General features: G+C 48.0%; 2 protein-coding genes across 2 annotated transcripts; one reads left to right on the plus strand and one right to left on the minus strand.

The window, feature by feature from the left end:
- The first annotated feature begins 31,344 nt into the window (after positions 1 to 31,344).
- On the plus strand, positions 31,345 to 38,695 carry ALDH1B1 (aldehyde dehydrogenase 1 family member B1). The gene is given in 2 exon segments (XM_019966236.2): positions 31,345 to 34,591; positions 34,594 to 38,695. Coding segments are annotated over 2 exon segments (1,551 nt in total). The 5' UTR covers positions 31,345 to 34,578; the 3' UTR covers positions 36,132 to 38,695.
- An 8,491-nt stretch (positions 38,696 to 47,186) lies between these two features.
- Positions 47,187 to 60,692, minus strand: IGFBPL1 (insulin like growth factor binding protein like 1). The gene is made up of 4 exons (XM_070794789.1): positions 60,170 to 60,692; positions 50,160 to 50,269; positions 49,365 to 49,481; positions 47,187 to 47,440 (listed from the first exon to the last, which is right to left on the minus strand). Exons 1-4 carry the CDS (start codon positions 60,615 to 60,617, stop codon positions 47,291 to 47,293), a joined length of 825 nt encoding a protein of 274 aa, XP_070650890.1. The 5' UTR covers positions 60,618 to 60,692; the 3' UTR covers positions 47,187 to 47,290.
- Positions 60,693 to 61,383: the final 691 nt, after the last annotated feature.

Genomic DNA, 61,383 nt, shown 5'->3' on the forward strand with positions numbered 1-61,383 from the left:
AAAGGGAATCAGTCCTGAATATTCATTGTAAGGACTGATGCTGAAGCTGAAGCTCCAACACTATGGCCACCTGATGCAAAGAACTGACCCATTGGAAAAGACCCTGATCCTGGGAAAGATTGAAGACAGGAGAAGGGGATGACAGAGGATGAGACCGTTGGATGGCATCACTGACTCAATGGACATGAGTTTGAGCAAGCTCCAGGAGGTGGTGAAGGACAGAGAATCCTGGTGTGCTATAGTCCATGGGGTCACAAAAAAGTTGGACACAACTGAGTGACTGAGAGGAGCTGAGCCATTCCTGTTACCTAGATTATTGTCTCTCTTAAATGGAAGAACATGAGAAAAAAATGGAAGAAGGTGGTCTCTAAAGGCCTGGGTAAAAACATCTGCTCAAACAAGTATAGCAAAATACAGATCTGTTCATGGAATTTTTTTTTTTTTTTTGCTAGTTTAATGACTTCAAACAAATCATTACTAAGCTAAAGTGGGTCATTTGGGAAGCTGTGGTTGAGGCTATGTTCAACCAATTCTCTCCTCCTGCTTGTGACATTTAACCCCTCCTACAAAAGGTTAATGCCGTTGTTTTCAGCCTTGCTCTTAGCAAAAGACCTCTCATCATATTTTCAATTAATTAATGAGACACTAAAGTGCTGTGGCCGTGGGCCTAGATCTTGGAGTCGCACCCACCTTGTTCCAGCCTTGCCATCCCTCACGTGGGTCTCAGGACAGCTGTGGGTCAATTGCCTGCTCCAGCCTTGCCATCACAGGCCATCCTCTACACAGGCTACCAGAATGTTCTTTCCAATATACCATTCTGGTTCTGTTTAAAGACCTTCTGTGTTCCCTGTTGCCCAGTGGATAAACCTAAACTTGTTCGTCTTCATTCATCATCGTTCTAGCATAAGCTCCTCTCACCATACCCCTAATCATCACCACCCCAATTTCCACCACCGTCACACACCTTACACTTACACTCCAGCCATTGACCTACTTCACAGGACTGGGCTCAAAACGCAGTCCTAGGCCAGTACACTTCAGATTTCATAGAACATGTAGTCATCTGGTTTGAAGAATTCTTTTTTGTTTAAAGAATTCTTAAAAATAGAATCCTAACTTTGAATAGCACATCTCAGTTTACCAGCCTTTTCATGTAAATTACCTCATTTAACCCTGACCTCAACCAACTCCCTGAAGAACATTATTATGCGTATTCTACAGGTGAGGAGCCAGAGGCTCAGCCAGGTGACTGCCTGGAGGCAGAACTGGAACCCAAAACAAGAATCAGCTTCCTTGAGCACATCGTGCAGTCTGGCTCAACGGTTTCCAAGACCCCAGGTATTATTTCTCTTATCCTACAAAAGAGGAAGCTGGGGCACAGAGAGGCCAAGGAACTTGCTGATATCGCAAAGCTATTGAGTAGTGGGACTAGAGAGATCCCCAATCCATCCAGCTCAATGCCCACATCCCAGCTGTCTTTCCGTGGCAGCTGTAAAGAGACCAAGTTGAAGTTACCCTTTGACCTTGGCAGTCATTCATTGTCAGGTTCCGGGAACAGGGTCTTCCAGATCATTATTTAGAATGTGATGGGAAGTGAGCATTTAACCAGACAACAGCTGTCGTGTGAATTGAGTGACCCAGTCGTCCTTGAGAAATGTGTGTCTTCTGGGAGTGACTCTCAGCCCTTTCTGTCCCCCGATCTGAGGTGACTAATGAGAAATTCACGTCCAACCCTGAACCCAGTGGCAAAGAGAAGAGCTGTAGCCCTGGACTGGCAAGTCAGATGCTCCATACCCTCAAGTTGTGTTTCACTGACTGGTTTGAAATCATAGTTACCTGTTCAGTTATCTGCTCATTCATTCATTCCACAAACATTTCTTGAGACCTGCATTGTGGCAGGAACCAGGCATTCTCACATGTGGAGATGTGGCCCTCATCCTTGGGGGCTTTAATCTAATGGGGAGCTAAACGGGTAAGCGTATGAGATTTTCTTAGCCATCTCCTGCCTTTACCACATAAAGGAGCTGAGGCCTAGAGATGGGGGAGGCCCTCCTCTGTTTTCAAAGAAGAGATTTACTCAATTTTGCATTCGAGCCAGAGACCTCACGGTGGCATTTTTTTCAGGAGGCCAAAGAGGTTGAGGTTTCTTTTTTCCCCAAGGCAACCTGTAGGAGCGTTCCTTTGACAAGATAGTAAAACATCTGTGTTTATAAGTCAGATAAGGAGGAATCTGGCAGCCGAGGTCTTCATGAAGGTATTGCTTCCAAAGACACAGTCCGAGCTGGAGACATCCAGAGGCAGCAGCCAGAGCCTGGCCCCAGCCGCGGGTGCCAGTTTCCTCCCTCTGGTCTCCCATCTTGGTGGGAGACCCTGGCCGGAGCCCAGGTCTGGACTTGTTTTTCACTGAGTGGTTGTTTGATGGATGGACTTCATCTCATCTCTACCTTTTTTCATCCAACACTCAGCTCACACAGAGATCAGAAGATCTCTTAATTCTGCTGTTTCTCATCTCCTAGATTGTATGGAGCTCTTTATCTCATAGTCAAGGTCTTTAGTGCAGCTCCCTGTGCCAGACTTGTCTCCCCTCCCCAAATATGCCCACATCCCATGCTGAACCCAGATCAAAGTTCTCATTCCAAAGCAAGCACCATCTTTCCTGTAAGCCTGTGCCCTTACCATCTGGCCCCTCTGGTGGGCACACCCGGCCCAGGCCTTTGCTCCTGTCCATGAAGACCCCTCCTTCTCCCCATCAGGATGATAAGATTGGCGTCTCTTTGAGTGTGTTCCACTTCCCTGGGTGTTGAGGCAGTCCCCGTGGCAGAATGCTCTGAATGTTTCCTCTGCACATCCCCCTGGTCAGAGTAAAATGCACAAGGAGCAGTTTGGGAACAGTATCAGGCAACACACTATCAGTTAAGGGACTAGTGAGAATACACGTAGGTGCTTTGCTTTTCCCAGAGAACAGCTGATCAACTCCACAAGGAGGGTGACTGCAAAAGTAAGTACAAACAAGCTCACTATTAATGCAGTGCTCCTCTCTTCCATGGAAGGTTTTACTTGGACTCAAATTGTAAGTCTGTGGTTTAGTCTGTAGGGTCACAATGCTCGCAACCTCAGAGCCTTAGTTTACCCATATATAAAATAGGATGGATGAAAAGATCTATCTTTAGAGATAGATCAAAAATTGGTGGAGGTGGAAGTGCTGTGTAGACCGTGCCGTGAACCCAGCAGAAGATCCCAAGTACCTGGTGGCATCTGATTTCTGTCCCCCTGGACCAAAGACACCACCTGAACAGCCTACAAGCAGTGAGCGATTTCATCATACAAGCTCAGAGTAGCTAGGAGGGATCCCACAGAAAGACTCCAGTTGAACTCTTCCTGAGACCTGGAGGTGCAGAGGGCTGGTGGAGGCAGGACCTACTGCACACAGGAGCCTTGAATGCCCCACAACTCAGAACAGGAAGGGTATGTGAGCTTGCAGCAGGGTGGAGTCAGAGGGTCTAGGGCCAGGGCTCTGGTATCACAGAAGAGAAGCTGGATAGAGGGACCCATTCCCAGTCCTCTGGGTGGTTATCTATGACCTAGTGAGGTAAAAGGAGGGACAAAGGCCAGGGACACAGAACGTCCTAGATCTAGGCCCACTCCACCACAGATTTGCTGTGTTCTTTGAGGAAAGTCTCTTCCTCTCTCTGGGCCTTAGAGCCCAGAGATAAGATAATAAAATAAGAACAAGGTGGCCTCTAAGTCCCCTGTAAGCCCTGAAATTCAGTGGGTCAATGAAAAATCTCCCTCAGTTAGCAGACTACTCCTGCACAAACCCACAGTACGAAAGAAACCAAAGCAGCTTGTTCTATATCCATCTGGAAACTCCCTGAATCAGTCTCCTCTCCCCACAGATGCTTGCTATAGCCTTTCTGGATCTCGGCATCAGAGCCACAAGTTCCAGGTATATCTCCATATTTGATGCAGTTTCTCATTAGGCTAGTGAAATCTTTCCTTCCAGACCAAAGCCAAGAGGAGCCATCTGCAACATGGAGCTGAGAATAAAGCAGAAGCAAAAAAAAACTGCTGTGTTGTTGTGAGTGGAGAAGAGGTCAAAAATGACCGCTCAGTCTCGGGAGGCAGAGATGACATTGGAATGCCAGGCCTTGACCACAGGTGGGTCAGATGGAAGGACAGTCTGTGTCCCATGAAACTGACCCTCCTCACAATAGCCTCAGGAGTTAGGTTTCATTTCCCCCATTTTAGAGGTAAGGAAATCACAGCTCAGAGAGGTAAAGTTGCCTGCTGAAGGTCACACAGCCAGTGGCCAAATCAAGCATCAAAAGGTGGTCTCACTGGGCTGCATGACCTCCCTTTCGCTGACACTGATCTGTTATAAGCACGTCCCCATTTCCGGTGTCCCTCCAATGACAAGATCTGGGTAGACTCAACTCTTATCCCAGGACTCTCAAACACAGAAAAGATGCTCAGTAAGTGTGGAAGGAATTGAACTGAACTGAACTGAATTTCCACGGAAGCCCACCTGACACTGGAAATTGACGGACAGGTGATCCATTGTCAGGGCTCTGTGGTGTGTATCATCTCCACAGTGGCTCCTGGGGAGTCGGGGAGACAGACAAAGTGTTTCCATCCCAGCGGGGGGCACAAGGTCAGACTCTTAGAAAGAATTAATAATATCCAAGGAATTCCTCTGGAACAGTAGGGGGGAATAAAGATTCTTCAAAGAAGACCTAATAGTGAATTCTCTGGATTTTCCAGCTAATTTGAAGGTACCTACTTGGAACATTTTCTTGTCAGAAAAGATTTTAAAATACATTCATTCAGTGTGACATGATAATTGGGCCTGGCTGCCTGATGAATGCCTTTTATCTATTCCTGAGCTATTGTTCCCTGGGATCGAGCTGATGGGCTGGAACGGGCACTTTGTTAACTGCACAAACAGAGCTACTTGCAATGATTTCTGGCCATGGGATGCAATGGGGTCTCAGAAAGATGCTGTCGGGGGTTGTAATGATAAGGTGTCAGCGAAATAAGGAACTTTAGAGATAGATCAGAAAAGGCAACTTCTTCATTGTTTCCCTGGGGGAGACCGAGGCCCAGGGAGGGGCAGGACCAGCCAGTACCACGTGTCAGGGAGACAGATGGCAGAGGTGGGACTTTGACCTGGAGGTTCCGACCCAGAAGGCAAGCCTCTCCTTCCTGCCTACAGGAGTCCAACGGAGAAAACAGCAATGGACAGTGTGAGTCCTTGTCACTAATGCCCCCCACTTGGTCCTCAGCCTGTTGCCAGGGAACACTCACCTGTTTCATGCCAGGGTTTGGCTGCCTGAGTGTGATGTGTTTCTGACAGCTGCCTCTTCTCAGCTACACAATGCTGTTATCAAATCAGCTATTTTCACAGGGCCTTTTCCCTTTCTCCTTCTTTTATCGTTTCCTTTATTTTAATGCCTTTGTCTTATCGAAGGCAAATTTCCAGGCCTGGCCATCTGATAATCATTTGCAAAGGCTCCATGCTTCTTTATCATCCTTTATGAGAAGGAAGGATTTATTTGGACTTATTGTTTATCTTTACATAGTATTATGGCTTGTATTGATTTTACTGTTGAAGTTTCTTCAGTATTTTTTTAAACCAGTTTCTCTGTTAGGATTTCTGAGACAACTCTATATGTTAATAAATTGTTTGCAAAATTATGACTGGAGTTTTCTGCTTTGTCAGAGCAGGGTGGCTATTTGTCTTTAAAAACTCAGTGAACTGCCTTTCATTAACATTTAACGAATAAAAGCGTTCCACTGGGAGGTGGAAGTTGACATTTCCATTGTTTTCCTTAGAAAACACCGTGATGTTAATCATCCCTCAAGGGACTTCATTTTTACAAAAGTAAAGTAACAAAGGCCCAGGGTAGGTGTGCTTTTCTGCGCACATGTGTTGGTATTTAGACACGAATGTGTGTCTGTGTTTCCATGCTTGTATCTGTGTCTAAATGTGTATTTATGATGCATGAGATTATATTTGTCTGCCAAGGTGTAATTGGCCATGTGTGTGTCTAGGTGGTGGGTGGCGGTGGTGGTGGTGTGTGTGTGTGAATCTGTGTGAATTTGAATGTATGTGCATTGTGTGTCTTATGGCCATGTGACTATGTTCATGAGTAGATGTTTTCATGCACATGTGCTGGCTTGTATATATATATACATCTATCCATGTGAGTAAACGGGTGCTGTGTATGTGATGATTTGGGGTTTATACATCCATGTGTCTGATTAGGGCACTTGTGTGGGGATGTCTTTGTCCGTGTTTTTCTGCTTGAGTGTTTGCAGGATGGAAATGTTCAGATTAGTGTTCAATCTCCTATCTACATGTACACAGTACCCTCTAGTGGACATCAAAAGAAAGCATCCCCAAACCCGGCAAAAAAGGTAGGATGTGACCTCCAGTTTCCCACTAGTCCATTGTTAACTGCAGGGCAAATTTTCTAGGATGGTCCTTGAGAGGCAGGGGAAGGTAAGGCTCCCACTTAACAGGGAACTCCCTGCAGGGTCCATCCCACTGGCAGCTGCTTCATAGTGTGGGGAGAAAGGACTCATGCTCTGATAGAGAGGCTAGGTCACCGAACCTGGTGAGTCACTGGGCCAGGAGGAAGGGGACCTGCACACCATAAGACCAAAGCACAGAGGAGCCTTACTCAGAGCTTCCATATTTGGTGGGGCCCTGCCTTCTCCACTGTCCGACTCAGGCCCAATTATAAGGACATGTTCAGCTCCAGACCCTTTATATACCAATGTACCAACTTCCATGTCCCAGGAAATAGGATCTCTTCACCTGGGATGCTATATAAATTTCCTCTTGCTGCTGTAACAAATTACTACAAACTTAGTGGCTTAAAACAACCCAAATGTATTATTTTAGAGTTCTAGAGGTCAGAAGTCTGAGTGGGCAGGATTTCGTACCTCCTGGGGGCTCTCAAGGAAAATCTGTTTCCTTGCCTTTTCCAGCTTCTGGAGGCTAACTGCCACCCTTGGCTCCTGGCCCCGCATCACTCTGACACCTGTTTCTGTTTCATATCTCTGTCTTTTAATTCCAACTCTCTTGCCTCCCTCTTTCTTGGACCCTTGTAATTACATTGGACCCACCTGGATATTACAGAATACTCTTCCCATCTCAAGATCCTGAATCACATCTCCAAAGTCTCTTACTACATGAAATATCGTTCTCAGGTTCTGGGTATCAGGATGTGGGTAACTTCGGGGACCCATTGCTCAGCCTACTTCAGATACTCATCTCCAGAGTCCCTCATCTCCCTGTGCAATTCTGTATAGGTCCAGACAGACAGGACTTGAGCACCTAGATTCATTTGTGGGATGCTTACCCTACGTCTGACATTGCACTAAAGTCTTAATGGACTGTCTCACTGAATCCTTTCAACACGTCTATGAGGTAAGCACTATTGTTACAGTTAAATTGGGACTCAGCATGGCTAAATAATTTGCCCAAAGTCACACAGCCGGAAGTTGTGGGGACATATTTTGAACCCAGAAGTTTTCAACTTCAAAACCATATTCCTCACCATTAAAAGATATCACAAGGGGCAAACTTCCATTTTATAGATGAGAAAACTGAAACCCAGAGGTAGGGCATTTGATAGTAATTTGACATCAATCAATGCCTTAAGAGAAATGTAAACATCTGTCATTTTAGGAACTGCTATACCAAGCAGTCATGGGCGATTCAGGGCATAAAAATTGTTTTAAAGACAGATGTATTAAGGTATAATTAACATACAGTAAAATTTGCCCACTTTTTGCTGTACAGCTCTATGAATTTTGACAAGTGTATGTAGTTTTATAACCACTATCACAATCAAGAAATAGCATATATAGTCAAACCCCTCCTTCAATCCCAGCCCCTCCAACCACTGACATATTTTTATGTTCCTTTGGTATTTGCCTTTTCCAGGATGCCATAGATGACTTTTTAATTCTCTTTTTTACTGGGATATTATTTACATGTTGTAAAATGTATGTTTCTGGGCATAGAGTTCTACTACAGAGTTGCAACAAAAATGCCCATAGACATGTAACCAATGCCACAGTCAAGACACAGAACAGCTCTATCACACCCCGAGATCCCCCTGGGCTGTACTTCTGTGGTCCTCTTTCCTCCACACCCTCACAGTCAGTGATCTATTTTCTGTTCCCATAATTTTGTCTTTTCCAGAATGGCATATGAATAGAATCATACAGTATGTAGCCACTGAGTATTTCTTCTTTCACTAGCGATAATGCATCTGAGATTTATCCACATCAGCAGTTCATTCCTTCTCATTGCTGATCAGTATTCCATTGTATGAAGGTAACTCTTTGTTTATACTTTCACCAGTTGAAAGATATTTAGGTTTTTTCCCAATGTGGTGGTTACGAATTTTCCTTTGTAGTTTCTGCTGGATTTGCTTTGATAATATTTCACTGACACTGTTTGTATTTATATTCATAAGGAATATTGAACTATAGCTTTTTTTCTTTTAGGTGGATGTCTTTGTCTGCTTTTAGGACCAGGGAAGTTCTGGCCTTATAAAATAATTGGGAAGTGTTTCCTCTTCTTTAGTTTCTCTAAGAGTTTGTGTAGAATTGGTATTATTTCTTCCTTAAATGACTTGGTATTAGAATTCACCAGTGAAGCCATCTGAGCCTGGAGCTTCCCTTGTTGGAAGGTTTTCAATTATGAATTCAATTTGTTTAACAGATACTGGGCTATTCTTGTTATCTATTTCTTCCTGAGTGAAGCTTTGGTAGTTGGTGTCTTCCAAGATATTTTTCCATTTCATCTGAGTTATTAAATTTATTATTATAAATCTGGGGAGAAAGTGCTGAAATAACCAAACACAGAAGTGAATGAGTCACCTAAGGAGACCACAGCAAACAAAGAACAGAAATTCTGGGTTAGGAAATAATCTTAAATTTATGAAAAACATAATGCTCTTTTGAAACAAGTCAGTGTATTAAAAAGTACAATTATGCACAAAGATGTAAAGCAAAGTCTTATCAAAAAACTGGAAACCACATAAACGCCAAAGAAAGTTTATAGAGTATATTCACTTGATAGAATGTATATGTCATTTAAATCATGTAACCAAAATGTTAATAGTTATTTGTTGAAGTTTTGAGTCTATGAAAGTGAAAGTCACCCAGTCGTGTCTGACTCTTTTCGATCCCATGGACTATACAGTCCATGGAATCCTCCAGGCCAGAATACTGGAGTGGGTAGCCTTTCCCTTCTCCAGGGGATCTTCCCAACCCAGGGATCGAATCCAGGTCTCCCATATTTCGGGTAGGTTCTTTACCAGTTGAAACACAAGGGAAGCCCAAGAATACTGGAGTGGGTAGCCTATCCCTTCCCCAGCAGATCTTCCCAACCCAGGAATCTAACCAGGGTCTCCTGCATTGCAGGTGGATTCTTTACCAACTGAGCTATGAGGAAAGCCCTTTGAGTCTATGGGGTCCTTTTTTCTTCTTCTTCTTTTTTGTTTCCTCGAAATTTGCTATTTAACATTTATTAACGGAGAGGGCAATGGCACCCCACTCCAGTACACTTGCCTGGAAAATCCCATGGAAGGAGGAGCCTGGAGGCTGCAGTCCATGGGGTCGCTGAGGGTCCGACACGACTGAGCGACTTCACTTTCACTTTTCACTTTCACTTTTCACTTTCATGCGTTGGAGAAGGAAATGGCAACCCACTCCAGTGTTCTTGCCTAGAAAATCCCAGGGACAGGGAAGCCTGGTGGGCTGCCATCTATGGGGTCGCACAGAGTCGGACATGACTGAAGTGACTTAGCAATAGCAATAGCAGCAGATTTTTAAAAATGCATATATTAGTTTTATTTACAGCTATATCCTCAGAACCTAGTACTTCAGTTCAGTTCAGTTCAGTCACTCAGTCGTGTCCGACTCTTTGCGACCCCACGAATGGCAGCATGCCAGGTCTCCCTGTCCATCACCAACTCCCGGAGTTTACTGAGACTCATGTCCATCGAGTCAGTGATGCCATCCAGCCATCTCATCCTCTGTCGTCCCCTTCTCCTCCTGCCCCCAATCCCTCCCAGCATTAGAGTCTTTTCCAATGAGTCAACTCTTCGCATGAGGTGGCCAAAGTACTGGAGTTTCAGCTTTAACATCATTCCTTCCAAAGATCACCCAGGACTGATCTCCTTTAGAATGGACTGGTTGGATCTCCTTGCAGTCCAAGGGACTCTCAAGAGTCTTAGTGGGTAACAAATAAATATTTATTGAATATAAATCTAGCAACTCCTAGCTTTAATCTTTCCCATGAGCTTGATAACTTGAATACATCCCTCAAGATCCTATAGAAAATGCCCCTCCTCTAGGAAGGCTTCTGCAACCCTTCCACAGTGCTTTTATTGCACTTGGTGTTAGCACAGAGCCAAAGCAGGAGACTATAGGCAGCACCTTATATAAATCGTCGCAGCTTAGTTTAGTTTCAAAATGTTCCTTAGGAATTTGGTAACTATCAAAACGCCTAACCCCATCAACCAGAACAAAACAAATTATTCTATGGCATTTTCTAAGACAGAAGGTATTTTATCTATTAATCATTGTTGCCTTCTTTTTTGCCTTTCTTTTAGTGCTAAAATGTTTCTGTTTTCTTTTAAAGTAAACTTTTAATTTTGGAATAAACTTAGATTTAAAGTTGTGTAGATAAGAGAGACTTTCCTCCACAAATAGCACTTTTTGTTATGTGTCAAAGCAAAGAAATTTGACATTGGTACATGATTATTAAGTAAACTCCGGATTTCATTTGGATTTCATTGGTTTTCCATTAATGTCCTCTCTCTACTCCATGATCAAATGCCAGGCATCATGATACATTGAGCTATTGTGTCTCCTCATGGTCTGCTCTGGTCTGTGACAGCTTTTGTTTGTTTGTTTGTTTGTTTTTCATGAGCTTGATAATCTCAAATCCTGGGTATCCTATAGAATGTTCCCCACTCTGGTTTAGCTAATGTTCTTCTAATGCTTAGATTGGGATTACAGGTTGATGGAAAGACTGGCACAGAGGTGAAGTGCCTTTCTCATCTCATCATTCCAGGTGACACGACGTCACTGGTAAGGTTCTCCTTGATCGCTTGGTTGAGGCGGCGTTTGCTAGGAGTTTCCACTGGAGAGGTACTATTTCTTTTCCTTTCTATGCTTTATTCTTTGGAAGCAAAGCTAGGATCTAGAATTTTATCTCATGGGTCCCAGAACCTATCGCCATGTTATAATTGTTAAGTGGAGACCCAATATCTGAGAATTACTATAAACATGCTATGCTGTGTTATTCAGATTACAAAATAACCCTGACTCATTGAAAAAGACTCTGATGCTGGGAGGGATTGGGGGCAGGAGGAGAAGGGGACGACAGAGGATGAGATGGCTGGATGGTATCACTGACTCGATGGACATGAGTCTCAGTGAACTCCGGGAGTTGGTGATGGACAGGGAGGCCTGGCGTGCTGCAATTCATGGGGTTGCAAAGAGTCGGACATGACTGAGTGACTGATCTGATCTGATCTGATGAAAAGGTAGGATGGGCGTGTTAGTGGAACTAATTAGTGCTGTTTGTCATGAGCCCTCTTCACATCTCCAATCCTGGTTGTATCTGGCCCCCGATGACAAATGACATAGTTGTTCCCAGGCACCTGCTCTGGACTAGCTGTTGTCTTGGACTCTGTGGCTTGGACCATGGAGTTGAGCTCCTCCAACCCCTGTCTTATACAGTAGGCGAAACTGCAGACCAGAGAGGGAGAGGGCTTGCCTAAAGTCACACAGCTCTTGAGTAGCAGAACCAGAACTGGAACTTGATTGCTTCACTTTCCCAGTGTTTGTAGTAATGTTAGTCGTGATCTGAGACCCTCCTTCCCCAAACTCCTATTCAGTCAAGAAGGGTACTCTGCTTTTCTGCATGGTTTCCCATTCCAGTCTCAGTATCTGAGTTCCTATTCTACAACCAGCCAGGAGGGTCCAGAGAAGGATAATCATATTAATACGTCCACACAGCCCTCAAGGAGTTCTTGGCAAGCAGGGTGACAGTTCCACTGAGTAGTACATACTGACACAGAGTAAATGTAAATAGTTGTTGGATGAATGGACTAACAGAAACACTTTAAATTCACAGCCCCTTCCATCTGGTTAAGGCCTGTCGCCCACCTTGATGGTAGCATATTCCACACCTTGAGAACACTAAACGACCTCGACCTTTATACCAGGGGTTTGACTAAAGACCTATCAAGAGTCCCTCCCCTATAAGAACCTATACTCTGAGAGCAGGGACCATGTGGCTCTAGCTTACCAGCTGGATGTCATCATTTAGCAAAGATGTTTGATGGATGAGTGAGTGAGTGGGTGAATGAATGAGGTCCCAGGCACAGAGAAGACTGGGCTGTCACACACACACACACACAGCCAAGTCTTCTAGAGGCCCAGATGCAGCTTCCATTTCTCACCAGCTGCCAGGCCATCATATCAGACGCAGGTTTTCAAATAGAAGCAAAAAGTTGAATGTTTGAAGCTAAACAAAGCAGTGAGCTAAGCCAATTTTCCTAGAGGCAAGCTGCTTCCCCCTCCACCCCGCCTGCCACCCCAGAGCCCGCAGCCAGGCCTGTCCCACTGCCAACCCTCAGCTTCCAATATCTGCACCCAGTCAGAGAATGTGGGGCTAGGGGCTTCTGCAAGGGAGGTCCCCTACCATCTTCCTATCCTGTACGGCCAGGGCAGACTGCCTCTTTTCCCCTAGTCTACCCCACTCCCAGCCAACACACCCAGGTCCTGGGGGTAGAAAAAGGGGAGGAGCTCTATATTCAGGAGTGGAAAGAAGAAAAGAAGATAGGAGAGCCTACACCTGGGCACCCACTGGGAGCTCTGCTAGGTGCTGGGTACCCCACCTAGGCTAGTAGTTCGCAGCTCATTACCAGTCAGAGGCAGGGGCTGTCACTGCCTTTTGCAGATGTGGAAAAGGAGGCTCAGAGAGGTTACTAACTTGCCAAAGCCGCAAAGTCCCTTCTGCGGCAGAGCAGATAGAACCTCTGCTCAGTCTGATTCCAGAGCCTGAAGTCTTGCCTCAGGCTGTGGAGAAGAGGTTTCTGGTCCCAAACTCTCTCGTCTTCCGCAGTGCCAGAGTAATTCCCTTTTCTCTTCAGTCCAGATGAAATGCCACCAGGATGATTCACCTCCTTGTGTGTTTTGGTTTTGTTTTTAAGGCTAATATAAGTAATGAGGGGCAGAGGTACAGCTATTAGCCATTCAATCCCTGGTGAATTACTCCAATCCATTTGCTTTCCTCTTTTAAAATTGTTATTTTATTGAAGTTGATTTACAATGTTGTGTTCATTTGCATTCCTTTTGATTCTACCCCCAGCTGAGTCTCCCTTGCATGGAGCAGAAGGAAATGCTAGGAAAAGAGAGATAGGGTCACTTAACAACCTTCACTGTAATCCGTGTGCAGATCAGGAAACTGAGGTCAAAAGCAAAGAAGAGAAATGCCCAAAGCCAGGTTAGGAAAGCAGATAGAGTGAGACCCCAGTTCAGGAATAGGAAAGGAGATTCCCAATGCCAGGGCGAGCTCTTCCTAGCAAAGCTCCCTGGTAGAGGTGAAGGAAAAGCAAAGGAGAAGGTAAGGGAAGGGTGTGGAAGGAAAGATGGAGGTTTTCAGAGAGAGAGGGTTTTTCTGAAAGGGGCCACTGGGATACAGTTGCCTGTCCTAGAAAAGGAGGCCCAGCCACCCCCACCCCACCAGCACCCACCTACTTAGACACTGGTTTAAGAAGGTGCAAGGAACCTAACTCCATAGCAGGCAATAGCCTAGCATCTACCTGGAGCTCTGCTCCACCACTCACAAGGCTTGTGGATCCCTCTGAGCCTCGGTGTCCTCTCCTGTAAAATGACTGTTTCCTTTTGAGGGAAGAGTTCATGACTATAAAGCATATAGTAACCCTAGCATGGGGCTTCCCTGGTGTCTCTGTGGTAGAGAATCTTCCTGCCTGCAGTGCTGAGGATGTGAGTTCAATCCCTGGGCTAGGAAGATCCCCTGGAGAAGGAAATCGCAACGGAGTCCAATATTCTTGCCTGGGAAATTCATGGACAGAGGAGTCTGGCAGGCTACAGTCCACGGGGTTGCAAAAGAGTTGGGCAGGATTGGCGACTAAACACACACATACACACCCCTAGTATATGATTGGCTGTCATTAAAAAGAGAACTGCTACCTTTTGTTAGGGCTAGAAATGGACGTCTCACTTGGTCCTCTCTAATTCCTCCTGGGGCCTGACTTGAGATATCTTACTGGTCTGCACAACCCAGCAGAAACCCCTCCCAGGCAGTGTGTGGAGGCCAGGCCTGGGACCCAGGAAACACTAATTCAGTTCCCACCTCTTCTACAGACATGCTGTGTGACCATGGACTGGTGTCTTCACTTCTCTGGGCCTTAAATCTCCCATCTGGTAGTCAGATTAACAGTTTCTAAATGCTTTATTTCATTTACTCCTTATCCCTACCTCAAGTGGTAAGAATTCATGACATTCCCCTTTCACTGATGTGGAAATCAGGGCACAGAGAGGTTAAGTGATATGCCTCAGGTTATTCATCTAGTAAGAGGCAGTCAGGATGCAGTCAGGTCTCTCTGACTTCAGTCATCCTGGAGGACCTTAGAGGAGTGGTGAGGCAGATGGTGAGCATGGTGGGTTCCAGACAGGTTTGTGAGCCTGTGACAGATTTAAGAAGGCACAAGACTGGGGTGCTGGGAGGGGCTGGGGGAATGCCTGACTCATCAAGGCAGCTGCAAGGGGAGGAGCTGGTGAGGACTGGAGGCAGTGCGGGGAATTGGGCCAGAGCCAAGACTATGGTCAGGAGCAGAGGGTGACCCTTGGAAAGTCTGGGGGGCCTCAGGGGTACAGGGAGGAGCTCTGGGCTGAAGTTAGAACTCCTGGATGGCAGAGGATTTGTGTTGTGCCAAAGGCTGACATAGGAATCATGGCCTTGGGTATAATGCTGATCCATGCCATGATTACTGTATATTTACAGCTCTCTTCCCTGCATGATCTGCAGATGTTTATCAATACATCCTCATGGTAATCTGGGGAGGGTAATGGGGGCAGTGATACCTATTGCGCAAACTTTAGAGGTGGGTATTGGGTGGGAGCAGACAATTTAGAAAGATTTGGACCATTTGTTAGAGCTAATCCTGGACTCCTCAGCAAAAGACAGAAAATCCTCCTGTCATGACCCTCGGCTGCCCTGTTGCTCGAATTCTCTCCATCAAAAAGGATGAAAACAGGTGCCACCAGACAAATCCGTATTTGTTGGCCTGCAAAGGATGTTAACAGTTTGTAGTTAGTATTTTAAAACAGGGCGAAGTGGGACGACTGGAACTCTCATGCACAGCACTACTAAATGTAAACAACCTCTTTGCAAAATTGTTTGTCATTATCTGCTAAGAGCTGAATACCTACCTACATGCCCAGTGGCCCAGTAATTCCTCCCCCAGTTGCATCAGGACACCAAAAGGCACGTATAAAATGTGCAAAGCAGCACAGTGTGTAATTGACCCATGCTGGAAACAAACCAAAAGCCCACCAACAGTGGAGTAAATGAATAAATTGTGGAAGACTCACCCAAAGAATATTATGCAGCAATGAGGATGAAATCACAGCTACACGAATGAATCTGTCATGACATTAAGGGACAGAAACCAGATGCAGTGCCCTATGATTCCATGTGTATAAAGTTCAGAAACAGGCTAAACTGTTTTATATCAGAAGTCAGGACAATGGTTACCATTATTAAGGAAGGTCACCGGAAGGAGCACTGGGATGGGGAGTTCTGGGCACTCACGGTGTTTTGTTTCTTGATTTTGATGCTTCTCTCACAGGTACATTCATTTTGTGAAAATTCCTCAAGCTGTACACTTGTGATACACTTAATGCACTTTTCTGTATATGCATTATCCTTCAGTATAAATTTGTTTTGGGGAATTCCCTGGTGACCTGGTGGTTAAGACTCTGTACTTCCACTGCCATGGCCCAGGTTCCATCCTTGGTCAGGAATCTCAGATCCAGCAAGTCATATGGTGTAGCCAAAACAAACAAAAAAGGCAGCACAACTAAAGAAAAAGGGAAAGAGAGAGAGGGAGTTTCTTTATAACTACTCAGATTTTCTGCCTCTCTGGAAAGTAGGACGCTCTGACCACTCTGGCCTGTGGCCACGTCTGGCCAGTGATCCAGCCTGGCTGTCCCATTGAGAGGGTGTGAGATGTCCACCGACCACAGTCCTCATCATTCTTGCCCCCTGTGACTGAGGCCAAGGACTAGTTATTGTTTATCAACCCAGTTGCAGCATTATTTTTTTTAAAGTAGAGAAATCTTTGAATGGTCAATTTACCAAAGTAGAACAACAACAACAACAACAAAAACCAAGAGGGCCATGTGATCCCAGAAAAAAATGGAACAGACAATTCTTGTTTGGCCCTTTACATGTTTAATATGCAAACCCACTTCCATCTTGGCAGGTCATCTGCCTGGCCTCTGGATGCCTCTCAGTTTACATCCCTTGCTCTGCAGTATCCCTGCCAGTGTCTGGCCTCTGTTTGCACACCCTGATGATGAAGAACTCATTCCCTATCAAGGAAGTGCTTTTCATCATGCAGCAGTTCTCCTGGTTGGAAAGTGCTTTCTCAAGCTGATGTGATCTGAGAGTCTCAGACTGTGATGCCTGGGTGGGACTTGGGGGGGTGTCCTAGCCAGAAGTCCTCAGCCTTTTAGTCCCCAGAGACCCCTGTCATTATCAGCCCCCCTGGCTCTTTGCTGGGATCTACTGTGTCTACCTCTCCAGGGGAGTGAACTCACCTAAGAGGATGTATTTCCAAGAGATAATATTCTCTGGAGTGTTTTAACTCTGAAAGGCCTTTGACCGGGAATCACTGGTCTAGTCTAGCTCTCAGGCTTTGCAGGTAAATAGCAGATGTCCAAAGAGGAGAAGAAACATACCCAAGGAAACATTGTGAGATATATAGCTCCCTGACCAGACATCCAAGCCCTAACTGGTCCCTGGGGATGTTTTCATCCAGCCTGACCCTAGCAGAGAAAAGAGGGAAATGGCAAAGAGACAAAGGGGGGTAAACTTTGGTGGTAAAAAGAGGAATGGCACAAAGGGGAATCCAAGGAAGTCAGTGCCTCTCTTCAGGGCAGAGAATGAATGCCAGGAGGGAGGCTGAGTGCACCGGGCACAGGGCAGTGGATGTGGGGCACAGGCTGGAGGAGCTAAGTGGGCATATGAATAGATGGCAGAGTCCATCACAAGTTTATTGACCCAAACTTCCTGCTCCCTCATGCGCTCTGAGCTCTTGCCAACTGATCCTGAACACTTCCTCCCCTCCATGCTCTTCCCACCTCCAGGCCTTTGGTCCTAATGGTCCTTGGGCTGTTCCCCCATCTCTCTTCTGATGCTCTGATGGGTCACCGACCAACACATGCTGGACCTGGTTGTGCCCTTTGGTGTGCTGGTCACCCTCCACAGTCGTGGCTCTCTCAGTCCTCACAATGGCCCTGCAGATTGAATACGGCTATTTCTAATCGACAGGCAAGAAAACTGAGGCTTAGGAACAGAAGATGTTTAAAACTTTTAGGAGCACAACATATTATGTGGGGAAGTGAAACTGAGATCCCAGGTCTTCAGGCTTCAAGTTCAATGTTCTTTAGAATATACTTCACCATCCTGCTTTTCATGTGAAAGTCATAGGATCTCATGTATATTTATAGAAAACAAAACTGGATGGAAACATCAAAAAATGGGAATAGTGGTTATCACTGGGTGATTTTTATCCTTTTCACTCCAATATTTTCAATCAATTTTTTAAAATTGTTATTTATTTTTTGTTGGCCGTGGGCTTTCTCTGGTTGTAAGGAGCAGAGGTTACTCTCTAGTTGCACTGCCCAGGCTTCTTCTTGTAGTGGCTGGTCTTGCTGCAGAGCAAGGGCTCTAGGGCATGTGGAATCTTCCCAGACTAAAGATTGAACTTGTGTCCCCTCCACTGGGAGGTAGATTCTTAATCACTGGACCACCAAGGCAGTCCTCAATCAATTTTTTTTTTACAATGAACATCAATTTTTCCCCTATCACCAGAAGCAAAAAATAAACATTAGAAGTTAAATCCTTCTCATCTTCCCAAAGTCCAGCTCAGTTTAGAAGGAGAACTCCCTGGAGATTAGCAGCTCTGTCCTCTAAACCTTAGTACTTCTGTCCTGCAGTCCCCTTGCTATGCACTGAATTGTGTCCACCTACAATGCATGTGTTCAAGCCCTACTTCCCAGTAAGACTGTGTTTGGAGATAGGGCCTACAGGTGGTTAAAATAAGGTTAACTAAAGTCATAAAAGGGGCTTCCCTGGTGGCTCAGACTGTAAAGAATCTGCCTGCAAAGCAGGAGACCCAGGTTCCATCCCTGGGTCTAGAAGATCCCCTGGAGAAGGGAACGGCAACCCACTCCAGTATTTGCCTGGGGAATTCTGTGGACAGAGAAGCCTGGTGGGCTACAGTCCAGGGGTTCACAAAGAGTCGGAGAAGACTGAACAATTTTCACTTTCACTTTCAAGGTCATAAGGGTGGGATCTTGATCCACTAGGGTTAGTGTCCTTATAAGAGAGCTTTCTCTCTCTTTCTCTCCCCATCACGTAGTCAGAGCAAGGAAGTGGCTGTAGAAGCCAGGAAGAGTGTTCTCACCAGAAACTAACTCTTGGCCTCTAATTTCCAGAAATGTGAGAAAATAAATTTCTATTAATTTAGCCATCCAGTCTGTGGTGTTTTGTTATGGCAGCCCAAGCAAAGTGAGAGACAGCTTCAACAGAGAAGGCGAGTGGGCCTGAAGCAGGGGTTAGGGTATTCATGAGACACCTCAGAGGTGCTTATGGTAGAGGCAGACTCCCAGATCAACCCCCATGCCCAGGATTTCAAGTGAGCAGGTCTTAGATGGGAAGAGGGTCTTTGTAGATGTGATTAAAGATCTTAAAATAAGGAGATTATCTTGGATTATCCAGGTAAGACCTAAATGCAACCATTGGTGTGCTTATAAAAAGAAAGCAGATAATATGCTGCTGGCTTTGAAGATGGAGGAAGGGACCATGAGCCAAGGAATGCAAGAAAAGTAGCTCTAGAAACTGAAAAGGAGAAGGAAATGAATTCTCTCCTAGAGCCTCCCCATACTCAGGAAGGAGTATGGCCCTAAAGAACTTGATTTTGGTCAGTGAAACGGATTCAGGCTTCTGTCTTCCAGAGTCATAAGAGAGTGAATGTGTTATTATTTCCAACCACAAGTTGGTGGTAATTTGTTACAGCAGCAATAGCAAATAAGACACAGTGTCATATCCATTGTGTAAACCATCAGAAAAGTTTAGAGGAGAAAAGTTTAGAGCTGTAAGTGCTGGAGGTTTCAGGCTCACATATACCTTTGTTTTTAAGGTGAGAAGGAACCTCAAACCCCCAGTTCCTCTGGGAGAGCATTTACCAACCCTGATTTCCAGCATGTTTAAGTGAGGCCGGGTGAGTTGGACATCCTGGGTTAGAATCTACCAGTCAGTAGTTGGGTGACTTTGAGCAAATTAATAGTTCCCTCTTTTCTTCTGACTCTGATACGCATTAGAATCACCTGGAGTACTTAAAATCATACTTGTGGCCAGTCCCATTGTTTAGACTCTGATTTAGGTCGTCTAGGGTAGGGTCTGGGCATGAGTATTTTTATAAGCCCACTGGTGATTCTAACTGGCAGCCAGGTGGAGCAACCCCTCTCTAAATCTGTTCCTCCTCTGAGATAGAAATTGTAGTTAGGTATCCATCACATGAGTGTAAGGAGCCCAAAATCAGGTAATCCACGTAAAGTACTCAGCACACAGTAAGCCCTCAGTAAATATTAATTATTATTTCAATCTAGGCAGATGGATCATCTTAGATTATTACCATCTTTCAGTGTCCCCTTCTATCCCCTTTCAAATTTTTGAGGAAAAATAGGAAGGCTCAGTTAATCAAAGACACGGTGACGTTTTCAGGTACACAAGCCTTCACACTCTGGGTCTAAGCAGATGAGGTGTAACCAGAGGTCTCTCTGGCTTTGTGAGGATCCAGTGCCACACTCAAAGCAGAGGGAAGTGTCACTAAGCAAGTGTCTTGCTCCTAGCATTGCCTTAAGGTTGCAAGAAATGACCCATTTATACATATTCCAGAAGGAAAGGGCCTGTCTGGCAGGCAGATCAGAATTTCTAAAAATCCTTCCGGTTTTAAGACCAAGAGCTTGATTTACTATGGACTCAAGGGCTGCCTTGAAGGGGTGACCTCGAGTTTTCGAAAATAATTGCCTTTCCTCTTCTGTGCTCCTCAATGCTCTTCAGGCAGAGGGAGGAAACTGTTTCCCAGCTGGAGAGAGCTTTGGGAAGGGAACCCAGGGGCTGCAAGCCCTGGGAGCAGGAATCAGAAGACAAGCAGGAGCAGACCTAGGTTTTGCAGGGCCCGAAGCCTGTACCTTAGGGGTGGGATGGGGTACTCTCTGCCACAACCGCTGGTCTGGGAAGCAGAAGATGATGGTGGTGATTATGAAGAGATAATGATGAAACAGGTTTGCAACGGTTACTTGGTGAATAAACCACCGGCCTCAATACAGCCGTTGCTTTGTCCCTGCTTGAGGTCTGAGATTCCAGCCTCAGCCTTGTAGCAGGAGGATGATTCGGCCCCTCATTACCCGGCCTCCCCCCTTTGTTTTGTTTTTGCTTGAAAACAAGATTGAATTATCCTTTTTCCCTCTGGGTATTTCGAGTCAGGAAGCCTGTTGAATAAACATGCCTATTAAAGGTGCTGATCTGTCCCCAGCAGGCAGTTAATTGCCAGTCCAAGGCCACAGATGCAGTGGCTTCTGGACGTGGAGACTGCCTCTTTGTCCGACTCTGCCATGTATTGCCTGGCTTGCTAGTGTTGCCTTGCCTGGCTTGAGGTGATCCAGTCTCCAGTCCCGGATAGTCAGGGTGACAATACTATGAATTCACAGTCATCCCATCCCAGTGATGAACCCCTTTGACTCAAGTCCTGAATGAAAAGGCAGGACTCATTTTCAGCTGAAAAGGACTAGCACTGCCACGTGTGTGCGTGCGGAGTCACTTCAGTCGTGTCCGACTCTGTGTGACCCCATGGACTGTAGCCCACCAGGCTCCTCTGTCCATGGGATTCTCCAGGCAAGAATACTGGAGTGGGTTGCCATACCCTCCTCCAGGGGATCTTCCCAATCCAGGGACTGAACCCTCGTCTCTCATGTCTCCTGCATTGGCAGGTGGGTTCTTTACCACTAGCACCACCCGGGAAGCCCCAGTACTGCCATATAGGTGCTTTAAAATGAAATGATCACTTACCAGTTTGTAAGCAGCTGATATCTAAGCCCTCAGTAGCTCACCTCCACTCTAGCCTCCAAATCCCTGCCCTAGGACCCCGCCCCCTCAACAAAGCTTCCCATGATTCAGCATCCAGAGGAGCAATGCCTGGCCAAGCGAGGGGGACATAAGAACAAGCCATAGAAGAATTGGAGCCAGGCTCATGTATGGTGTCAGTGCTGGATATTATGTCAGTCAGTGTTTTGAACAGTGTGCTTAGGCTCTTCCATGGGTTCAAGTACTTCTTAGTCTTGATACTGGCTCTCTGAGGAGCCTCTCCAACCTTTATACCCCAGAGCAGGGCCCAGCTTGTGGGAGCACTCAGTGTGCAGCTGGGAATGAGGCCCAGCCAGGGACCCCTGATCTGTCTCCTGACTCTCCTTTCTAGCAGGTCATCTGGTCCAAAAGTTCGGCCCTATGAGGACAGACCAACTGTCCTGCAACCCCAAGGAGGACTCTCACCAGGACAGGTGGAGGCCATACTCCCTGGCTCCTGCCCCCCGTCACTTTACGCTGTCCCTTCCTCATGAATATTCTTAGACCTCTTCAGCCCAGGGGCATAGCTGGGAAGGACCATGGAGCCACAGGCTCCTGGAACTGTCTCGGGGTCACCAGGGGTGGGGTCTGCCAAGCTGCTTCTTTTTACCTGGCTTGACATTGGCCTTCTGAGTAAGATTTCATTTGGGTCAGTGATCTAGCCTAATCCTCTCACTCCATGGACAGTTAGATCCAGCGAGCACAGTGAGGCAGGCAGCCTGGGATCCAGGCCTCTGGCCCCCCCAGCCTGGGGCTCTGCCCACTACACTCATGTCCTCTCTCCTCTGTGGTTCCATTGTCCTCATTGTGGAGACACATCACTCTGTTCTGGGGAAGGACTATTCCATGACCCATACAGAATCCATATGAACAGATGTGCAGCGGGAAACACCTTTCTTATTCCAACCCTGAGGCAATTTCACCAACCTGCAGCTGATGCCTTAATTAGGATGCAGCCTATCTGAAAGGTTGTTTAAATATCACACCTGGCACCAGCTGAACAATAGATAAGACTGTGTGTGCCACCTGTGGGTCCTTATTACAGATGTTCATCCAACCGGCTCCTCCCCATGGATTCCCCGTAGGACCTGGAGAAATCCTTCTGCCCCTCTGGGCCTCAGTCTCCCCATCTGTACAATGGTGAGTTTGGACCTGAAGCTCTGACAGTCCCCTTGTTCCCTGATCTGCCCCTGATTCTGTGAGGCCGGGGGCAGGATTAGCCGTCCTGGGAATCCTCTCTGGTAGGGGCTGCTGCTGTTGGATGACACACAGAGGCAGATGCCTGGCAGGATCTTAGGAACCAGATTTGGAGAGGAGAGACTCAGCGTGGGCCAGTCACCTACAGTCGCTTGCCTGGTACTTAAGAGTGTGGCATTCCCAGTCAAGCTTTTTAATTCCAGATGTCCCATTTCTAGCCAGTCATTTTCTCTCTCAGCCTCAGTGTCCTCATTTGTCAGTGAAATTGCTAACACTTGTCTTCACAGCAGAAGGGTCTGTAGACTCCTAGTTATCCCCCATGTCTGTCTTTCCGCAGTCACAGAAATGGAAGCCCTCAAAAGGACCACCCAAAATGAAGACTACTTTCCCAGCCTCCACTGAAGCTAGCTGTACCATGTGACTAAGTTCTCGCCAATAGGATGAAAGTATACGTGTTTCAGGGCAGCTTTGGAGACTATCTTGCTGACCACATGCTTCACTGAACCCAGGGTAGTTAAGGCATGACCAGGAAAGCTGGAAGAAGGCTGGAGGACTTCTATTGCCCCCACTACAGTGGGGACTGTAGACATGTATATTCTCTCTGGGCAGCAGCAGCTCGGAGTCTTCAAAGACTACTGATATACTAAGACAGGACAAAAGTGACTCATGGCCAAGTGGGCGCACAGGCACAGTGCTACCAAGGCCAGCAATATCATTGTTTACAGAGCCTAAGAGGCCATGAGAGAGTGGGGCAGGAGTGCCTGACTGATGCCATGTTGTCAGTTCATTTCTCCACAGAGACCCTTGTTTAAAAGCAGCTGGCATGCATTCTTTGCCTTTTCGTTTTCCCTTCCTCCCTCCTTTCTGCCACCTGAAGTACGGATGCGGTAGCTGCCTTCTTGAACCATGAAGATAATGCTCACTGCTAAGGGTGACCAAATGATGAATCAGAAGGGGCAAGTATCCTTGAGGATCATTTATCACCTTCCTAGACTGCTTACCTCTGGGATTCTTTTACTTATTTAGAGAAATCAACTCTTGCCACTGTTATTAGAGTTTCTGTCACTCAGAGCTAAACCTAATCTTCACTCACTGCCATGGGATCTGATGAAATTAAAAGGTTCTCTCTCTAACCCTCCTGCCTTAAAGTCCTTCCGTGCCTCCTCAGAATGACATTGAGACCTTCAGCATGACACTTCAGGCCCTTTGTGATCTGTTCCCTCTAAGTGCTCCAGCCTTGGCTCTCTCACTGCTCCCCTCCCTGCCCATCACACTACAGGTACCAGGCAGCAGGAGCTACTCACGGCTCCCTGAGCCACCAAGCTGCCATTCATCTCTGGCCTTTAGCACATGCAACTGTGTCTTCCAGAAATGGCATTCTCTCCCCCTCCCTTTTCAAGTTTCAAGACTCAGCCCAAGTATCACCTCTTCCAGGAAGCCTCCCCAGACTTTCCCAGATTTGTTTTGCTCCATCTCTTGTTTCTTTGTGTTCTGCCACGTGAGAGAAGCATGCCAGTTTCTGTGTCTTTCTGCCTCCCCAGCCTGTGAGTGACCTGAGGATGGGGATGGTGGCTGGTTCATCTCTGCATGGCCAGGGCCTCTGTGACAGGGTTGTCAGTAACAGAAGCTGAGTGAATGAGGGATAATGGATGCTGGATGCTCGTGAGTGTGGGAACTGCTGGGCCTGGTGAGGGCTGTGCTGAGGAAATAGTCTTTGAAGCAGAGAGAACTGACTGGAGACAGAGGTGAAAGTCAAGGGCCTCCTGAGCAGCTCTTCATCCCTGCTGTCCTCCTCTGGTCGCCTAGGAGTTGGATGCTGCTGGATATCCAAGAGGCCCCGGTGAGTCTGTTGGCAAACCGCACTGTGTGTCATTAACAGTGGGGCAGCGCACCAGGTTCACCCAACAAGCAAGTGTGTGAGGGTACATTTGGTCCCTGCCAACTCTCTGTGCTTCAGCCATTGCCTCATCAAGGCCCAGATCCAGCGAAGACAACTGGACGGGAAAGTCAGCTGACCGGGTTTCATAAGAAAGCATGTATTTGGAGTCCAAACTTTGTGGTCCAAGGACCCTGCTAACAATTAGCAGCTTTACTAGAACTTTCTGGGGCCCTGATCACCTAATAGCTCTTTTGTCCATCTCATAGCCCCTCCTTTTATAGTGGAGAAGGTCAAGACCAAGAGAGAGGAAGTTGCCCAAGGTCACATAGAGAGGCTGGTGTGGGGACCAGGAGCCAGGCTCTCAGTCCAGCCCCCATGCCCTTTGCACAACTCCTGTCTGGTTCTGTGATTGCTGTCCAATAATTAACTGTGGATTTAGAAAAACATGGACCCCTTGGGGCCATTCATAAGGGTCACGAAGGGACACATCCATTACAGAGGCTTTGAACCAGGAGAACACATCCTATTGATGTGGTAACATAACCTTTTCTTAATTTTTTTTAACTTTTTATTATCAGCAAGTTTAAATACATACACAGAGAGAAAGAGTATAATGAATCCCCTGTGCCCATCAGCAGCCAGCTTAATAATTATCAACACCTGCTGTTCTTGGTAACATAACTTTTCCCCAGGAAACTAGAGGAGACACATGCTTCAACCAGTATGATCTTTTCAAATTGCAGTTGGGATTGGGATCATGTTAACTGGACTCCTTTTCCTCAAAAGTCTAGTAAGACCCTCTACTGTTGAAAGGAAGACAGAGCTAGGGCCCCTTGCCCTACTCTAGACAGTCTGTTTCCAGACTTTTTTAAGTGAGGGAAAGATATACTTCTCTTCCTTTAAGCCACTTTTATTTTGAATTTTCTCTTAAGTTAGTAGTTCTTGAGTGTGGCTACATATTAGAATCAATAGAGGAACTTCAAAACAAAATGAAACAACAGCAAAAACCAGACAACGCAGTACGATCCTGAGTTCTCTCGGTCTGGAGTGCTTCTCAGGCAGAAGTGCTCCAGAAAGCTTTCCAGGCGATGCTGACACACAGCCACAGCGGAGCACCTCTGTTTAATCACATGTGTCTGAACTGATTCTAACTAATACATGGCTCAGCTGAAAGGTCATCTTCTCCCAAGAAGTTGCAGGAGGAGGGAACCTGGGCTCTCTCCTTGTGCTTCCACAGACTTCAGTGAGATATCACTTCACACCCACTGGTGGTGCTGGTGGTTTAGTCATGAATTCGTGTCCGACTCTTTGCAGTCCCATGGACTGGAGCCCGCCAGGCTGCTCTGTCCATGTGATTTCCCAGGCAACAATACTGGAGTGAGTTGCCATTTCCTTCTCCAGCGGATCTTCCTGACTCAGGAATCAAACTTGCGTCTCCTGCTTGGCAGGCAAATTCTTTACCACTGTGTACCTGGGAAGCCCCCTTGTGCTTCCACAGAACCAGATGCTAATACCTGTTAGAGGTATATGACAATTTATTGGGTTCATTTTGTTTAGGTCAGTCTCTCTGCTGTCTTCTCAGCTCCTCCAGGTGGGAACGTGTTAGATTTATCCAATGAATCTGGCCCAGGAGTCAGGGTTCTTACCCAGGCCTCCAAAATTCTATGTGGTCTGGTCCCTGTCCATGCCTCCAGCCTCTTCCAGAACCATCCATCCCTTTGCGCTTCTTGCTTCTGTCCCACTTGTCTTCTTCCAGTTCTTTGAATACACTCTGACCCCTCTCACCTCCAGGAGTGAGCACATGCCTATCCCTATTACCTGCAACTTGAACTTGCCTCTTCATTCAGTGGGGCTCTACTAATCTTTCAGACCTCATTCTCCACTCTCACTACACAGAGCATGGGCTTGGCACTAGCAGCATTGGCATCACTGGGTGGCTTGTTAGACACACAGAAAAGAAGGCATTTATAGTTAACAAGGTGTAACAAGATCTCTCTTATTTGCAGAATGCTATGATGGGTAGTTCTGACTCAAAAATATTGTTGGTGAAGGCAGGAGAGCTCAGTTCAGTTCAGTTCACTTCAGTCACTCAGTCACGTGTGACTCTTTGTGACCCCATGGACTGCAGCACGCCAGGCCTTCCTGTCCATCACCAACTCCCGGAGTTTACTCATACTCATGTCCGTTGAGTCGGTGATGCACCCAATCACCTCATCCTCTGTCGAACCCTTCTCCTCCCGCCTTCAACCGTTTCCAGCATCAGTACTTCACATCAGGTGGCCAAAGTATTGAAGCTTCAGCCTCAACATCAGTCCCTCCAATGAATATTCAGAACTGATTTCCTTTAGGATGGACCGGTTGGATCTCCTTGCAGTCCAAGGGACTCTCAAGAGTCTTCTCCAACACAATTCAAAAGCATCAATTCTTCAGCACTCAGCTTTCTTCATAGTTCAACTCTCACATCCATACATGACTACTGGAAAAACCATAGCCTTGACTAGACAGACCTTTGTTGGCAAAGTAATGTCTCTGCTTTTTAATATACTGTCTAGGTTGGTCATAACTTTTCTTCCAAGAAGCAAGCATCTTTTAATTTTATAGCCCAAGAAAATAGTCTCTCACTGTTTCTATTGTTTCCCCATCTATTTGCCATGAAGTGACCGGACTGGATGCCATGATCTTAGTTTTCTGAACGTTGAGCTTTAAGCCAACTTTTTCACTCTCCTCTTTCACTTTCATCAAGAGGCTCTTTAGTTCTTCACAGGAGAGGCAGGAGAGGGGGTGCTGTTTTTAAAAGAAAGGAAAGCTGAGCAGGCAAAAGAAATGCTGTCCACCATAATTATGGTGTGTCTACACAACAGAATACTGTTGGCCACCTGACCTGCTCCAGCTAGGCCAGCGTCCATAAACCCAAATGCTAACAAGGACTATCAATGAGTAAATCAATGTATTAGTTTTCCATTTGTTAGCTGTAACAAATTATTACAAATTTAGTGTCTTAAAAGCAACATAAACTTTATCTTACTGTTCTGGGGACTCAGAAGTCTGAAATGAGTATCACTGTGCAAAATCACTTTCATGCATTGGAGAAGGAAATGGCAACCCGCTCCAGTGTTCTTGCCTGCAGAATCCCATGGACGGAGGAGCCTGGTGGGCTGCCCGTCTATGGGGTTGCACAGAGTCGGACACGACTGAAGCGACTTAGCAGCAGCAGCAGCAGCAGCAGAAAAACCATAGCTTTGACTATCCTCCCTACCTCAGGATTCTTAGCTGCAGATGCCCAGTGCTGCCATATCTTCCATCCCAATGTTGGTTGCATGCTTGTGTGGGAGGGAGTGAGCAAGGAAGCCAGGCAGGTGAGAGGGAAACTGAGTTTGTGGTAAAGACTTAGGACTGGCTTGGTTTGGCAACATTTCAGATTTAGTTCATGTACACAGAGTATAAATTTATACTGAGGATCACTTAGGAGAAAAAGTGGGGTATATTTTGGTTTGCTTTTACACGCACCTTTATTTTTAAACTTCCATTCCCCGCAACTCTCTCGGGGTCTTGACTGGGTCTTCCATCTTCAGTTCAAATGCTGAGAACAGAGGAATCTGCTATGTTCAGTGTAGAATCAATGTTCAGGGCAGCTTACACATCTTTTTGTTTGAAATCTGTTCATTATCTCTAAGCCTGGAATCTTCTCCAGTAACTTCCTAGGGATCCAAGGCTTCAAAACCTTCAAGGAAAGAAACAGCTTCTCTTCCCCCATTCAGTTCAGTTCAGTTCAGTCGCTCAGGCGTGTCCAACTCTTTGCGACCCCATGAATCGCAGCACGCCAGGCCTCCCTGTCCATCACCAACTCCCGGAGTTCACTCAGACTCACGACCATCGAGTCAGTGATGCCATCCAGCCATCTCATCCTCTGTCGTCCCCTTCTCCTGCCCCCAATCCCTCCCAGCATCAGTGTAAACACATCCCTGGATGACATTCCTTGCTGACAATGACCTGACTGTGGTTTGTGTTATCTCACCATCTCCCTTCAATTCTTTTAGTCCAAACACTTGCAGGAGCTCCAGGCTCAATATTCATCTAAGAGGCCTGGATTTTTTTGTTAATTAAAAAGCTGAATCTAAAATATTCCTTCTGCAAAAGTTCTCTGTGCATTTTACCCTGAGTTATTGCACATTCATCCTTCTCTCCATATCATAAATGTCAAGCATTGTGGAAATTTTTTTGTTTTTTTAATTTTTGCATGTTTTTACAAATGCCTTTCAGCAGGACTGACTACTTTGGTGACTTCCAATGCAAGCCACAGCTTATGAAATGTCAGGGGTGGACCTGCTGAATGGAATCTAGATGCAGATAAAACGTTCCCTCAATAAGTCTCTTTATGAAAACCATCCATGATGGAGTCATAGAATCCCAAAGACCACTTAGGTTGATGCTTCCTAAATATAGTTGTGCATCAGAAGCATATGGGAAACTTAAAAAATTCCTGGGTTGCAGCCAACATCGAATAATTTAGAATCTCTTAAAGGTAAACCCAGGGAGATTATAAAGTTTTCTGTTGTTATTTTTTTATTATGGTCCCCAGGCAATTCTGATGCACAACTAAGTTTGGGAACCACCTGTCTAGTTCAGTCCTTATTTGGTATTCTCCTCTACAGAATTTTGCCAAGCAGTTTTATTACTGTTTTTTCCTTCTCCAGTGATGAGGGGCTCACTACCTTTCAAGGCAGCCCCTCCCACCCAACCTTGGCCAGCTCTGATTTGTCATGAGGTTCTTCCTCTGCCCCAGGTAACTTACCCTCACAGGTCTGGCTCCATCTTCTAGGACCCCTCAGACTATGTCTGCTTTTGCCCTTTGGAGATTTGGAGGGTGCAGTCCTGTTCCTTGAGCTTTAGGGGGTGGACACTCCCAGTTCCTTCAGCTGCTTCTCACAGGACACAGCCTTCAACCTCTCCCCAGGGGGCCACTTCTTCTTTGCTACACCACAGCTTTCCAAGCAGTCTGACCACATGAAGACTGATACTTGCTTTGTCATGGACTCACTGCCTCTATCAATGAAGCCTGTTAATAACTGACCAAATAATCCTTGAGTCAATCCACCATGGAGTGAGTGCCATGTCAAGTACCCAAGGGGTGCTAGGCTGGCCAAACCTATAAGGGGAGGCAGAAGGGTTTTTGCAAGGGGCCACATGGTTGTTGGAAAAACATGAACACAGATGTGGCAAGACACAAGATATAATGCTTTTAGTGAAGAACCAAATTTTGCAGCAAGGACTGTGAACATCCTAAGGATGACATGGTAAAAAGAGATTTCACAGAGATGTAGCTTAAGGGAAGACTTACGTGAATTAGGTTCAAACAGGAAATGTGAAGACTCTCAATATGTGGAGAGATTGAGATTTAATACAGATATTGGGTGCTGGCAAAAATTGCTGAACTGGCTGGAGGGAGGGAGAATCAGGGAGTACTTGACCTTCAGGACTGACTGCCAGAATGAGATGGATATGGCCTACCAGCTACTAAACAACCTCCTAGCTTTCCACCCTCTCCAACAAGCAAGAGGGTGTAGTGGAGATGAAGTGATTGACAGGCACAAGTTCAGGATTTAGCATCCTTTATGGGGCTTCCCCAGTGACTCAAAGGTAAAGAATTCACCTGCAATGCAGGAGCCACAGGAAACGCAGGTTTGATCCCCCAGTCCAGAAAATCCCCTGGAGGAGGGCATGGCAATCCACTACAGTATCTTTGCCTGGAGAATCCCATGTACAAAGGAGCCTGGTGGTCTACAGTCCATGGGGTCGCAAAGAGTTGAAAACAACTGAAGTGACTTAACATGCATGGCATCCTTTACAGCAACAACAAGATGGAGACAAAATTTAAATGTCCATCAACAATCCACCCTGCTGTGGAAATCTACACTACACTGGAGAGGATGATGTTGTTTTTAATTAATTTTCCCTTGGTGGCTTAGTGGTAAAGAATGTCTGCAATGCAGGAGACACAGAAGATGCAGGTTTGATCCCTGGGTCAGGAAGATCCCCTGGAGAAGGAATGGCAACCCACTCCAGTATTCTTGCCTTAATTAGTGACATGAGGAAAAGTTCATTTTTTAAAACAATTTTTTTTAAAAGGTAGCTAAATAGAGGTCATCATATAATTCATATTGGGCACTGTTTTTAAAAGAATTTTTGAAAAATGCAGGGGGAAAAATATCAGCAAGGTGAGTGGCAAATTTTGAGTGAAGGATTGAAGGTAGTATGTTTTCTTCTTGTGTACCTTTCTGCGTTTTCCAAGCTTTCTACATTGTGCATATCTTCTTTATGTCCGTAAGAAAAATGAAGCTTTTAAAAATTCAAATATAAAATCAACTGGGAGAAAGAGAAATGAGAGTGGAAGACAAACGAAGTCAAGGGAAAAAAATGAGAGAGCTGGGAGAGACAGAAGAGGTTAAGGAGCGGTTCAAATGATGGCAACCTAACAAGGCGCATCGTGTGCGAGGGAGAAAGGAAAAATACAATCGGAGTCCAGTCTCCCACTTTCCTGTGACCTGGGAAGTACGGCCCACTCAGCGTCTTGACTCGAGAGGAGACAGCTTGCGTGGTGTGGGATACAACCGGAGCTAGGGGTAGGCGTGGAGGGGTGACGCTGGGACTCGCGGAAGGTACAGCGCTACCCGACCTCCCGCTCCCAGTCCCAGAAGGCCCTGCCCGCTGGCGCCCGAAGGGAGGAGCATTGGCCGCGAGGCGCGAGGTCGGCGGCTCCCCAGGCGTAGGCGGAGCCTCATTGGCTGAGGACCGCGCGGAGGCGGGGCTTGCGACGAGCACCCCGGAGGAGGCCTGGCTAGACCTGGGAGAGTCCGAACAGGCACGCGAGCGCGAGCCCCAGTCTGCCACAGGTAACTGGCACCCTCCCCGCCCCCAGGCCCCCGGGGAAGGCCGCAGCTCCCATCCCTGCAGAGTGGAATCTTCCTCTTCGGGTCTCGGCTTCCCCATGTACGGGGCCGGCCTTTCTGCCCCCAGCGTGCACTGTAGGAACCTCTTCACGTTTCCCACCGCTCCTCCCGCACCCGGGTTCCTGGTTGGCGCTTCATCTGGCCTGGAGACTCACACCCTCGAAACCTTCCGGGTAGCTGGACCTCATCGCGTCTATCCACCCGGCCTACTCCAGCAGAGAGCCCCTGACTTTATCGAGTGGCCAGGACACACACACCCTCCCCACATAAGGGGTAAAGTGGGAGCCACCTGGTCCTGGATGACCCAAAAGGTCCGGTCCTTGGCAGGGGTCACTAATACAGGCAACTGTGAGAAACTGTCCATAGTAGGGAGGAAACACAAAACTAGGGCTGTGGGATCCAAGCTGAGACTCCTGTTCTTACTTGCCCTGTGTCTCCAGTGAATCCCAGAACCTCTGATCCCTAACGTTCTTCCAGAACGGAGGTTATCAAATGCCCAAATCCCTTCAGGGCTGTTGGCCACTTGGGGAGTTGACTGTTGAGAAGATGGGCCAGCAAACTGTAAAGCTTGGTGTGCTGTGAGCTGTCCTCTTTCCGTACGGAGGTGGCGGCACCAGTGCACACCCCACATGGGCCTCTAGAGTAGTAGCAGCCTTGGCTGGACAGGAAAGCCGACATGCCAGCCTTAGTCTGTGAACACCCCTCCCTCCTGTTTAGCCCCTCTGCCCCCACCCCAAGGACTGGTGACCTCCCATTCCCTTTATCTTGACCTCCCCTGGGACTCCTCCCTCTATAGACACAGGCCTGCTGGACCCAAGGATGCTTCTGTCCCAGCACGGGGCAGAGTCCTGAGTGAACCTGCATCCACCCCTGACGGTCTGCTGGCTCAGTGTCTTTCCAAGGGATGGCTTCCTGGGCAGCATTAGTTTGTGTGGGGCCAGGGATCTGGCTCAGCTTGTAAAGAATCCGCCAGCAATGCGGGACACCTGGGTTCAATCCCTGAGTTGGGAAGATCCCCTGGAGAAGGGAACGGCTACCCAGTCCAGTATTCTGACCTGGAGAATTCCATGGTCTGTATAGTCCATGGGGTTGTAAAGAGTCAGACACGACTGAGCGACTTTCACAGGGATCTGTTTGGAGCTTTGTTTTCCTGGATGAGTTCTTTCCTCATCTCCCTCCCCAGTGGCAGAGAGTGGGGGGTGCTGGGGTAGGGCAGGTGCAATTCATTTTGGGAGCTGGTGAAGTGAGGCTTAAGTGAGCCAGCAAAAGTGGGGGGATTGATGTCCCAGCTGGAGAGTAACTGCTTCAGCGAATCTAGGAAATTTATATACTATTTAAATTTCATTGAATAAATTTTATAGACTTAAATGTTGTGTGTGTGTATGTGTGTTAGGTTGCTTCTGTCGTGTCCAGTTCTTTTCGACCCTATGGACTGTAGCCTGCCAAGCTCCTCTATCCATGGGATTCTCCCAGCAACATTACTGGAATTGGTTGCCATGTTCTCCTCCAGGGGAATCTTCCGGACCCAGGGATCGAACCCTAGTCTCTTATGTCTCCTGTATTGGCAGGAGGGTTCTTTACCTCTAGAGCCTCCTGGGAAGCCCTTAAAATTTATAGGTATCATTTTAATAAAGTCTACACTGTTTTCAGAGTTGTAGGCCAAAGTAAACAGAGCCTTCTTTCCAGCTGCCGGACTCACTGCACTCCTGGGAAAGCTGAAGCAGTGCCTGAAGGGCTGAGCTGGGCTGGTTTCTGAGGGTGCCAAGCTCTGATGACCTAGGTGGTTGTGCCAGGCTTTTTATACGCACAACGCCATTCAGTGTAGCCCCATGAGGCATTTCATATTGTGAGGAAACAGGCACAGAAGTAAAGTGAAGCAAGCCCTCTCTCAGAGAACGGCTCTGGCTCTGAGTCTGTCTGGTTTTTACTCTACCCTTAGGTCAATTAAGGGGCTTCCCTGGTGGCTCAGATGGTAAAGCGTCTGTCTGCAATGCAGGAGACCCGGGTTCAATCCCTGGGTTAGGAAGATCCCCTGGAGAAGGAAATGGCAGCCCACTCCAGTATTATTGCCTGGAAAATCCCATGGACGGCGGAGCCTGGTAGGCTCCACTGTCCATGGGGTCCCAAAGAGTTGGACACACCTGAGCGACTTCACTTTCACTTCACTAGGTAAATTAAACAGCCTCAGTGGATATTTTGATGTTTCCTTGGTCTATCATTTAATAACTACCTACTGAGCAGCTGCTCTGTAGCCAGCATAATTCGAGGCATCAACAACATAGCAATGAATGAAACAGGAAAAAAAAATCCCTGCCCTCATCGAGCTGACATTTTACTGGGGAGAGGCAGACAATAAACATGTAAGCATATACATATACTGTTTGGTATGTCAGATGGGTGAAAATAGAGCACAGTATGGGGGAGAGACAGTCCTGGGGCTGAGGAAGGCGGCAATTTTATAAAGGGTGGTTAGGGAAGGCCTTGGGCTTCCCTATATAGCTTAGCTGGTAAAGAATCTGCCTGCGATGCAAGAAATCCTGGTTTGATTCCTGGGTCGGGAAGATCCCCTGGAGAAGGGATAGTCTACCCACTCCAGTATTCCTGGGCTTCCCTAATGGCTCAGACGGTAAAGAATCTGCCTGCAATGGGGGAGACCTGGGTTCGATTCCTGGGTTGGGAAGATCCCCTGGAGGAGGGCATGGCAATACACTCTAGTATTCTTGCCTGGAGAATCCCCATGGACAGAGGAGCCTGGCAGACTACAGTCCATGGGTCACAAGAAGTCAGACACAGCTGAGTGACTAAGCACAGCAGAGCACGGGGAAGGCCTTACTAAGAGGGTAACATTTGAGCCAAGACCCAGAAGAGGTGAAGGAGTGAGCCAGAGGCTAGATGGGACACAACAGACTTGGACCAAAGTGTTCTTCAAGGCTTTTGTAGCCCTTTGGATCCATGTTTTCAGAGGGGGCACCCTGTTATGCTAGAATCTTGGAACATCTTAGCTGGTGGGCCTTTGGGGGCCCCTTATTCATTCTGCCTGTTCACCCTGGCTCCTGTCCCTCTCTAGAGTACTCAGCATGCTGCGCTTCCTTTGCCCCGGCTGTTTGCCCTGCACCACTCCGCCACCCAGTACTTCTCAGCAGCAGCCCTTCCCAGCCCCATCCCTAACCCAGACATCCCCGACAACCAGCTGTTCATCAGCAACAAGTGGCATGATGCCGTCAGCAAGAAGACTTTCCCAACAGTCAGTCCTGCCACGGGAGAGGTCATCGGCCACGTGGCTGAAGGGGACTGGGCTGACGTGGATCTGGCAGCGAAGGCAGCCCGTGCAGCCTTCCGACTGGGGTCTCCATGGCGCTGGATGGATGCCTTGAAGCGAGGCTGGCTGCTGAACCACCTGGCTGACCTAGTGGAAAGGGATCGTGTCTACTTGGCCTCACTGGAGAGCCTGGACAACGGGAAGCCTTTCCAAGAGTCTTATGTCTTGGACCTGGATGAGGTCATCAAAGTGTACCGGTACTTTGCTGGCTGGGCTGACAAGTGGCACGGCAAGACCATCCCCATGGATGGTGAGCATTTCTGCTTCACCCGGCATGAGCCTGTTGGTGTGTGTTGCCAGATAATCCCATGGAACTTCCCCTTGGTCATGCAGAGCTGGAAGCTCGCCCTGGCACTTGCCATGGGCAACACTGTGGTCACGAAGGTGGCAGAGCAGACACCCTTTTCTGCCCTGTACTTGGCCTCCCTCATCAAGGAGGTGGGCCTTCCCCCCGGGCTGGTGAACATCGTCACAGGCTATGGCCCAACAGCAGGAGCAGCCATTGCCCATCACATGGATATTGGCAAAGTGGCCTTCACCGGCTCCACCAAGGTGGGCCACCTGATCCAGAAGGCCGCCGGCAATTCCAGCCTCAAGAGAGTCACCCTGGAGCTGGGCGGGAAGAGCCTGAGCATCGTGTTGGCTGATGCCGACATGGACCATGCCGTGGAGCAGCGCCAAGAGGCACTGTTCTTCAACATGGGCCAGTGCTGCTGTCCGGGTTCCTGGACCTTCATTGAAGAATCCATCTATGATGAGTTTCTGGAGAGAACGGTGGAGAAAGCTAAGCAGAGGAGAGTCGGGAACCCATTTGATCTGGACACCCAACAGGGGCCCCAGGTGGACAGGGAACGGTTTGAACGAATCCTGGGCTATATCCAGCTTGGCCAGAAGGAGGGGGCAAAACTTCTCTGCGGTGGGGAGCATTTCAGAGAACAATGTTTCTTCATCAAGCCCACCGTCTTTGGTGGTGTGCAAGATGACATGAGGATCGCTAGGGAGGAGATCTTCGGGCCCGTGCAGCCACTCTTTAAGTTCAAGAAGATCGAGGAGGTGATTGAGAGGGCCGACAACACCAGGTATGGCTTGGCTGCTGCTGTGTTCACCCAGGATCTGGACAAAGCCATGTATTTCACACAGGCACTCCAAACTGGAACAGTGTGGGTAAACACCTACAACGTTGTCACCTGCCACACGCCATTAGGAGGGTTTAAGGAACCCGGCAATGGGAGGGAGCTGGGGGAAGATGGGCTTAAGGCCTACACAGAGGTGAAGACGGTCACCATCAAGGTTCCTCAGAAGAACTCATAAGAACAGCTACCAGGGAGACCCAGCTCTAGGCCAAGGATGCCACCACAGCTACCTACCAGTGGTTGCCAAACACTTGTTTAGCCATTTCCCTTTATTTGTGCCAGATGAACTCTTAGGGGCAACCACAACAAAGAAAGCAATTAAAATGAAAGCTACTGTAGTTAAAGCTGGATGGGGCTGGACTCTGAGTCTTATCCACCTGCACCCCAGCGCCCTAGGTGGGCCTGTGTTACTTCTATGAAACCTTAGGAGTCTCTGAAAGACAGATAAAAAATCCCTGATCCAGACCATGGCTCTTAGTTCTTCCCGCTGGCCCAAGGACTTCCCAGTGAATTAATTGATGTCGTAGTGGGTAGACTCTTCCAGGGGATTGGAAGTCATCAGGAGTTTTAAACTCAACCCCATAATCTTGGTCCCATTCTCCAGCGACATACCCTAAAAATCAAGGACGCTTTTCTTCTAAGTACCAGTTGCTGGCTGGTTTACTTGCTTGCATTACTTTGTTTTGCTACTGATTTTCCTTAATTTGAAAGAGTGTGGACAGAAAATGCATATATATAATCATTCCTTTAAAATAATCTCAGACAGCCCTAATGTCAATCAACTAATGAGTGGATAAACATAATGTTTCCATGGAATGTCTCTTAAACTGTTCAGCCTTAAAAAGAAAGGAAGTACTGACACATGCTACAATATCGATGAACCCTGAAACCATTATTCTAAGTGAAAGAAATCAGACGTATAAGACCACATGTTGTATGATTCCACTTATAGGAAATATCCAGAATAAGCAAGTCCATAAGACAGAAAGTATATTAGTGGTTGCCAGGGCCAGGAGTCGGGGTGGGGAGGGAATGGAGATAACTGTTAATGGCTATAGGATATCTTTGGGGAAAGTTTGAAATTTATGGAATTAGTGATGGTTGCACAACTTTGTGAATATACTAAAAAGAAACTGAATTATATACTTTAAAGGAGTGAATTCATTAGTTAAAAATTAAAACAAGCTCACACATTCTGCTTGCAAATCAATTTTGTATCAATAGTCTCTTGCTGATGAACATTTTACAGAGTCTTAGGGATGGAAGGGACCCCAATAGTCTATAATCCCCTGCATAATATTTCTAGTTTTGTTTTCTCTCACCTGGGTGACAAAGTGCAACTTTAAGACCTACAGATAAAAGTGCTGGCTTCTGCCTAGAGCCAGTCTATTCGAAGTCTCATTTTAAGGCTTCCACTGGCATTGTCCCTCCAACTCTCACCAAAACACACCAGCCCTCAAGCCAAACTCAACATCAAGGCCATCCTGACATGCTGGGGTTTGAGGAATTTCAGACCTGAGAGTTCAGTATGTTTGTTGTTAGTCTCACAACTCCATTGCCCAACTGATGGGAGTGAGTCAAAGTCAGCTAGAGCATGATACAGAAACAATGCTGATCCCCTCTCTGCTTGTCTTCCATCTTTCTAGACCTTGCTGCCCATGGCTCACTGTACTTTTAGGTCCACTGAAGCCTTGTGAACGCACCTTCATCATCTCTTTAATACCCCATGTCTCACCTAGGCATCAAGATGATTTTGTTCAGTATCTTACCTTGGAGTTGGCCTGAAACTGCTTCCTACGGATTCAGTGTCCGTTTTGTCCCCTCATCTCTGCTTCCTAGGGTCCCCTTTTTCCATTTGACTAAGGCTGGAGTGACTCTTACTGCCCCCTGAAGTGCACCTTTTACCTATTTCTCTTGGAGGCTGTTGACACTTTGCACAATAGTGAAAGTTGCTTGTGAGTGTTTGGGTGGCTGCGTTGGTGGGGCCTCTAATCATCAGTGTGCAACATCTCAATAAGTTAAAAGATCCATCCCTCACTTGCTTCTCAATACTTATAAGCCAAAGAGGAGTTTGGTAGAGGGCATCCCAGTGCAGAGTGGGACTGGGAAAGGATAATCTTCTAGGTCCCTCGTGTGTGTGCTAAGTCACTTCAGTCGTGTCTGACTCTTCGCTACCCTATGGACCGTAGCCCCTCACTTCACCCTGAAATTCTGAGAGTGAGGAGTCACGTAGGTCAGATTCCCAATCAGCACAGCCTCTGCAGACTCTCAGCACTCATCACAATTGCTCTGAATGCAGACAGGTGTGAGCAGGGAGGTTGAACCAGGCATCACTGCCAAATGTAGACACTGCCTGCATGACTTCACTTGGTCACAAACACTGCAGTTCCAGGACATCCACCCACTCAAAAAACGTAAAACAAGTGCCTTGTCGATCACTGTGCCTACGTGCTTTTGAAGTATCACAATAATCCTATCAAGTAGGCAGTAGGGTTACCCCTTTTGTCAGATAAGGAAAGGGAAGCTGAGAAATTTTGTATGCAACTCATTTGGAATCATTTCCCATGTGCCTATGCTATGAGCCAGGAGGGAGTTGTGATACTGTCAATTGTAATAATAAGTATATGTTCAGTCTTCATCCATTTCTGGCACAGCTCCTAAAACCTTTGGAATTTACCTGTGTGACCAGAGTGATAAAGTTGTCTTTACTTTGTAATTAAAAATAAAAACCTTATTGGGGTATAGTTGCTTTACAGTGTTGTGTTAGTTTCTGCTGTACAATGAAGTATACAGTACACCCTTCCTCTTGGGCCTCCCACCCACCATCTTCCCCTCAGCTGAGCTTCCTACACTATACCGTAGATTCCCCCAGCTATCTGTTTTACAACTGGCAGGGCTCGTACGTCAATTCCCCTTTCCCAGTTCATCCCACCTTCCTCCGCCCGTGTCCACGGGTTCATTCTCTATGTCTGCATCTCTATTGCTGCCCTGCAAATAGGTTCATCTGTACCATTTTTCTAGATTCCACATATATGTGTGAATATACAATATTTGTTTTATTCTAACTTACTTCACTCTGTATGACAGCCTCTAGGTCCATCCATATCTCTACAAATGACCCAGTTTCTTACCTTTTTATGACTGAATAATATTCCATTGTGTGTGTGTACCACATCAAGATCCATTCATCTGTCGATGGACATTTAGGTTGCTTCCGTGTCCTGACTATTGTAAATAGTGCTGCTATGAACTTTGAGGTGCCTGTGTCTTTTTGAATTATGGTTCTCTCAGGGTATTCTGGAGAAAGCAATGGCACCCCACTCCACCGCTCTTGCCTGGAAAATCCCATGGACGGAGGAGCCTGGTGGGCTGCAGTCCATGGGGTCGATAAGAATCGGACACGGCTGAGCGACTTCACTTTCACTTTTCACTTTCATGCATTGGAGAAGGAAATGGCAACCCACTTCAGTGTTCTTGCCTGGAAAATCCCAGGGACAGGGGAGCCTGGTGGGCTGCTGTCTATGGCGTCGCACAGAGTTGGACACGACTGAAGTGACTTAGCAGCAGCAGCAGGGTATTCTTGCCTGGAGAATCCCATGGACAGAGGAGCCTGGCAGGCTACAGTCCATGGGGTCGCAAAGAGTTGGACACGACTGAGCAAGTTCACTTCACTTCAGGGTATATGCCCAGGAGTGGGATTGCTGGCATCTTTTGTTATGTTAATGAAGTGACTCCTGGGCCGTAAGCATGAGGGCTGATTACCAGGAGAACCAACCTTGCAATCAGAGGTCTGGAGCTTTCAGTCCCACCCCTCTGACCTCTCAGGAGGGGAGAAGGGCTGGAGGTTGAATCAATTGCCGATGGCCAATGATTTAATCAATCATGTCTGTCCCAAGCCTCCATAAAACCCCAAAGGACTGACTTCAGGGAGCCTGGGTGAACATGTGGAGACTCCAGGGAGAGAGGGGAGCTTGGAGAGAACGTGGGAGCTCCATGCCTTGTCCCTGTGCATCTTGTCTGGCTGACTTCCTGAGTTACATTCTCTTATAAATAAACTGGAGCTCTAGTAAGTAAAATGATTCCTGAAGTCCATGCTCTAGCAAATTAATTGAACCCAAGGATAGAGGGGTTCATGGGAATCTCCAGTCCAAGCTTGTCCGTCAGAAGTACAGGTGACAACCTGGACTTGTGACTGGCATCTGAAGTTCGGGGTGTGTAGGGTGGGGAGACAGCCAGTGGCCCTGACCTTTGAAAGGGATCTGTCCCCATCTCTGGGTAGATAGTGTCAGAACTGAGTTGAATTCTACTCCCTGCTGGTGTCTGAGAATTGCTTGTTGGTGTGGGCAACCCCCCTTCTGAGTAACACACACGTTAGCATTGGGTCCAGGAGATAGGGGCAAGGGAGGCACACCAAGAGTACATCTAATGAAACGCCAAAGTCTGTAGAGCCCACAGCCATGCCAACAATCCCAAACACCCAGCTTCTTTGCTGGAGCCATCGGGGCTGCTGCTCCATCACCCAGACAGATTCCAGGCCATTTAAGAACTTCAGTTTGGGTTGGTTGTATTATGGGTGTGAGACTGACCTCTGGTGGCTACTTTGTTAATTAATTTGAAGGCTACTTAATTATGGGAACACTTCATGTTGTCCTCAGGTTTCAGACAGAGGACAGCTCACTCTGGCACACCACACAGAGCACATCCGTGCAGGCGTGCACAGTGGATAGAGTGTTTCTTATAAAGATGCTTTTAGAGTTTAATCCTCTTTGGCGCTGTTCACGCCTACCTTCCAACCTTGCTTATGCTGTTTCTCCTTCCTCCCTCTCCCAAAGTCAGCCCGTTGTCTCGGAGCCCTGCTGGGGACCCACCTGCTGGGGGACCACCCTGGAGGTACCCTCCTCCTCCAGGATGCTTTCTCTGACCATCTCAATCAAGCCATCTCTGGCCTCTTTGAACTCATAGCACCCATCATACCTTTAGTCTTGCTTTGTGGTAGCTGTTTGTTAGTGTGTATATAATGAAATGGGTCTGATTTTCTGTCCCATCATGTCTCCCATAGACCTCCAGCATGTCTGACCTCTCTCCCTGCATCCTTGCCACCAGGCACACAGCCCTCAGTAGCCCCTACAGAGTGGACGGTGCCCATCCGTTCCCACATGGGACTTTCAGGGCAGCAGCACAGGGCAGTGATGCTGACCTCCCTGAGCTGATGAGGAGATGAAGACTCCTAGAGTAGAGGGAAGTGCCCAAGACCCACAGACCATGGCAGGGTTTGACCTTGGTTCTGGATCTTTCAACTTCAAAGCTAATGCCCGTTCTTCCTGAGGAATGAGTGGGGCACCTTCACAAGCAAGAGACAGGAGCCCTCTCTTCTCTTCAGAAGCCCTCTCTGAGCCAGGGCTGTGACTCTGGGGGTGTGAGCAACAGTAGATCCCTCAGCACCAAGCAGGGCCTGGGTCCCAGCTGGTCCTCTGCAGATGTGTGTGGTGGGTGGATTTACCAAGGGAAATGAGAGAGGCCTCTGTTCCCCACCCCCACCCCACTCCCTAGTATTGATACTAATGATTTTTACTCTTTCCCCCGACATCCAACCATTCCCTAATATCATGGGGGAGATTAGGTTAAGGAAGAGGCAGCCACAATGAAAGGAGACACAGGCACAGTCAAGGCTGAACTCAGAGGCAGTCCTGACTGTAGAAACATTCACGCCCCAGGAGAGAGGTGTTGACTTGAGGTAAGAGTGGGCAAGTGTATTCAGTTCTGAATTCAGTATTCAGCTGCAGACGCCATGGCACTTTCATTTCCCTTAATTAATTAAAATATCATATAATAATGATTCTCTGATTTAATGTTCAAGAGGCTCTGGTGAAGGCTGGGGATGAGGAAATTCATTAGAGGGAGACTGTTTAATGTTCAAGAGGCTCTGGTGAAGGCTGGGGATGAGGAAATTCATTAGAGGGAGACTGTTCACTGTCAACTGATTTGCTCACTCATTAATTTTTTTGCATCATGCATCTCTAGGGCAGAGGGGAAGGCAATTTTTTAAAGATAGGATTCATTTCACCCTAAAACTTGAAGAAAAAAAAATCATTTTGAGTTAAAAAAGAAAACCACCCTCTTTTGTTTAAGATGGAAAGTGAATACCTTTGGGATTGAACAGTAGCTTTTTGACTTCTTCCTCAAGCCCCGTTATAACCCAGCCAACAACAGCAGACTGAGATTCAGGCCCACTTCTTATAGCATAATTCCAACCTCTTCTGATGACACTTAGGGGTGTGGCCAAAAGCCCACCTGCCACAAGAGCTCTCAGCCACCACTGGTCGCTAGTCCCCGTGCACAAACTACATCGCACTTCTCCACTCCTCTTCCTTTTGTGTGCTCCTTGCTGAGCCTGGAGTCTCCCACACTCACTTCAATCCCCCGCTCAGATGGCACCTCTTCCAGGAAGTCTTCCTTGATCTCCCCCTACTTTGATCACAGAGCAGACACCCTGTGCTGTGTGGCAGGATGGCAACCTTGTCCCACGCATCCCCACTTCAGTCTCACCTGAGTGCAAGGCCCAGGTCGCACACACCTTCATGCTGCCAGTGTTTGCACTCTTCTGTTCTCTGGAGAATGCTATGCTGGGTGCATGTGGGAGGTAACAGAAAGCAAATCTAAGTGAATGAGTTAAACAGTGAAAAGTGAAAGTGTTAGTAGCAGCTGTGTCCAACTCTGCAATCCCACGGACTGTAGCCCGCTAGGCTCTTCCGTCTATAGAATTCTCCACAGTGGAGTGTGTTGCCATCCCTCCAGGGGATCTTCCCAATCCAGCGATTGAACCTGGCTCTCCCACATTGCAGGCAGATTCTTTACCATCTGAGCCTTATACAGTGGGAGACACCATTTCAGAGGCAGCGAGAAAGTTCGGTCTGGCAGTAGATGATTAGTTAGGGCTTGTTAAGAATTGCAAGCAAGATGACTGGGCAGGACTGTAACCACAGCCCAGATGTGAGAGGTAAGGAGGATTCTGATGAAAGCAGCTGATGTGGGCAAGCAGGAAAAAAAAAGAGGGGGCATGATACATAAGGACTGATGGAGAAGTATCAGTGGGGCCTGGACCCACCTACAGCAGTTCCAAGCACAGAGACCACAAAGACTGTCCCTAAAAACAGTTATTTTTGGAGTGCAGGGGTTATGTGACATCATCACATGTATCAAAATAGGGGAGAAAACTCAGGCTCCAAGGGAGTCCTATTTCTGAGTGGTAACTCAGAGCACATATCTAGCCTCAGAGAAGTCCTGGGCTCTCACAGTGGAAAAGTGACTAGGTAGGAACAATCATATTAATCTACGTTTTTGGTTTTGGTGGAAACTTCACACAGTGTAACATTATTACTTTTTGTACATCATTACAATGCTGAACCCAGCCTCCTGCAGCCTTGAGGCTCGGCCCTGTCACCCAAGAGCTCCATCCATCCTGCTCTCTAAGTCCACATCCAGCTCTCACCGGGCAAATCTGGGGTGATTCAACCGATTTTGCTGAATGTGCTTATCAGCAAATGCATGATGCTGTTCTCCCCAGCCACAGTTCCCTTTTCCTCTGACATAGTTTCACTAAATGTCTTCCCAAGCCATCTCCCAATCACTCAAATCACAGAGGAATTAACCACAGACTTGGACACAGAAAGTCACTCATTGGGGTGGGGCGGTGTGCTGTGTAGGAAGGGGATGTGAGCCGGTCCCCTAGAAGGCCCAGCCTCCAACAGACAAGCGCAGCTTCCCACTTGTGATCAGTTTCAGTTCTGACTTTATTCAAAGAAGGGGTTCCAATGTTTTAAAGTTTGAAAACCACTGATCTAGTTTCATTCCCTTCTCATTCACATGAGGAAACTGAGGTCCAGAAAGTGAAGGGGACTTGCTCAGGGTCACCCAGAAAGATAGGGATGCATTCCCAAATGAACCTCATGTTTCTGGAGTCCTGGGACAGTCCTCTGCTGTGTTTGTTAGGGTGATGCCACCCCAACATTTCAGATGTGGAATAGCCAGGCTTAAAGGAAGAAAATGCAATTCCAAAAAGACTCCAAAATGCAATGCTCAAAGTGAGCGTCATGAGAGTGTTGGTTTAAAAGTTGAGACAGACCATGAGGAGAATCCCTGAAACCCGTGGAACTGGCAGCATCTTCCTTCTCATGGATACAAATTGTTCTGAGAGGTAGCACCATGGAGTGGAAAGGGTGCCAAAGAGGACCAGGCACCCTCAGCTCCAGTCCTTCTCAGAGGCTTTCAGACCTCAGGCAAGCACTGTACCCTCAGAGCTTGGTTTCTTCACCTGTAAAGGGGGAGGAACATTAATGCGCATCCTACCTGCCATCCCAGAGATGGGAAGTAACCACAGACAGAGAAGTGTTTCGTGAAATTTAACAGCTATCCACATGTGAGATCTCAATTTTGATTTTAAAGAATTTTACTCGTCACCCAGGGGATCTATTTCTTTAGCCAGATATTACTCTCCGTCTTTCTTAACAAAAAAGCAAGCAAGTTTTGTTTCTGGGTGACCTCAGAACATCTCTAAGTAAAATATACTTTACTATACTCTAATCTGGAGAAGGCAATGGCACCCCACTCCAGTACTCTTGCCTGGAAAATCCCATGGACGGAGGAGCCTGGTGGGCTGCAGTCCATGGGGTCGCTAAGAGTGGGACACGACTGAGAGACTTCACTTTCACTTTTCACTTTCATGCCTTGGAGAAGGAAATGGCAACCCACTCCAGCGTTCTTGCCTGGAGAATCCCAGGGACAGGGGAGCCTGGTGGGCTGCTGTCTATGGGGTCGCACAGAGTCGGACACGACTGAAGTGACTTAGTAGCAGCATAATCTAATCTACAGGCCAGAGAGAGCAGTTGACTCCTTTTTTTACAATCTGATGTCCAAAAGCCAGGTCTCCACTGCCTGCTTGGTTAGAGAATGCTGGGCTTGTTAATAAGTGGATATCTTAGTCCCCAAATACTCAGCCTCTGAACCTGGTTAAGTGTTCCATCTAGGACTAAATCTCTTTAAAATGGGAAAATAGCAGGAATAGATAAGCTATAGCCAGCTCTCCACACCCTCATGTGAAGCAATGCGTTTGTTTTTGAGGGAATATTTTTAAAAGAATGCTAAGACTACACTTCTCATATTTTTTCTGTAGGACCATCTTACTCCAGGATGGCAGTGTTTGAAAGGACAAAGGTTACATACAGTCCAAATAGCACATTCACAGCTGAAGAGACCAAGGCCCAGAGAGGGAGGGACCTAGCCAGATCACACAGCAAGTTAGAGGTCAGGCAGAGGACAGCAAGACCTTCCCCCTCCTAAAACACACACTGTCTGTCACAGAGCCCCACTAATCAACCATGGACAAATGAGGCAGAGTCACAGCTGACACACACTTTGCCCAGCCCTGTAGAATTACATGGACTTAAATGTGACCTTCCCTTGGAGGGAGAAGCTAAAAAAGAATTCTCACAGAGCTGTTCATTTCAAAAGTATAAAAAGGCTACATGCAGTCTGTTTTCCCAAGGTTTGTTTGCCCTGCTAAAAACTACATCTGCATACGAATCTAGTTTGCATCTAATGTTTAAAAACATACAAAAGGGGTCATCTATAAACACAGTTTTTCTAATTCTTCACAAAGTGAAATGATCCATGACTTGACTTTTCCGTCATCCCGTGATCAAGTTTCTAAGACCCTAGAAGAAAAGAGGGAAAAAAAAAAAATTAGAGAAAAGAAGCCTGCTCTGTCATAGTCAACTACATGTTAGACGGAAGGTGGGGGTAATGACCCTAACTTTAAATCTCTCCCCAACCAGGAGGGGTGCTGGTGGGAGCAGAGGTGCCTAGGGGGATCCCAGAATTACTAAGACCTATGGGTGGGCATTTCAGAGGCAGATTCCTGCATAATATGAGGAAGAACTTTCAATTACTGGAAAAATCCACAGATGGTTTTTTGGTCGTACAGAGCTCTGTGTCCCCAGAGTTATGCAAGCAAGATCCGGCCTATTCTGCAGGCTGCAGAGAAAACTCAAGAGCTAGGCAGTGGCAATGGCTTAAAATTCCATGACTCTTTGTGACTTCTTTTGAAAACTCAACTATAATAGACTATATTCAAAGCCTGGTATCATTTCTGTTTTTAAAATATAAATATACACTTATTTAAAATATGAAACCTATATATATATATATACACACATGTGTATATACATAAGTATACATATAGGGAAAAAAATCCTGATACCTGACTTTTTGATACATATATGTTTCTATTTGTTGTTGTTGTTTAGTCACTCAGTCTTATCCAACTCTGTGACCCCCATGGACTGTACCCACCAGGCTCCTCTGTCCATGGGATTTCCCAGGCAAGAATACTGGAGTGGGTTGCCATTTCCTTCTCCAGGGGATCTTTCTGACTCAGGGATCAAATCTGCATCTCCTGCTTCGGTAGGCAGATTCCTTACCACTGAGCCGTATATATAACAATACACATACATAAAAAACTAGAAGTATCAGGAGGGCAACTGTAAGAGCCATCTCCTAACTGAATTTCTGTTTGACGATTTTACACATTACACTTTCCTCCCTGTTTCTAGAAGCTCTAACTACTTGCTGCTGCTGCTGCTAAGTCGCTTCAGTCATGTCCAATTCTGTGTGACCCCATAGACAGCAGCCCACCAGGCTCCCCCGTCCCTGGGATTCTCCAGGCAAGAACAGTGGAGTGGGTTGCCATTTCCTTCTCCAACCCATGAAAGTGAAAAGTGAAGGTGAAGTCGCTCAGTCGTGTCCGACTCTTCGAGACCCCATGGACTGCAGCCCACGAGGCTCCCCCGTCCCTGGGATTCTCCAGGCAAGAACACTGGAGTGGGGTGCCACTGCCTTCTCTGCTAACTACTTGCAGAGCTACACATAAGGGAACAGAACCAGGAAGCTCAGACTGTCTCCTTTGTGCGTGTTTTCACCCGGGCACCATCACAGTGACAATGTCTGCCCTCTCAGCACCCTCACAGGGCAGACTTGGAGGAAATATTCCATTCAGCCTCAGAAACAGAAAAAAAAGAAAATTAGTGGTCTCTTTCACCTGGACACCCCTAATGTTCATAGCTCTTGACTTGGCATGCTAGTGGGAAGCCCAGCATGATATGTGTGTAGACCACACCAGAGTCTACCTGCCAACTGTAATATGTTCTGCTCTTGGTTTGCATTCCTCTGTTTCCCTCGATTCAGTATTTTTCTTTTTATTTATTATGCATCTTATAACTCATCTCAACCTCTTGTGACAGAGGTGTACAAACTCAGATGACTCGAAACACACACGTGCCCCCATCATAGGCGGTCATCTGGAGCTGGGAAGCGGGGTGCTCTGTACTGACTCCGATCCACCACGGTCACCGTGCCATGCGACTGGGCCTCCCCGACTGCGTTGGCTGAATGGCACTGGTACACCCCCTCGTCTTCCTTCCTCAGAGGGTTGATCTAGAAGTTAAACAGGCAAGTTTGTATAGTCATACACGACACAGCAAAATCACTTACTTAGTTCATAATGATCCTGAACACTTATAGCTTTTGGGAATAAGACAGAGTTCACCCTCTTATTTCTCTTCTTGTCTTGGCTGCTGAGACAGAGTTAAACTTCCTTCTCAGTACCCTCTGTATCCTGGCTCTCATTTTAATGTTTCCTGCAGCCTGCCCTTTACTGAGAGCAACCTGGTCCTTTTATTGAAGGTGATAGGTATAGATTCTAAGGAAAATGTGTGTGTGCTCAGTCGCTCGGTCATGTCTGACTCTTTGTGACCCCATGGACAAAATAACACCTTTCCCCTGCCTCTCCTTTTAACAAAGCAGGGGAGTATGTTACATTTGAAAAAGCCATGGACCCAGTTGCATCCTGAGCCTCTGAGCTGGGTGGAGAAGTTGCCAAACCTGGCAGAGATGGGAAGGGAATCAGAAGGGCACTCTGGAGAGCCCATCTCACACCCCTGCAGAGCAGATCCACAGCAGCGCCCTCTTTTCTTGCTTTCTCTCATCAGAACAGCGTCTCTCAACTGTGAGTCCCTACAGACCTGAGAGGGTTTATGCACCCTGTCTCATTTTGATCCCATCATGGCTGAAGGGGAGCATCATTATCCTCACATTACAGGAGACTCACCAGTAAGTCACAGATGTTAGGGTCACCAGACATGATCCAGTCCAAAGCCCCCTTTTTATGGCTGTGGACACTGAAGCTCAGGGAGGTAGAGTGACTAGCCCCACGTGGGCCCTTATCTCCTTTCTCCATCACCCTTTCAAACACAGGACATTCCCTCTTCTCAGCCACACCGCTGCATGTGGCATGGGAGAGCCCTGGAGGAGGATGGGAATGTGCTGTCCACACCCACCCGGCCCCCAACCCTTACTACTCCCTTTATCAGCCGTGTGGTCTTAGTCAAGTGTATTTGTTTTCTATGGCTCTGTTACACATGACCACATGCTTAAAGGCTTAAGACAACACAAATTTACTATGTACACCTCTTGAAGTCAGACGTCCAAATGGGTCTCAGTGGGCTAAGGTCAAGGTATCAGCAGGGTTGCCTTCTTTCCAGATGCCCTATGAGAAGCATTCTAGAGGCTGCCTGTATTCCTTAGCCTGTGGCTCCTTCCTGCATCCTCAAAGCCAGCAACAGTAGTTCATGTCTTCTGATACTGCCATCTCTGGCTCTCTCCTCTGCCTCTCTTTTCTACATTTAAAAGACTCCTGTGATTGTATCAGGCCCACCCAGATAGCTCAGGATAACTTTATTAAAGTCAGTGATTAATAACCTTAATTCCATCTGCAACCTTATTCCCCTCTTGCCATATAACATATCCACCAGTTCCAGGGATTAGGACATGGACATCTTTCTGAGGCCATATTCTGCCTACCAGTGAGATCACTTCTGCTCTCAGGCATTAATACTACCTGCCCTGCTTTCCTCACAGTTACTGCAGAGCCCAGGGAGAAATGGATAAGAACATTTGAAAGTTGTAACGTGACACAGGAATATAAAAGGTGCTTTATAGGGGCCAGTCAATAACAGCCAGTGAAGTGAAAGTTACTCAGTCGTGTCCAGCTCTTTGTGACGCCAAGGACTATACAGTCCATGGAATTCTCCAAGCCAGAATACTGGAGTGGGTAGCCTTTCCCTTCTCCAGGGGATCTTCCCAACCCAGGGATCGAACCCAGGTCTCCCGAATTACAGGCAGATTCTTTACCAACTGAGCCACCAGGGAAGCCCAAGGACACTGTAGTTGGTAACCTATCCCTGCTCCAGCAGATCTTCCTGATCCGGGAATTGAACCGGGGTCTCCTGCATTGCAAGTGGATTCTTTACTAGCTGAGCTCCCAGGGAAGCCCATGAGTATCAACAAATGAGATACTCACCAAAACCCAGGCCGTGGCCTCATGGTCAGAAGGGCCCCCTTGCACCTGGACAGCTATGTTGGTGTGGTCCCCAGGCAGCTCCTCCATTACCTGGGTGCCCTCAGGAGACCGTGTGACCTACAGAAGGCAGAAAAAGCAGGAGTGATTTATAAAAATCGTTTCTGAATAAGGACCACCCCACAGACATCCTCACTGTCTTCACCTCCTGGCTGACTTGAAGGCTGAGACCCTAGTATCTCATTCCTATCAAACATTAGTTTCTTCTTAAGCCTGAATATATGTACAGACAGCACCCCCTGCTGGACAGCAGAGATACAGACATCACCACCACCAGAATTTCATGGCCCTTTTCAGGGCTGTTGAGATAAGGAAACAACATAGGCTGTGCTCATCTCCATCTCTCAAAAACTGAGCTGCAGGAAGATCTAGTTTTAGGATAGGATCGGGTCACCTTCCACCAACAAAGTCTTTCTAAAACCCAGATCCCGTAGAGGAGGCTCTAACTTCATCTCAGCTGACCCAGGCTAGATAAACAGCAGAACTTCCTGGACAGCTGAGTGGCAAAGGGAGCAAACAGCCACACCCCTTCTCTGGGGAGAGCTTTGGGGTAAAAGTTTTAAATTGTAAATCTGGAGGCAGAGGAATTAAACATATTTTTTGTAATCCTCCAACTCACATAAGAGATAAACACACACACACACACTTAAAAACATTTATACCTTCCCCCAGCCACACACACACACACACACACACACACACACACACACATGCAGAGAAGTTCTTGGATATAAATACCTTCCTCCATGTGACAACTGGGGTGGGCACAGCTCTCACCTCACAGGACAGGTACACCTGTGCCCCGGTGACATTGTGAACACTCTGGGGTGGGGTGATGACCACAGGAGCTGGGAGAAAAAGACAAGGGAAGACAACCTTGACCCTGGCCAAGCCCTTCACCTCTAAGATCCCCTGCCTGCACATAGCATCTTGGGGCAGGTGAGATCTCCCCACACGGAAAGGACACACTCAGAGGCAAGGAATCCTAGAAGGGAGTTCTCCTTAGACCTGAAAGGATGCCTTCATTTCCTCCTTCATTGCCTCTGTTCTACCAACAGGAAAACAGGGATCCAGAGAGGAAAGACGACTTCTGTCTGTGGTCTCATCAGACTCCCTCCCAGGACCCCTCCCAGGATCCCTCCCAGCTGCCATCTGCTTACAGCTCAACTACACGACAGGGTGGCAGGCTCTGGGAGGGGCTGCTGTCTTCTAACACAGGCGAGGCAGAGTCTTCTAACAGATGGGCTTTTTTCCTTCTGCATCGAGGGCGTTCAAAGAATAATGCCACAAACCACAGCTGCCCTCACCCCCTGCTGAGACCCCCTGCGATTCAAGATGCTCATTTGCATATCACAGGCTCCACCAACCTCCCCATCCCCATCCCCATCCTCAAGGGCAAAACTGCAGGCACGGATGCTGAGCTTCGCTGCTGCCAGAGAAAAGTAAATCAGGGAATTGGGCAATGTGGTGCTAGGCTGCCAGGACTTTACAGAAAAGACGGAGGGCGTGGGCTTGCCAGGTGGGACGGGAAAGCATATGGCATTTGAGTTAGACATTCTTTTTTAAATGCTTATTTTCTCATTTATTTGGGTCTTAGTTGTGGCACTGGATCTTTAGTTGCGGCACGTGGGATCAGTTCCCTGAACAGGGATCAAACCCCCAGCGCCCTGCATTGGGAAAGTCACTGGACCACCAGGGAAGTCCTGAGTTAGATGTTCTTAGCTGATACTCCACACTCGTTTGTCCTTCTTCCTGTGGCCAGCCCCTACTCTGCTTACACTGGGCCTAAAAGAATTAAGCCCAGCTGCCTTGGCCTTCAGGCCCTCCATCTGGGCCTCAGCATGCTTGCCTGCCCTGCCCTGCCTGTCCTCTGTTTGGGATGCACCGCAGCTGCCCATCCTGAGGGCCTGGGGGTGTGTCCTAGTCCAGTACCAGGGATCTGCCCACTTTGACCTGCTGAATCTCAGCCTGCCTCACAGTGCAGATGCTTCATCTGGTCTCACCAGCCTACCCTCACAGCTGAGGCCAGTGTGGTCTTGGGGAGGTGCAATGTGGAGGCCTGGCCAAGAGAACACTCTCTGCTCAGGTTTGCTGTCTGTAAGATGGGGATGCGTGTGCGCTAAGTCACTTCAGTTGTGTCCGACTCTGCAATACTATGGACTGTAGCCTGCCAGGCTTCTCTGTCCGTGGGATTCTCCAGGGAAGAACACTGGAGTGGGTTCCCATGCCCTCCTCCAGGGGATCTTTCTGAGATGAGGATAATACCCCCTGTGTCACAGGACTGTTGAGCTGATTTTAGTACATGTTGAGTGTGAAAGTGAGGGTTTAAGGTAGCACAGTGTGCAAGTGCGGGGCAGGGTAGGCCTGTCAAACAGATGACTCCGCAAAGAAACATGTGACAAACAAAAGAGTAAACACATTCATCCCTGGGCATCAAATTGCAGAGTCCACGGCTCTTGGCACTTTGCCTGGTGACTGATGGACATGCCCTCTGCCCTCCACAGGCCAGCCTTGGAGAAGGAAAGGGCCTTTGCCAGCCGAGGTGAGGCTGCAGTGAAAAAGGAGAACAAAGGGAGAGAGACAGAAGGCTGGATGGAGAGCATGGAGGGAAGGAATGAAAGGGTGCAGAAATGAGACAGGTCTGGACCCTCTAGACAGACTAGGAAGCAGACCCTGTCGAACTGATGCCAAAAGATCTCTGGGAAATTGTCTTCGAGCTTCTTATTTCAAACTGGAGAGGCCCAACTCCCCAAAGCATGTGCCTGACGGTCTGTGATGGACTCATCTAGCCTCCACTTGCATGCCCCCAGTGATGGAGAGCTCACTACTTATAAAGCCAGGCCCTTCCATCCTTGACTCTTCTAGTAAGAAAGGTTGTCCTCACCTGGAGTTAAAACCTGCGTCCTGTAACTCCCACCTATCAATCCCAGGGCTGCCAGGAGCCCTATGGAGCCCTGGTTACCTCAAGTGGCCTCCAGTAAGTTGAATACAAATGCTGCTCTCCTCACCCCAGGCTGTTTTCTTCCCCCTCAGGCCGATCAGCTCACTCCTTCAGCTGTGACCAACCTCTCTAAGCACCACACCTCTACCCACAACCCCGAGTGTAGCCAGTCCCCCGAATAAACCAAGGTTCCAGGCTTCTAACATCACCCGACACACCCCAGCCACCTGCCAACCACCACAAAGAACCACAGCACCCCTGCTCTATGGCAGAGACCCATCTGCAATGGGCAACAAAGACAGTCTAATTTATTCACATCCTCCTGCCAGCATCGCCTCCCCCGGAGCCCAAACCAGTCCTCAAATGGCTCGCTGTGGGAACAATCAGAACTGCATCTTATTCTAAAGCCCTCAATAGATTCCAAAGGGACACTCAATCAACATGTTTTACTTCCGTTCATGTAGAGCCATAAATTTTAAATGAGATTTCATCAGTCCCTTTCAAGCCTAAATGAATAAGCCAGTAAATCACATTTCATCTCTCTCTCTCCTTGCATTTCCCTCTTTTTCCATAATTACAGTTAAAGACCGTCTTGGAAATACTGCCTTTGCCAATAGTTTCAAGCCAGAAAATAGCATTTCTTTTCCAAAAGAGCCCACTGCTTTTGGCAATAAAGCGACATTCAAGCTTTGATTTATTTTTAAATGTATACACAGTACATTCATTCTTTCTAGTGTACAGTTCTAAGTTTTGACAAATGCATACACCGTGTAACCACTACCATAACTCAAGATATAGCAGTGTTCAGTTATTTCAAAAAATTTCCTCCTGTAGCTTAATCTAGTTTTAATTTAAACATATCTGATTTTAAATTTAGAGATTTTTTTATCCATAATGGCTCTTTAAAATCAGCCATCATTATCATGATAGTGTGTGTGTGTGTGTGTGTGTGTGTGTGTGTGTGTGCGCGCGCTCAGTCGTGGCCAGCTCTTTGTGACCCCATGCCGTAGCCCACCAGGCTCCTCTGCCCATGGGATTTTCCTGGCAAGAATACTGAAGTGGGTTGCCATTTCCTGCTCCAGGGGATATTCACAACCCAGGGATCGAGCCTGTGTCTCCTGCACTGCAGGAGAATTCTTTACCACTGAGCCACCTGGGAATCCCATCATGATAGTAATAATGCCACCCTTCTGCTTACAGCGGTAAGCCATTTGATCCTTCCAGCAATCTCCCCAGCTGCCATCTGAGGGAGCTAGCCAGGGTTACCCAGCCTTACACAGCAGGGTGAGACTATGAGCCCAGGGGGCTCAGTCCCATAACTTCCTGCCTTCTCCTGAGATGACACTTCCATGTCCAGCACCCTCTCATCTTCACACCAGTCATGGGAAGTAGGTGCTTTTAGCCCCACTTAACAGATAAGAAATCCAAAGCTCAGAAAGGTGAAGCACCTGGGGGAGCAAAGATGCAAACCTAGGCACTCTGATTCCATTAATTCCACATGAATTTTAAGGGTGAAACATATGTTAGCCGTATGCACTCCATCCCAGAATAAGAATGAGTTCCTAAGGTATTGTGTTGGGGGCCCCCAAGACAAGTCCCAGGATCAATGACTTGCTACGAGGACTCATGGGACTTGGCACAGTTTATTCATAGTGGGATTTATTACAACAAAGGAGACAAAGCAAAACAGCAAAGGGAAAAGAGATTCATGGCACAAAGGCTCAGGAAACCAGGAGCACGCTTTCAGAAGCCTCTCCCAGTGGAGTCACAGAGGATGAGGCACTTAATTCTCCAGCACAACCTGTGACAACACATATGACAGGCCTCTACCAAGGAGGCTCACTAGACACTCAGTGCCTAGGGTTTTTACTGGGAGCCAGTCCCCTAGGCACCCTCTGCCTGCTGCTGCTGCTGCTGCTGCTGCTAATTCGCTTCAGTCGTGTCCGACTCTGTGCGACCCCAGAGACGGCAGCCCACCAGGCTGCCCCGTCCCTGGGGTTCTCCAGGCAAGAACACTGGAGTGGGCTGCCATTTCCTTCTCCAGTGCATGAAAGTGAAAAGTGAAAGTGAAGTCGCTCAGTCGTGTCCAACTCTTAGTGACCCCATGGACTGCAGCCTATCAGGCTCCTCCGTCCGTGGGATTTTCCAGGCAAGAGTACTGGAGTGGGGTGCCATTGCCTTCTCCGCACCCTCTGCCTACTACATACCAAAACTCCAGACTCCCAAAAGGAAAGCAGGTGTGCAGCATAAACCATGCTGATTGTACAGTTCGCATGCAGTGAGTGACTCTTCTCAATTCTGGAGATGGTGGGATGCCTCCACACATCCAAATTCTCAGTGGGCCTTTCCAAGGATAACAGTCTCAGGCCCGCCACATTTACTCTTCTGCACAGAAATGAGACCCTCCCAACATCACCCCAGGGAGCAGCTCTTGTGAAGATACCATTAAATGGGTGGTGTGTCCACATTTACTCTTTTCTGCACAGAAATGAAACCCTCCCAACATCACCCCAGAGAGCAGCTCTTGTGAAGATACCATTAAATGGGTGGTGTGTCCGTAATCCTGGCAGGATGCTCCCAGTCTTACTGCTCCCAAGGGCTCACTGAAGTGTGGCACTGAGGCCCTGCAACTCGTGACTGCCCTGGGAACTCAGGCTCTGTCCTGTCTCGCCCACACCCCAGTTTCTTCTTCTTTAAAATGGGCACAGGAGTCCCTTCTCCCCCCGCTGCCCTCTGCATGGGCTCCTGTGAGGACAATCACAAGAATTCCAGCTTGCACAGAAGGACCTGCAGATTCCACAGGGTGTGCTACCCCAAGGGTAGTCTGTGATGATGCTGAGACTCTCTACTGGCCTTTGGGGAGTGGGCTATCGGTGGGCCCTTCCCCGGAGGCTCCCAAGGCCGTGGTCCGCAGCCCTCTCTTTAGAGAGCCCAGCCCACTGCCGCCTGAGCTGCCACCCTTCTGGAAGAGCCAGGGCTCTCCTCTCCACCGGCCTTTGGCAAGAGTCACGTGGCTTTCAGGAGTGAGGATGGTGCCTGGTCAGCCCCGCCTGGGAATCTGCTGGTTTTGTCTCCCTAGCTCTTCCTTGCTAAACACTTGCTTCCTTCTGCTCATGTCAGCTACTGCCCTGGAAATGCTGGGATGGTACAAACTCACCCATCAGGGAACAGACTAGTCACCCAGGTGTACACCCTCGGAGGCAGCACAGAGGGTGGGCAAACAGTACTGTGCGTGTGTGCTCGGTCGCTTGAGTCGTGTCTGAGTCTTTGTGACCCTGTGAACTGCAGCCCACCAGGCTCCTCTGTCCATGGGATTCTCCAGGCAAGAATACTGGAGTAGGTTGCCATGCCCTCCTCCGGGGATCTTCCCAAACTGGGACCCGAACTTGGATCTGCCTGCGTTTCCTGCATTGTAGGTGGATTCTTTACCCACCGAGCCACCTGAGAAGCTCAAACACTACCAAAGGAAACCCAAATGCCCCGGGGGTCTGGCCGCCAACCACCGGGCAAGTTGCTAACAATTTTCTCCTTATCTGCAAATGACAATAATGACCATAGCCCCACATCCTCCGGGGTAAAGGGAAAGAATGGATGTGACTGTGTTATTAACCTTGTGGATCTATAGAAATGAAAGGGATCGATATTATTACTATAGTGTGTGGGGAGCTGTCCCCCCACCCCATGGACTGAGTATGTCCTTGATGGCTGGAATAAAAGATCTTTCCTAATGCCTCCAAGATTTGTCTAAAGTTAATGGTGCTTGGGAAAGAAAGAATATCAAAAGTCATCTCCCAGGAACCCATCTGCTCATATGGAAAAGCACACAACCAAAGGGTTTAATAATCAGTGCACTGAACAGCCCTGATAATTTATGCTAATAGTCGCATTACATGTGGAACCAGAAACAGCTTAATCCGACTCCCTGCAGTGTGCGCCTCAAGCCCCCTCCCTCGGTATGAAAGGCTTTTGAGCATGAGGCCCCCTTCTTTGTCCCTCTCACAAAGTGGCATTCGCTGCATCTCCTGGTTACCTGGTAACACAGGCCTTGCACAGACTGAGATTTCTAAGTGGAGATGGAATTTCAACCAAGGCGAATTTTCTAAGATTTAGGATCTCAATAGCTCACTGATGCTTCAGCGGCTTGGTTGGCATGGTACCCCATTCCTATCTAATGCAGCACTCAAAACACGACCTCAACCTGCTGTCTGCAGGACCCCAACCTCCTCCCAGTGCTAGCAAACGATCAGGGTACATGGAACAAAGCAGCTTTTTAAAGTAATGATAACAAAACACTAACATCACCACCACCTTACTGTTGAGAAACGGAACCAATACCTCAGTACAGAATGAAGGTTCACCCCACAGAACGGCACGCCAGTTCCGCAACGAGCCTGCCCCAGATGACTCTGGGTCTCATCTCCTCCGCCAACCAGCCCACTGGGTATTGCCTATGGGTCCACTGTTCACACTCGCCCCAGGAGCTCCTACCTCCTTGCCTTGGTTTATGCGGTGCCTCTCTGCCCCCGCTTCTCAGCCCAGGAATTTTCTACCCATCTTTCAAGCTCCACTCAGCTGCTTCCCCTTGTGTGAAGCTATCCCTGTTCCTCTGAGGAGCCATCACCAGGTGCTGAAACGAGGTACCAGCAGCGAGCCTTGGAGGGGAAAAGGAAGGTGGATTCAGACTGAGAAACTAAAGATTCAAAGGTAGCCAGTTTGCAGCACCTTCCTCATCAAGTTGCCAGCAGGTTATAGATACATGACTCCATCTGAAAAGAGTCAGGAACTGGAGCCCCACCTTGGCCAGCAACCAGTCATGTGACTCCAGGAAACTCTCTTCTACCAGCCTTAGTTTGTCCTTCTATGAAGTGGGAGTGAGACCTGGCCAGGGTAGTTGTAAAAAATCAAGAAAGAAGATGGAATGCAAAAGTGATTTCCAATAGCCAAAAATTATTTTTATGTTGGAACCCAGTGAGTCTTCAATGCATGTGTGTTGATCACAGGATTACTCTCATAATTCGAATTTTGGGGCATTTCAGAGCATAGGAGGAAAGGTCAGAATTTAAGCCTGAAATCACACCAGAGGTATTTGGGTACGAACACTTCCCACACTGCGAAACCTAATATTTCTGGAGGCTTCATTCCCTTAAAGTCAGGTGCTGGTTTACTGAAGGCACAGGAGAGGACAGGGGAGGGGTGACTTTATTGCCAATATTGAAGCAGAACAGCTGCTGCTCTGACTCGATCTGTTTCCCGTCAAGCAGCGAGGTCCCCAGGGACATCGTTAAAAAGTGCTCCTGCCATGTTGTCTGAATAAAGGCTGGCTCGAGGGCAGCACAGAATGAGGTGCCATTTTCCCTAGCTGAAAAGATCCCTGGTTCACACCTTCCTGCTTCACCAGGGCCCAAGAGCAGGGGCCGCACAAACACTTCAGGACAGAACGCAATGGGATGATAGTGCTGGGGTCTGGGTAGTGGCCAACGACACAGTCGCTGGTAGGGAAGGAAAGCTAAATTGTGGGGAGGCCTGACGCCTGTCACTCCTGGGATCGTTAAAAGCAGCTTCTGAATTACTTGTGTTTGGCTCCATAAACATCTTTACTCCCGGGGCCTGTGCCTGTGGTGGGCTCAGAGCCCACAGATCAGAGTGAAGGGGCTGTCACATTTACTTGTCATTTGGTAATTTTCAATGAATTAGGGGTACGGGACCTCCATCTGCCCACACTGTGGTAACCATGGCAACCGCCACCTGCCCGACTTAATACTATCAAGTCCTGTCCTGAAACAGTGCTGAACAGGGTGCTGGGGACCTGGAAGCCAGTCAGGTTTTACTGGTCACCCTGGTCACCCTGGATGAGTGCCCTGCCCCAAGGGTCTCGGTCTCCTCCGTATAACAGTAGATTGGGTCTAAATGCCTTCACGGCAGCTCTCTCTTAGAAACAGAGTGCCAGTCCAGGGAGGAATCATTTGAGAGCATCAGCACCGGTTAGTCTGGAGACCTGGTCAGCATTTCTCATGTCTCCTGCGTGTGGAGTGAAAGTGTTATCTGTCTGGAAACAAAGAGACTTGCCTCAGCAGAATTAACTGCTGAGGAAAGTAGATTGTAAAAACAGATGATAGAAAGAAGAAGGAAGGAGACAGGGCTGTTTAAATGCCACAGGGCATAAACAAAGGTTCGAAGTGGAGGGAGCTCAACAGTAACTCCACAGGGGCTGACACAGCCCCTGGAAGGTCCCAGCCCAAAGCCGCACCAGGGAAGCAACAGCCAGCTCTCTCCTCCACCGGGAGCCCCAGTGAGGAACAGCCAGCAGTGACTTGCCTGTGCTCTCCGGGCTGCCTCAGACTCCACAGTGGGCAGCACATTATTTCCAAGTTTCCAGAGACAGGGGCCTTCTTGCCTCATCTCCAACAAGCCACTGGGTCTCCTGGACTTGAGGGCATCTAAATGGGATTCTTGGTGAAAGATAATACTTACTAGAAATTCCAAAGGCCGTCCCCCACCCCCAAGGCTTCCTTGTTGCAGCTGAAGTCATGACACTGAATGAAGCATTTAGGTCTGCTCTTGGGTCTCCAGTCCCAGGCCAGAACCCCAAAGTTGGGCCTCCTTGCGACTCCTCTGGCACAAGCTCACCTATACTCTCCACTTCCCCCTCCAGGCCGCCTAGACAAGGGGCATTTCTCCAAAATCTAATGGCCCAGCAGGGTGCTTGACTGGGCATCCCTATACTAATATTTTGGTTTGTTTCTGTTTGGTTTTGAAACATTACATGTAGAAAGTGAGCAAATACGAACGCATAAATGGCTTTATTGTGATGTTAATGAAGCTTGTGTTTTTAGGTCCCAAGCAATTAATCATTTTCTATTACTTTACTTGAAGTGAAAGTGAAAGTCTCTCAGTAGTGTCTGACTCTGCAGCCCCAGGGACTATACAGTACATGGGATTCTCCAGGCAAGAATACTGGAGTGGGTAGCCATTGCCTTCTCCAGGGGATCTTCCCACCCCAGGGATCGAACCCAGGTCTTCCATTTTGCAGGCAGAGTCTTTACCCTCTAAGCCACCAGGGAAGCCCTTACTTAAAGTGGAACAACTTACTTAAAGTGGGACCCTCCAAATTCTATAAACTTCAGTCTTATAAAACCTGGGGTCTGCTTCTGATGGCACCACAATCTCTTCAGAGCTTAGGTCTCCCAAGGTTTTACCTGTCCTGGGCGAGATCTTCCTCAAGATTCCCCGCAGGGCAGGACTCCACACTCACTGAACCCCGGTGCCCTAATCCCCCGGACTCCAAGAGTCTCAATCTGCAGCTCCAGCTCCTCCTCCTCCTCCTCCTCCAGCATCTCCATCTGCTCTCCCTCTTCATTCACACAACCCACCCCCGTCAGGTCCAAGGTGGGACCCCAGGGAGCTGGACCCAGCGGGAACACCCTGCTTCCCACACTCTCAGTCTTTCGGAGGCAAATATGCCAGACCTGCAAACAATTGTATCAGTAAGTATTTAAGTACCAAAAGGGACAGCAGGCTCACCAAAATTACGACCAGCTCTGTGACTGGTGACTCCAAGGGCTTGGTAAGAGAGGGTTCAGGATGTGGATTCCTGAGCGCCACCCCCCCCCACCCCCGCAGACACACCCCTCACCCCCGTCTCCTTGAGTAACTGTCCAGGTGAGAAAACTGACCCCATAGGGAAAACTGAGGCCTGGGCAGAGCTGTCCATCGCTGTGCAACAAAAGATCCTTCACCCCACTCCCCAGAGGGTCAGGGTCCCTCTTTTTCACCCGCCCCAGCACCGCGGGGCAGAAGCTAGACTCACCAAATTCGCAGGGGCCGTCGCGCGCCTTGTGCAGGTGGCCAGGGAGCGCGCGGGGCGCCTGGCGGGCGCGCAGGCGCAGCGCACAAACGCTGGGGTACGACCGGCCGTCCGAGCCGCAGACCGAGCCGCGCTGCGCGCACACGCAGAGCCCGGTGCCCTCGGGCGCGGCCCCCGCGGCGCGGCTCGCACACACGAGCCCTGGGCCACAACGCGCGCCGGCCCGGCCCCCGCAGCTCGCGCCTTCGGCGCCCAGGCAGAGCGCGCAGCAGCCGCACTCGTCGCGCGCCACGATGCCAGGCACCGGGCAGCGCACGGGCTCGGGACAGCGCTCCGGTCGGCACGGACCGCACTCCGGGTTTCGTCCGCCTGCGCTGCGGAGCCCGAGGCCCAGGGCTGGCAGCGGCTGCAGCACAAGCAGCAGCAGGAAGAGCCCGGGTGAGCGTGGCATGGTCCGCTCCCGGACGGCACTGGTGCCTCTGCTTCGTGCTTCTCTCTGCGCGCGCTGCGCCGCCACCCCGCCCGCCCCGCGACCGCTGATTGGCCGGGCCTGCACCGCCGGGCGCCAGCAGTCGGCTGCCCGGCTGAGACTAGCGCAGCGGGTGGGCTGATGGCCTGGCCTGGGCTCTGAGATGGAGGAGTGTTCTGAGATCCGCTCTTCGACAACCATTGGGCTCTTGGAGATCCCGTAGGGGCGGGAACTTGCCCAAGGTCGCTCTAGTAGAGCAAGGATTGAATATACAATCTCCGGATCCAAGGCTGGCTCTAAGTACTGTGCCCCTTAATCCAGAAGGATGCTCTCTTTTATTTTACTTTGCATCTAGTAGTTTCCCAAATTTTATTTTTAAAAAAGGAATACATGGCTTAAAATGTCAAAGTTAACAAATGAATGTAACTATGAAAAGAGGACCTCCCTTCCACCTGATATCCCAATGCCCCAACCAAGTGTCAAGAGGGCACACCTGTTATCAGGTTCTTGGGTATCTTTCTAGGAATTTTTATCTTTATAAAAGTACGTATGATTGCATAGCCCCTCCCTTTAAATACACACACAGACACACACGAATGCCCTACACATTACTTTGTGCTTGGGTTTTCTACTCACAGTATTTCCCATAGTTCCCCCGCCTCTTACCTTCTCTGAAATCAACCTCTTGTACAATCAATGGAGTGGAGTTTTATTGGCTCATTTCCCCCTTGATGCTGCATAAGGGCTT

The sequence above is a fragment of the Bos indicus genome, chromosome 8 (assembly GCF_029378745.1).
Source record: "Bos indicus isolate NIAB-ARS_2022 breed Sahiwal x Tharparkar chromosome 8, NIAB-ARS_B.indTharparkar_mat_pri_1.0, whole genome shotgun sequence".
NCBI classification, from domain to species: domain Eukaryota; kingdom Metazoa; phylum Chordata; class Mammalia; order Artiodactyla; family Bovidae; genus Bos; species Bos indicus.

Excerpts from the sequence above, each read along its gene's own strand:
- IGFBPL1 (XM_070794789.1), bottom strand. The coding sequence starts at position 60,617 with ATGCCACGCTCACCCGGGCTCTTCCTGCTGCTGCTTGTGCTGCAGCCG. Across the intron at positions 49,482-50,159 it reads CAGTTGTCACATGGAGGAAG|GTCACACGGTCTCCTGAGGG; the intron begins GTATTTATATCC and ends TGCCTTCTGTAG. Across the intron at positions 47,441-49,364 it reads AGGCCACGGCCTGGGTTTTG|ATCAACCCTCTGAGGAAGGA; the intron begins GTGAGTATCTCA and ends TTTAACTTCTAG.